The sequence below is a fragment of the Denticeps clupeoides genome, chromosome 9 (assembly GCF_900700375.1).
Source record: "Denticeps clupeoides chromosome 9, fDenClu1.1, whole genome shotgun sequence".
Lineage (NCBI taxonomy): Eukaryota > Metazoa > Chordata > Actinopteri > Clupeiformes > Denticipitidae > Denticeps > Denticeps clupeoides.
The window spans coordinates 21,461,944-21,529,969 of record NC_041715.1 but is presented as its reverse complement, the minus strand read 5'-3'; the positions used below and the strand labels follow the sequence as shown (position 1 = coordinate 21,529,969).

Genomic DNA, 68,026 nt, shown 5'->3' with positions numbered 1-68,026 from the left:
TTTAGCTGCAATGGGGTGAACATGTAACTCACAGTTGCTTTAGCAAACTCACACCTTGCCAAATCCGAATGCCATTACTGAGTATTGCATAAAACTATCCGGCATCACAAATGCAAAGACCTCTAGGGGTTAGTACCTCCTGCCAGTAGCCATTCAACAAATCCAGTTTACTGACAAAACTAGCTGAGCCCACAGTCGACGTAATCCTCCATACGAGGCGGTGTGACTGTCATGTGACTGCATTCACTTTACGATAGTCAGTGCAAAACCAATGAGTGCCATTTGGTTTAGGAACCAGAATGCACGAAGAGCTCCAGGCACTAAAACTGGACATAGCTAACTCATGATTGGCAGCATAGGTCTCCTCAGCTGCCATCACCACCCTCTTTGTGGGATTGAGTTGGTATATGTGCTGCTTTATAGGAGCATGGTCACCCACATCAATGTCATGACACAGGACATTACAACACGATGGCACATCTGAAAACAAAGAGAAAAAGAGGCCATTTTTTTTTATCTCATAAGCATGCTTCTCAGGTAAATGTAACAGAAACAAGTCCACATCAGACATTATTTTAGAATTCTGGAGACGGACACAAGTCACAAGAGATCCCTCAAAGTAAGGCCGTCCTCCTCAGGACTGTAGCCAGGAGTCACCGCGGAGGACACAGATGCAAACGGAACTGGATCAGCAGCTACTTTCTCCACATACCTGGTAACATAAGACTTAAGCATATTAATGTGACACCCTAGTTTTACGCCGCCTTCATTGCCTTGCCCCACAGTATCGGTCCGATCTGCTTCAGTCTTATGCTCCCCCACGTGCTCTCAGGTCAGCAGAAAATTTATTGTTAGTTGTACCTAAGACAAGGAGGAGCTTTTTCACCCAATGCCCTTGAACGTCAAGCAGGCCAACTCCCATCCTGCTTTTAAGAACTCTCTCAAAACACATGAAACAGTAACGTTGAAACAGAGACGGGGGAAACACCTACAACCACTGGAACCATGGCATCTTTTCTAGCAGCCAATTCTAATTCTAGCTTCTTTAAAACAAAGTCCGGTTCACACTAGACATTTTACCTCCAATTCAATCTCCAATTTTACGAATTTGCAACTCCTTTTTGACCTCATTCTCCCGCACAGCACAACTGTCGCGTTCAGATCTCCACTTGGCTGCTTCATATTGCATATGACGTTCCCGAAAAGAATACTCGTGCATCCTTATTTCAAATTCAGATAGGTTACTGGCTGCAGGCACCAGAGACGCCTGACCCTCGGTCCGTGCAACAATGACATTACTACCCAATAACCCCCCATTCTACTGCTTTAAACAGAGATTCCTTCAACTTCTTATCCTTGCTTATTAACTCAATCATTTGCAATTTGCAACAAGTTCTCTTTGGTCCAATTCAACAAAACCTCATACGATGGGATCTGAATAAATTCATCTGCTAACGACTGTTATTCACCGTGCATTTCAGACCAAGAGAAATGGACGGAACGATATGCAGAACCCAACAAATATACCTGAAGGCTGCGAACAGAACTACATGTGCACTTTTCCAAGGACTGTCGTCGCAACAACGTATGGAAACTCTGATCCCTTAACTTGCCAAAGACAATCCCTCTAAAAAAAAAAAAAAAAAAACTTCTCTTCTTCAAAGAGCATTACGAAACTGACCAATTTAACAAAAAAGGTAAATAAATAAATAAGAAATACATACAAAACAAATTACAACTAACACGGGAGAAAAGAGGAAAAACAAACACCAACAAACACCAAGTTGCGTTGCCTCCTAGGTAAAGCGCAGGGGAAACCAAAAGAAAGGAAATGCTAGGGAGGGAGGTAGGGTGGATGTCGCGGCAAACACAGCCCCAAAAAAGGAAACTCAAGCACACACATTTGGGTTGTCAGAGAACCAAACAGTGCCTTTGCACCAAAAAAAAAAAAAAAAAAGGATGCAAAAAACAGCGTGAGCGTGTTCTTATGTGATGATCTACATTGTGACAGGAGATATTCTTCAGGTGTCAGCTCAAATTATGTAGCTGACACTGAACTGAAAGTTGTTTTGTTGTTCTTTGATCAAGGAACCACTTAGATGATTTGAATGTAGCAGTGTTCAAGTTCTTCAGAAGCCAGTCAACATGAACAACAAAGGTACACTGGGGCAGTGGTGGCCTAATGGTTAAGGAAGCGGCCCTGTAATCAGAAGGTTGCTGGTTCGAATCCCGATCTGCCAAGGTACCACTGAGGTGCCACTGAGCAAAGCACCGTCCCCACACACTGCTCCCCGGGCGCCTGTCATGGCTGCCCACTGCTCACTCAGGTTAAATGCAGAGGACAAATTTCACTGTGTGCACTGTGTGCTGTGCTGCTGCGTATCACGTGTGACAATCACTTCACTTTCACATTTGTAAAGAAAGCAATGCACTTCCATAATCTCAACCAATCTGCTATGATCAGTTCTTTCAGAGTTTGAAATACAATGAGGATCATCCTCAAGGCTTACTTTAAGTACCATGAGTACTCTATTCAGAAAACAAATTATAGTTTATGTGTTGGGTGGATGTGAAGGTTACTGCTATTTGCAATGTTAAGAAAAAAAGTGTGTATTCACTGTGTAAAGCTGAAGTCGTAATTAATTGATTGGTAAATGCAGCTTTAAGCTCATACAGTATATGATTTATCCTTGGAATATTTCCAACATGCAGACAAAAAGTTTTACAGGGTACATTATAAACATGTTGACGAACTGCTGTTCTTCTCCTTGATTTAATTAAAAATTAAAGACAACACAAGTAAACACAAAATGTGTTTAAGTGAAGGATTTTTTTTTTAAATGAGAAAAGAAAGGGTCTATATGGCCCTGTGCCCACTCATCTTTGCAGAATTGTTGTAAATCAGCCACACGGGTTTTCAAGCATGAACTGCATTTTTAAGGTCATGCCACAGCATCTCAATAGGGTTCATGTGAGGAATTTGACTATGTCACTCCTGAGTCTTCATTTGGTTTTCTTCAGCCAATCAGAGTTGACTTGCTTGTGTTTTGTATCATTGTTCTGCTGCAGAACCAAAGTTTATTTTAGCTTGAGTTCACCAAGAGATGGCCAAACATTCTTTGTAATTTATCACAGCATGTCTTCCAGGTCCAAATCAGCCCCAGACCATACTACCACCACCATATATTACTGTTGATCCACAGAATATTTTCCCAAAAATATGTTGCTAATTTTGCCAATATGCCTGATGTTCTGTGGATGCTGTTGTGGGGTCTTTTGTGACCCTTGAATGAGTCGTTGCTGCACTCTTGGGGTAATTTTGGTTGGCCGGCCACTCCTGGGAAGGTTCACGACTGTTCCATTTTTTCACCATTTCTGTAAAATGGCTCTCATTGTGGTTCGCAGGAGTCCAAAAGTTTTAGAAATGGCCTTACAACCTTCTCCAAACAGATCTTAATTAATTTCTTTCTCACTTGTTCCTGAATTTCTGTAGCTCTTTGCGTTATGTCTAGCTTTGTCACACAGGGTAATGCGGGTTGTGATTATTTCTATCCTTTAATAACTAAATCCTTCACTTAAAAATACTTTTGTTTTTCACTTTTGTTGTCTTTGACTAATATTTATAATTTTTTGTGACGTGTAAGTGCCACAAAAATGAAAAAGAAAAAATGGAAAAAGTAAGATATCAGAGAGGGGGCAACACACCACTGTATATAATCGTATAAGGCATTTGGAAGACTATATAATCCCCAGGACTAATGCTACCCTAGTCAATGTCAAATTTAATGACAGCAAATTCTCTGTGTCCTATTTGGAAATCAAGTTCAGGTTGCCAGTTGAAGATGTATATGATGTTCCCATCTGTGAAGTAAACCATGCACCATGAACACCTGCAAAGCAACACATTCGATCATCTCTAAGTGAACGGAATTCACCTCCATCATCTACAATCTGCAACCATTTACAGTGCTGCAATCATTACTGTCCATTTCTATGCAGAAGGGTGTAGGGAATATACATATGTTCTCATTGTTACACTAACATTGAGTACTTTAAACATTTTCATTTAACAATTCTATTTATTGTCTCTGGTTAAACATTTGTGTTAATCTAGGAATTTTGTGATTCAGATTTTTCCCAGATATTAGCATGGGTTTGCTAATGGGAGTGGACAAATTTGAACAAATCCTTGATGGTAGGATCATGGCATGTTTTTCTCATTTAAAGAATATGGCGATGTAAAAACCGGGGAGAGTAGAGTTAAAAACTCTCTCTACACACAAAAGCACCGTATTCAAACCACTCCAACTTGATGCAAGTTGCAAAAACGGAGGTGTTGAATCTCCATGCACAACACAAGCAGAGAAATCTCATGGCTCCGCAATGTCCCATCTTACAGACGGCCGCTTGATCCCCTGGGGCACTCAAGTATTCAGGGTCCATGGGGATCACAATTGGTTCATGATTGTGCATCTGCTTGTTGGTCCTGGTCCTTCCTGTTCAGTTTGGAATTCAAATGTAGCTGATAGTGGTGGTTCCGTGCCCTTTACGATCTTCAGGTGTCTGAGATCACACTGGTAGGGAAACCTGCCTTCTTGACAGAGATCAAACACAGCAGCATACATAGAATATTCAACTTGATCAAAGGCTTTGCACACTTGGTTGGGTTCTTTGTCTGGACTCTGAAGACTTGGTGGGGTTCTTTGTTTGGAGTCTGATGAAGTCAAAAGGTCATACAGATTGTACATGTAGAAAAACAGTGTCCATTGTACAGAAAAATAAATGACAACAATGATCAGATATTGTAATGCAAAGACGTGTAAATATAGTGAGAAGCTTAAAATGATATCAGGGAATTCATAACTCTGCGAATCTGCTTCAACTTATTAAGTCTAATCAACAACAGTGGCCGGAAAATAAATATAAATAAAAAATGTTGTTGCCATATGATTAGATAATTTCCACCTTTATCACTAAAAGTTATTATTTGAGATTATGTTCAGAGAGAAAAACCGTTTCACATAAATATAAATTCTGATCTTAAACATGTTGATCATACTGAACATGAATTTAAACTGTAAACTATGAATATCCAATTACTGATCAGTTATTATCAAATTGTTCACTGTGGGACATGGTTTATGATGTTAAATGTAATACCGGTAGTCTAAAACGTCACAAATCTTGGTTATTACTGGTTACAGTTTGGTCTGTGAGTTAATCTATTGTGCCAGCCACATCTACATGCCACATTGTAAGTGATACAGTTCTTAGTCCATGTTTATTTTCTACCTTGTCGGAGTGGATCTGGATTTAGAAATGGCTTCTATGGTCCCAGGCTTTTTTAGGATATGTAGATCCTTTTCATTTAAATTAAAGCACAGAGATTCTATTCCTCACTATGCAGTAAAATTCAGATAAAAAAAGACTTACGGTCGCAGATCCACATCCGAACAAAGGTATCATGTCAGGGTCACCATTTGTAAAAACCGGGGAGAGTACAGTTAAAAACTCTCTCTCTACACACAAAAGCACTGTATTCAAACCACTCCAACTTCATGTTACCTAGCAGAAAGAGGCATGGCACAATAGAGGTTAAAAGGATGAACAGTTTCTAATTTATTAACACCAGTAAATTTCTATTGCAGTTACGTGAATATTGCATGTAAAAAGGTACCAATGTTACAGAGAAAACCGAAATGAAAGACAGCCGGAAACCAAGAGGCTTCAGAGACATCAACTGATCCAGGAGAAAAATGAGAGGAGAGAGAAGACTCAAAAACCGGAAAATCCGGAGAGCAGGTGGTCCCGACGCCCGGCACCTCACAAGTTTGGCTCGATGGAGGGCCGCCAAATGTTGCACAGCCATTTGACAAAGACATCCAAAAACGGAGGTGTTGAATCTCCATGCACAACAAAAGCACAGAAATATCATGGCTCTGTGACGTCCCATCTCACAGCGAAATCCCAAAGAATATATTTCATATATATTCTACATACATATATATTCTACATACAGTACTACATACTCCGGGACGTCACTAGCATTGAAAGATAAGGAGGTTGTCCCCAGGATTGTAGGAAGGAATTAGTGTTTATAAAAGGCTGACAAGCTTTCACCAAACTTAAACAGGCTTCTTTGATTTTATTATCTCATATACATTATTAGCTTATTATGCTGCTATCTGGCTCATTTTATTTCACTGGCTTCTTTGGAAGATCTCCTGCCTTTGATTTCCTCAGTATTTCAAAATACTTTTGTATATCCACCTGGCTGTAATCTGAAGGATATATTTCTACAACAGCAAAAACATTTTTTATAACTATATAATTTAAAACCAATTATAACTGCAGCATTATGCAGTCAAGTTAGTCTAAATTTGTTTTAAAAGGCTCAACATCACGTTACTTTCATTTAAGCAAATATAGGTTAAGCAATGAAGACTTATTGACACCAACTCATAATCTCTGACAATGAAATTCTTTTTTCTGGTGAACTGCAGATCATAGCGACAAGCTATGACAAAACAAGCTATGACATGTAAATTCCAAGATCTACATACCTTATCTCTTAAAACATATTTGGAGGACAAGAGTGTAGATTCCAATCACCGTGAAGGCCAATGCTTAACAGATTGGAAACCAGCAACTCCAATAACCCTTATGGAATGGACAACTCAGATACAAATCCTGTGTAATATTTAGCAATACAATATTATCGGTGGTGTGATGCCAATGAATACAAACACCTCATGCATGTATGAAATGACCTGCATCTTAGCAATTTGTCATCTTATTCAAAATTCTAGACAATTTCATTTAAGTTTAGGAAGGAAGTGATTGTAAATGGCAGCTTCATCCACAGGTATGGGGGTGCAAAAAGAAAAGAAGACGAGCTGTTACTGGACAATCAAAACTAAAATTATACAAAAAATCTTTGTGTAGTTTAGTGCTTGTCCGCTTGGATGCTTACGATCCACCCATTTCTGTGACACATCTACTCACCTTCTGCAATAACCCATGAGTCTGTGGTCTGTGCTGTATTTCATCTATTACTCGAATCATGAGATATTACTCATGGCATCATCATACAAAGTTTTCATAAGAGTCTGGCTTCATGTTACCATCCTCATCCAAGATTAAACTAGTGCCCTCTTGTGGTACCATCATCAAAACATCTAGAATAGCCCTCCATAGCATAAGAAACACAAGTTACATTGAAAAGTGACAATGGGCAGTATACATTGAACACAACAAACTATTCCCTATGCATTTCAGGGCATCCAGCTCATGATTATCCAACTCATCTGGCTTTTTTAACCTCTTAGTCTACCCCCCTCCTCCCCCATGAACACAAACACAGTCAGTAACAACTCAGGAGAGATTAAAAACCCTTTATTTCCATGTAGTTCATATGAACAGTGGGAATGGGTTCTTTCCATTCAGCTCATCTGCCTTCTGCGGTAGAAATGCTCTGAGGCATGAGACAAAAACTCGACTGTACACACAGGCAACAATATCAGTCAGTCTGACTGGAAAGCAAGGCCACTCCAAAAAGGGTCACACTCAGCCAGAAGAGTCCTATTAGTCCAAGCACTCCCTTTGATTTTGTTGTTGTTGTTACTTTTCTAGCAGTGCAGGGGAAAAAACTGGGTTTAGGTTTCTCTTGTTTTTTCATTCTGATGTACCTGAAAGTCTGGGGAAGAAAGATTCCGTCTGTTCTAAACCCCAATGGTTCTTAGTCAGAGCAGTGATCAGTAAAATAAATAGCAAAATTACAAGTCCGGATGACATCACTGGGTTATTTTCCCCTTTGTGACCAACTGGAGGTGAAAGAGAGACCCCACTAGACACTGGGGTCGAAGGTCATCTTACTCTTAGTCGTGACATCATCCATTCAAGACCCTGGCACAGTCTGGACAAAAAAAAAAATTAAGAGGGTTATAACAAAAAAGCTTGGAGACTGACTGGATCAGGCTACACAGAATGCCAACTAGTCACATTTTTGCATTTATCTTTAGAGACAACTTAAAACGTACCCCTCTCCGGTGAGTGCACAGCAGGCCTGAATGTGCCATTGGTGGTCCTTGATTGACGTGAGCTGTAGGTTTGTGGAAATCTCAGACACTGACATGCAACCTTTTACATCCTGCTTATTAGCAAATATCAACAAGCCAGCCTTTTTCAAGTCCTGCAATAAAAAAGCAAAGCAAATTAATAAGTAAATCTCCTGAAATGTACTTAAGGTCAGAACAAATTAAGGTCAGAACAAGTACATCCTTCATTAAGCCGATACAATCTGCTGTAGAGATCGTCAGTTACCACTTTAAAATGTATATCACAGTATGCATCAACACTGAAATGACAACAAAATGTAATTATGTGAATGTGTATTTGTCTTCTGAAATCTTCATGTTCAAAATGCAATAGATGTTTTTAACGTTTCTCCAATGTACTGTACTCAAAACTGGAAGGTCATGGTTGGTAGCATACCACGAGTTAAGAGTGAGAATCCTAGCTTGCGTTTAAGTGGGTGTGGATTTAAAATAAAATGCTTCTGATTGGTGAGCATGGGCTAGTGATCAGTCTGCACATTTAAAAAACACAAAGCGAGAATGGAGGAAAAGTTGATGTTATCAGTTTCTGAGCATCCAGAGATCTACAGCATGACATTATAGTCATACCAGGAGTTTAGGAAATGCAAACCTTCTGGCAGACACAATGCATGTTTGAAATGAAAGCAGCTTACCACGAAAATGACAACTTTTACTGCCTGAACTATGTTTTCTCTGCTGCATGACCCCTCGGACAGACAGAATGTTGCCTGCCTCCCCCAATGCCACAGCGGGTAACCAACGCTCCAGTCTCTCGCTCACTGAATGTCTAACCAATGAAGCAGAGTCTGGAGTTGAAAAATAATCGCAGCCATTGCGATTTATAAATTCATGATTGTGGTTTGATTCCAATATATATCATTCAAGCCTAATTCACACTTTTATGCATTTTTTATGCACTTTTATGCTTTTATTCCAACAATAAATCACCTAATAAATGAGACAAGCAAATAAAATACTTTCAAGACTTTCTCATTTTTAGAAGCGATTACACATTTGTTGCATCATGGGCTTCCTTCACGCATATTTGTGCTACTAATAAAACTGCATAATAAATGGAATTCTGGCAGCATTCATTACCTCCTGCTGCTTGCAAGTACAATCTTTGATAACAACACTAAAGCATTGCATGACAGCATTTAGTGAGAAACCTGCAACTCAGTGATTTAATGAACTTTCAGTCAATGCAAATGTGTGTGGGTGAATGTGTTACTGTTTTAAAGTGAGTTTTATATGAAAAAAATGGAAAAATCTACTGTAGTGGTAGTAGCAGCCTAGTGGATAACACACTCGCCTATGAACCAGAAGACCCAGGTTCAAATCCCACTTACTACCATTGTGTCCCTGAGCAAGACACTTAACACTAAGTTGCTCCAGGGGCGGACTGTCCCTGTAACTACTGATTGTAAGTCGCTCTGATTATAGGGCGTCTGGTAAATGCCATAAATGTAAATGGAATCAGTGTGTCTTTTTTCTGAAAACAGGCGCAAGCAGAATACAAACATGGAATTGAGTGCCCAGGGTTCTAAAAGATCATCTATAATCTAATACAAAAAACTGCCAGCACTATAGATTTATGAAGTTATGACACGTGTTGGGCATAAAAACAGAAATAAAAAAATAAAACAAACAAATAAATAAATAAACAAACAAACACCACAGTTATAAATAAATAAATAAATAATAACATCACATCACAACATAGTAGTTACTAAATTGCAACAATGCTTTCTGGGGTGCACCATCCAGCAGCACCCTTCCATAAACCCTTACCTCATGTGCAAGCATCCTGTAGAGCTCTTCTCTTGTCACAGAGATCCTCTCTCTGTCTGTACTGTCAACCACTACGATCACAAACTACAGGAGAAAAAAAAAATACAGATGTAGTTCGTTGATATAAATAACCAATTCTTGACCGTACAAACTACAATATTACCAATTTTCAAGAACAAGTTTTTACTTGTTTAAGAGGAAGTCTTTATGACTGGTGTGCAATAATCTGGTCATGAAAAAACATTTAGACATTTTTCGAGTCGTACAGCAATTTGTCTGGCCATACTGTGAATTTGACCAATCATTAATAAAAGCACAGTTTACTTGCTGGACTGATAAGAGCTAGTAGACTGAAACCAACTGAATACCTGAATACTCCTCCCTCAGCCTTCCCATAGCACCAGGGGTGTAAGTTCCAGGGGGTTAGGGGGGGTCCCCCCAATAATCAGATCCAGACCCCCAACATAATTCAACCTAATTTTTAATGGCACAACTAGCTCAATGTGGTTCACACAACAAACACGATCTGTGCCTGCCTCTGATTGGGCGTGAGCACAGCTTTTTAAAGGCATGAAAACCCCTTTACTGTGGCGGCAGATGTCAGCCAACATGACTGTAACAATATGCTTCAGCGCGTAACGAATCATTTATACTTTTTTCCGGTCAAAGTTTTTTCCACAACTCAGACTAGCGTAAATTTGATCGCCTCAGCTTCCATTCTAGTGCAAATCAAAATGAATCACCTGACTGCGGATTTACCGCCCAAGCCGGAGTAAAATGAAAAACACTGAAAAGGCACAGTGCATTAATAAAACACATTACATGCAGCGGTAAATGTACTAGCCAAGCTTCCCCTCTCCCTGCTGCCTTTCAGCAACAGACATCAGCAAACAAACCATCAGGCCAAGATGATAATCAAGATCAAGCCCTTAAAAAAACTGCACTTTTTTATTTTTAATTAATTTATCTAATCTTAATTTCAGCTCAGTGAAGCACTTTTAGCACATTTTCAGTAAGTTACCATTCTTGTAGAGTTGTGCTTCAAATTTTTATGTTAAACAGATATTTGATATTTGTATCAAATTTTTGATATTGATATTTAAGCATTTTCAAGTCAATATTACCTAAATGCGCAGTGATTTAAAAAGGTGGAGTGGTAACCATGCATCATTAAATGTGATAACGTCGAAAAAAAAATTGGTTAGGTGCATTAGTGCAAAAAGTTAGTCTAGAGCTCTGAATCACATCACTCAAGTGATTCAGAAATTGTGAAATATCTTGCATAAATAACTTTGATTCCTTTGAATCATTTCAATTATCAGCAGCAAAACAGTTGCATGTTAGCTAAGTTAGCTGATGATTTGTTGAATGAAGTTGGTTTGTTGTTGTTTGCCAGCCTAGTCTCCTGTGAGATGAAGCCAGAGACTGCCAGGGATGTCACTTTCACTGAATTGTAACTTAACTGAATTGTACAGTGGTACCCCGCTTAACCAACGCCTCCCAGAACAAACGCCACCTAGGACATATGCGTGACTTGCAGAACAAACATGTTTCACTCGAACCACACGTGGCATGTGAAAAATACTTTTATGTAAAAATAAACATTCTGCACACACAGACATACAGTGAGTGATGATTCATGTTTGTATATTAAGTATAATTAAGCAGAGTTTAAACATGTCACACTGTGGCAAAAAAGCAGTGGAGAGCCAACAAACAAAAATGCTGGTGGTCCTTTAGTATTTAAAACTTATTTATTTATGTATAGAGATCTTGACACACCCTTGATTAGCACCCATAATGTCTGTCAAAATTATGTCATTGAGTGAACGTATATAGACCTCTCAAACCCTAGCAGTATTAGGGGCAGCTCCCAAAAAACACAGGTATTATAAATACATTTTAAATAGGGCTGGAACAACGAATTGATTAAATTGATAAAAATCAATTACTAAAAGAATTGGCAACGAATTTCCTAATTGATTTGTTGTGTCGCGCGACGCGGAGACATTTGATTATAAAAAAAAAACGCGGAGTGGAGTGAACACACTCGGTCTCTCTCTCTCTCTCACAGATGCTAGCAGAGTTTGGCGCCTCATAGACAGCGTGGAGCAAAAAAAAAAACAAAAAAAAAAACGAGTGGAGGTAGAGGACAGATACAACATGGCATGGCACGGGAACACCACGGCAATGATCCAGCACCTGAAACGCGTGTTTGATGAGGAGGAAGGGAGTTCAGCAGCAGGGGAAGTCACTACAGAATCCTACTTTTGTTCCGTTTTGAAGTGAGGAACGTAATGTCCCTGGTCCTGGTGTTTACTCGTTATCCAGCTTGACAAGCATGACAAGTTAGCGTTAGCGCGTTAATAACAGTAGTAAAGTGGTATAGTTACTTTGCATTAAAAGACTAAAGACGTGTTTTTATTCACTAGCCTTTTTTGGACCATTCAGTTTTCAATCTGTTGTCATGTTTAGCTACACTGCAAAAAAGTTTTTCTTACCTAGTAATTTTGTCTCGTTTCCAGTCATAATATATAAAAAGATTACTAGACAAAAAAAAATGGCATGAGAAAATTAAGTGATGCTTAAAACTTTTGTTTGAGATTATATCTCATTGAGATTAGTTTTCTTACCCCATTGGCAGATAATTTTGCTTGTTTTAAGTAAACGATCACTTAATTTTGAGGTGTTTTTTCAGATTTATCTTGATTTAAGATGTATTTAAATGTGGCGTATAAATGAACCTTGCACTTACTACATTGATCTCACACTGTCTGTGTGTCAGTGTGAGAGTTTGTGAATGTGTGCGTCTGCGAGTGTGTGCATCTGCAGTGTAGTGTAGAGAACAAGTTCTGACATTCAAACAAATCCTATTAAATTTTCTGATTTGTATTGTTCTTTATTTTTTTATAAATTATTTATCGTTCTAAAAAAAAAAAAAAAAAAAGTGAAGTGATTGTCACATGTGATACACAGCAGCACAGCACACGGTGCACACAGTGAAATTTGTCCTCTGCATTTAACCCATCACCCTGAGTGAGCAGTGGGCAGCCGTGACAGGCGCCCGGGGAGCAGTGTGTGGGGACGGTGCTTTGCTCAGTGGCACCTCAGTGGCACCTTGGCGGATCGGGAATCGAACCGGCAACCTTCTGATTACGGGGCCGCTTCCTTAACCACTAGGCCACCACTGCCCGCAGTGGCAGCTCAGGTGGCACTTTATTTAAAAAAAAGTATGTATTTGGCAGATGTAAAGCATACATGTGTATTTTTTGTGTTAGTCCATTTTTATTTTATTTTATTATTATTATAACAGCTCATGTTTGTGCACTTTCCAAAGATTTTAGTTCTGTTTTTGAATAAAGGGTTGGAAATGAATGCTTTTCTTATTTTTTGTTTTTTTTATCCAATTCTACGATTAATAAAAAAAAATAATCGACAGATTAATCGGTTATTAAAATAATCATTAGTTGCAGCCCTAATTTTAAACATACAGCAATATCTAAATTGTGCCCAGCCAGATGATACAAAACTCGACTACAAACCCAAATAATTCAACACAATTCTGTTGTAATGGGTTGCAATCATGTCAAAATTCCAGAAGCAGATTTTACAGGGATCCAAAGGGAAGGTTAAGCGCCCACTCATTACAGACATTACAGACTATCTGATAAGCTTGGAGGGGTTTGAAGAGGGGCAGAGATGCTGCTGTTTTGGTTTGTCCACTGTGGGCACAACATTGTACAACTGTTCATCTTGATTATGCCCATTACATTCCCCCCACCTCACCTCTGTGTTGGTGTAATAGGTGTTCCATGAAGAGCGCAGAGACTCCTGGCCACCGATGTCCCACATAAGGAAATGTGTGTTGTTCACCACTATCTCCTCCACATTGCTGCCTATTGTGGGAGATGTGTGCACCACCTCATTCATTGAGCTAAAGCACAATAACACAATTATACATTACTTTAACACTGACATTATTTACACAAATAAGTATGGATCCAATAACAAACAATTAAAAACAAACAATTCAATTGTTTGTTAAAATTAGGGATGCACCAATTGCAATTTTCCTGGCTGATTCCAGTTTCCGTTCATGAGCGTGACAGGCAAATACCAATTTTTGCTGTTACGAAATTACTTTTTGAGAACAGCAAATACAAATAAAATCTCCAATCTGTCTGCTCACTTTCCATGTGATGTTTTTGTCATTGTCATGCACAGCACACTGCGCACAAAACGAAATGTGTCTTCTACGTTTAACCCATCATCCCAAGTAAGCAGTGGGCAGCCATGATATGCTCCCGGGAAAAAGTATGTGTGGATGGTACCTTGATTATGGGGACCTCAGTGGCACCTTGTCGGTTCGGGATTTGAACCAGCAACCCTTCGGTTACGAGTCCACTTCCTCACCCGCTAGGCCACCACAGCTGATCAATTGGTGCATCCCTAGTTAAAAGCATATTACAACACTTACAACTGATACAGTATGGTCGTCTTCCCTGCATTGTCCAAGCCAACAATTATGACCTTATGCTCTGAAACACATAACAAAGAAGACATTACGTAGTAACGTTCCCAATGACCTTTCTCTGCAAAAAAACACACTTGAAGTTATACAAATGTGTGTGTGTGTATGTGTGTGTGTGAAAAATATGTGAGCTAATCCTGGGACAAAGCAAAATAAGTTGAGAATCTTCTTCTAGTAATCAGCATGCTGATATAAAGTATCAGGAAGTCAAGGGTTTAATTGAATCCTTTTTTCCAGTTCGTTTTGTAGAATAACAGTTTTATGATGTTATTCCCCTTATTAAAGTTCAATTTTCTCCTTCAGATACAGAAACATATCAGCAGAATCACTGGTTTAGAATTATTACCGCTATTACAGATGACATATCATGATGATATCATATTGTACGTTACTGTGAGATTCTGACAATCATGACATATTGTGTCCTGCAATATACAGACTTTTTGAAAATCAAATGAAACTGCTGACAGTGATGGTTACAAAGTCCTTTCATTAAAGGCTGTGAAGATTTAGTAGCAATCAGGCATCATGAGATAGATGATACCAGCCCAGAGATCAGAGTCAGTCTTAAGACTATGGAGTCTTTCAGACAGATCTTGCCAAAAACAAAGAGAACAATGAGAAGAACAAGCCTGTTGATAAGACACCATTGTATTAAAATAGATAAACTTTTATTTACTTTTTAAAATTTCCTCTGCCTCATGTTTGCTAATTGGAGCCAGGCCAATTCTGCATAGTGTTTACACTGACAATATAATCTGATTAAGTGATTCAGTAATGCGATTGTGGCAATAAAGCAATTAAAATATTTACATGTGCTTGAAAATGTTCACCTTCAATTCAAGTGGTACTTTATTTGAAGCAGCTAAATGTTGAAAGACAAAGGTGAGAACCCTTTTCATAAAGGATTAAAAAAAATATATATACTTTTATAGGATTTTCCTCTCTTGCAAAGCATACAGATGTGTTCATAGAAAGTAATAACAGGTATGTCTTTTCATTGATTCATTAAAATGCCTACGTATTTATTTAACAAATTGCCAATTTTCCTTTATTCTTGAACATCTGGTTCCCATTGGGATAAAACTTATGGAAGCTGTTGTCCATTATTTAGCTGATGTAATCATTCCAATTTTATTATAAGTAACAGTAGTACATAAAATTACTCTCCTGAAATTGTGTTTGTTACAATGGTCATTCTCCGAATAATGACATAATTCACAGATGAGAGACTACAGTATCCAGCACAAACGTCAGGGTTTTTATGGAAGATGATTAGTCAACAGGTGTCACACTCTCCCACCACAAACTGCACAGACTGGTTTCAATTCATGTCACGTAGCAGAGGATTACATGGAATCAGCACAACATACCACAGGAAGGCAATATGGCTTAAATGACTGCTTCGCCCTATAGATCATATCTTTACAAGGATTATTCACAAAACAAATTCAATTCAATCAGTAATGTTCAGTGTTCAAAAGAATGCACAGATATGCATATATCATTTTGTGGTTCTTATTCATATTTTGAAAATATCTTAGTAAATTATAGAAAGGGGTGCACTTAAGGTCACTTGACATCAGCAGGTACTCTCTCCATTGCAGTGCAGCTGCAACCAAAAGCCAATCCCAAAGGAAGACAACAGGACACAGAGAGCAACTGCTCCACTACGTAACCCAAGAATGTCCCTACATCCATAATGGATAAGATGATGTGTCACATGAACACCAGGAGCAGGGGAAACAAGAAAAGCAGTCTGGACATCCAGATCACAAACAGCACAAATAACAATGAAATATATATATGAAAATAAATTCTATCACACTCTGTTCACTTTATTCAAAATCTGTATTGACCATAGCCATTTAACAAATACTACAGATTTCAACAGCTAACCACAATACAAAAATCACATTGACAAATCTGACAAATGCGTTTTTTTATCTGGATTTGCATTTGGCATCCTGTAGCAGACCAACTTTAACATAATTAGAAAATCATGCATATACAGTGCATGTATCCAAATAGGCATATTTATTTCAGTGCATTGCAAAACTGAAATCGATATCATCACCGGACTTGCTGACTGTATACAGTCCTACTGTATTGTTCGGATGCAACACTACGGAAGGGCTTTTTCCATGCATCAACGACACTATTCAGGTAGACGCGAAAAATAAGAATGTCCGAGTCACCTAAACTCAGTATCTCAGAACAAGACATTTTACCGATCAAAAAGGCAAATGTCAGCCACAAATACACCTTTAGACACAAATACATTGTTCACCATTGGGACACTGGCTGGTGGAGATACAATCACAATATTTCTGCTTTAGATGACGGTAACATACATTACAACTACATGACTAACAACAGAATATTTGAATTCCTATAATAGCTGCTTTGCTAGCTATGCAGCTGAAGATGAAGTTACTGGACATCTAAATTACTGACAGCTACACCCAGACACCCAAATAAACCAACATGGTAATATTCTTACCTTGGTGATTAAAAAGCCTCAATAACTTGGTAAAAATAATTCCCATTGCTAATAAAAAGGGCGTTTGGAGGGAGAAATGAGGGAAGAGCAGTCGGCTAGCTGGTTAGCTCGGGCTACAGCCAGCTACCGAGAAACCAGTCAGTACATGTTTAAACACGACACGGGGCAACGAAGTAAGCGCAGCAGACATCGCCGAGCTTCTTAAGAAACTGGTGAAAGTTTAGCCGACACCATTTCAGACGCAGTGTATTTTGGCGGAAGAGAAGGGCCTTTAATTTCGCGTTGACTAATTCCCTCACAGCCACTCTGACTGCTGGAGAGGCTCTGCCGCAGTTCACGCATGCGCAGTGTAAACAACAAGGTTGCCATATCCACCATTTATAATTCGTTTTTTTACATTAATGTCAGTCACGTTGAAATATTCACTCACTGTTAATGTTAATTCCTTTTTGCTTATTTCAGTAATATAGTATGTGTTCCATTGCACTTGCGGTAGCATGGCGCATTGTTTCAGTTGAACATTTAACATCACTCTTAACATGTTAAGCACGTTCTCCCCAAGTTAAGGGGGTTACATGTTTTTGTTTTTATTAAATCTGGCAACAGACCGTCTTCCCTTTAAGCGCTGCTGTTTTTTGAGGGGGTCCTGTGATTCGAAGGATGAGAAAATCGAATTCGGTAGGAGATATTACACGGGCAGGCTCTGTAAACGGCCTTTTACCGATTAACAGATGTGGCTGAGCAGCGATCTGTCAAACACGGATTGCCTCACTGTTCACTGTTGATACACCAAATAACATCATCAGCCAAAGAACTGCTCACTTGTGCTAAACGAAATCGTGTTCATCGTTTGTTAAAGATAAATGACGGTGCAGTAAAGGTGAAAACATACAGTATGTCGGAGTCGGTATGTTCTCTGTTTATGGCTCATTGAAACTCAATTTAAGATGCTATATGGCAAAGGAATACCATACATTAGCATGCAGCACTGTCCATATTTGCATAGTAACTGATATAATTTTTCATCTGCAGTTTTGCAGTTTTACTGTTCAGTTCAGTCTTGGCTCAAAACAGGTCAGTTTGTGGAGAGACAGTGTGATTCGTTATTTGAAAGTACATGTTAGCAAGTGCAACAATCAAATTCAGTCCTAATTGCAATATTACCTATTATCCATGATATCTGAGGTCTTCTTTATACAGATTTATAAAACAGGACTAGAACATAAGGATTATAATTAAGGCATAGCTGTACTATAAAATAATAATAATAAAAAAAACATAATTACTTGTGATACAACAAAATATCAATTTACAGGGCAGACATCTGTACAGAACCATAACTTCTTCATGCATGTATCACTAGTGTTCACTGGTTATACAGTAAACTTTTTAAAAACAATCTATAACCATAATTCAAAGATATAATAAATATACTCCACACATAACCCAAAACACAGTCAACACATTCAGACTTTTTCTGTTGGACAGTCCTAGTTGGACTTTGCTACTTTAAACAGTTTTAAAGAAAAACATTATTCCCTAGAATATTGACCACAATGAACTTATTCATATAATTCAGCATTCATTTCATAAATATTTGTTTAGCAGTGCCACTCCCTTAACAAACAAGTGCTTTTCCATGTGAACTGTACAATAATTCTTCAGCACAACATTGTAATGATATTGCATGAAATACTCAATCTAGGACAGAAATAACAGCTCTGTTTTTTGGTGGAATATTGCTTTGAAGTTAGACAGCCATAATAAAACAATAAACCATGTAGACGATGCTCCAGTAGAAAAGGGTGCTAGACAGTGATATGAAAACATGGACCATCATGACAGTCGTAGTACTGTAAGGACACTTAACTCAAACTGCATCCTGCACCTGTCCAAATACAGTGTTTGAGTTCTGGTTCAGAAGAAAATGCCACAGGCAAACATAGTTCCATGAAACACGATCTATGAAGTCAAAATATAATGTAATTTGATACAACATTGTCTGGCTTTTGAATTGTGATGTAACAGTTAGCAAAAGTTGCAAATGTTGTTGAGGAATTTTTGGGGGATTATCAGCTGATTAGACCAGTAGACCAAAAAATAAAAAACGTCCACACAGATGCATTATGGTTTTACCTGACTAGCATCTTGTTGTCTCTTATCAGCAATTTGATTAAACAAATATATGTAATTATTGTAATTATCGACTAAAATTCTTACTGATTAATACAAAAGTAGAAAAATTTGTTCAGACCATGTGAAAATAATGTGATTGTCACTGTGAAACACTGCACACAACGAAACTTGTCCTCTGCTTTTAATCCAGCCATGGGCAGCCATGAAAGGTGCCCAAGGAGCAGTGTGTGGGGACGCTACTTTGCTCAGTGGTAACTCAGTGGCACCATGGCAGTTCACACACGGTACCTGTCATGGCTGCCCACTGCTCACCAAGGGTGACTGGTTAAAAGCAGACGACACATTTCGTTGTGTCACCGTGTGCTGTGCTGCAATATATCACAATGACAATTTCACTTGCCTACCTGTGATGCAGTAAGAGTGTAACCTTCCTCCACCATAAGGCATGTCCAGTGAGTTTCTGCCCCCTTATAACAAAGGTTGTACCTTGAATTAGGTAAATTACTACTAATGTGTGGACAGAGAATTCTAACAAATTTCAAAGATCTGTAACCTGCCCCTAAAGCTTCGCAGTATAAAGAAGCATGCTTAGACAGCAGTCCCAGAAACCAAGGAATATGATGCATCTAATTTGGATCCATGCAAAGATTTCTTAGAACATTAGTAGGAACCTTAGCAAAATTAACTGGATTGTGTGTGTCAGTACTACACTAAGCTCTGAAACTCCAGGTGCATTGACCTGGGAGAGTTAGTGGGCCAGGAAATTACTTTATTTGTAGTATACTGAATATGCAGGCTGAACTATTTTAAAGTATTACGAAGAAAGGCAGAGAGCTGCTGTCCACAAGCAAGAAAAATGCCTTAACCCAAACAGGTTTTTCTAAATAGGTTCTTAATGGTCTAAACATAAAGAACTATCCTCTATGCTTGTTTAAAGATTCTTATCATGCACACCATTAAGGTAAAAAGACATTATGCCTGCTCATTAGTTCATGTGCCTTGCTGTGCATAAGACATACAAAATACTGTATAGGAATTGTAGCATATACATAAATAGAACTGAATTCATAATGACCAGCCTAATGGGTTATACAGTCCCTGACAAAAGAAATAGCTAATTTTATTCCCAACAGCTATTGTAATAATGTTTCAGTGCAAAACAAAACTGTTAAAAAGTATTCTAATATTCAAAGCTTGGTAAAGCCAATTGAGTCAATTTTTGCAAGGACGCAAGTGTTGTCAGGAGCTTCACCTTTTACTTATAATGGATCAATTAGGTCTCAGGTGTGTATAAAAAGAACCCCAGTACACTAGACCTTCACATTAACTGCAACTAGACCTCTGCAAACATGCCTAAAATTCACCCTGAGACTAAAGAGGCTGAAGACCAGATCCATTGCTGGAGGCATTGAAGGCACTGACCTTCAATGTGTCTCAGTGTCACGTATAGAGGATAAAAAAAAGGTTTGAAGACTGGAGACATTTTTGACAAGCCCAGGTCAGGCAGACCCCTGGTCGAGAGGACCGTTTGTTGTCTCAAAAATCCACGTCACCTTAAGTCCCTGTGTCAACCAGAACAGTCGGATTCTGTCTCGAAATGGCCTCCATTGTCGAATCAGTGCCCAGAAGCCAGCACTAAACAAAAGACAATCGAAAAACCGTCCAGCCTGCTAAAAGGATGGATGCTGGAAGGCAACATCAACAGTCTGAAATACCAAGAAATCTTTGCTACCTTTTATATTCCAGACCATAAAAGAGGCCACATTCTGCAGCAGGATGGTGCTCCACCACATACTTCCATCTCCACATCAAAGTTCCTCAAGGCAAAGAAGATCAAGATGCTCCAGGATTGGCCAGCCGAGTCACAGACAGAGGAAGCAGGAAGACGAAACCAAAGAATATTGATGAACTCTGGGAGGCATGCAAGACTGCTTTATTTGCTATTCCTTATGACTTTATCAATAAATTGTATGAATCCTTGCCAAACCGCATGGATGCAGTCCTTCTAGCTCATGGAAGTCATACATATTTTTGGATTTGCAGTAAATTTGTTCAATTTCTGTATAGGTGACAAAACTTTTGTCTTGCCAAAATTTGACCTTTCTGTCTTGATTAAATGATAAATCTTTTTTCAGTGAAACTAATTCCTTTCAAGGCATTTAACATAATTTTTGTAGGGTTTTATCTTTTCATATGAGCTATTTCTAACACCAATTGATTTAATTAGTCAGGTTAATAGCAGGTGTTTCTACAAAATAGATAAGCGACAAGACATTTGTCAGGGACTGTATAACAGAGATGTATGAAATGCTGGTTGGAAACTCTGCCGAGGCAACAGCATTAAAGTTGCATTACATTCTCTGCTTTCTCTGCCTACCAAAAGACATGCAGTGCATTCTAGCATTTCCACAAAGGCTTATAGCTGCAGACTCTCTGGTGCACTTTACAGCCCGGCATTTCTGTATCCAATCTATTCACCCCTACAGTGACACATGTGGATAACACATCCCTTTCACACAGCTTCTGCCTTTACATTTCAGATGCTGCTGATGGCTTCTCAACCATAGTTGTTGTGGTTAGTGACAGTGGGAGTATGAGGTTCTATAACTGGAGAGACTGGACACATCCCAGAGCTTGACTGAAGAGTTCTGGAAAGTGAGAGGAGGGCTATGGTGTTAAAGCCGATGTCTTGAGTCATTGCTGTAGCCACCTGGCGAGCCTCGGTTGCGGTGAGGATTGTATGTGTCTTGGTAAGGCTCTTGGTAGTCCTCCTCCACAAGTGGGTAGTGGTCCCTACTGTTTTGGGAGGACAAGCGGTTGCGGTTCTTCTTTGCTCGTTCACTAATATGGTAGTTCTCATCTGGGATGATCAGGCTTTTCTTTTCAGTGGGTGAGTGTTCAACTGGATGATTATTGTGCTTGTTCTTGTGACCCTGTCAAAAGCAGCATGAAAAAGAAAATGTGTAAATGTTCATGTTCATGCATTTATTTCACCTGCATGATTTTAGACTGTATGAGAAAAAACGAAAACACAAACCCATGCTAACCTCCAAAAAAGTCCAACACAAGTCCACAGGAATTGTAGACAGAGGTTTGCATACAGGCATCATCAGCATAAATTTCATGGTAGATATATATTCAACTGATTTTTTATATATATATAATGAAATAGCATTTGTACTACAAATATTATTAAATGTATGTGCCACGTTATACAGATTTATCAATTGACTCACATTAGACAAAACAAAACAGTGGCCATTAGTGGATGGCCCAGGTTGTGACAACAACAGAGAATGAGGCATAAAATGTAACCTGGATCACCTGTAGACCAGATATAGCAGCAGGGTATGGAGACAGAGCAGTGGAGCCAAGGTTTCTACCCAGCAATGTGTTCAGCGGAGCACTCAGAGAGGTGTGGGTAGCCCTCCAGTAGGCCTCCAGATACTCGGCCAGATGCTCACATGCATCTTCTAACTGGTTCTCATCCAGGATAATATCAAACATTTCCTGAAAATCAATACAAGAGCATAATGAGCTAACAGCAGAAAATCTTCTCCAGAATAATTCAGTTAATCTCACAAAATTAATATTATATCCATTTAAGACTAAAGTGTGATCAAGCAAAGAGATACTGTGTGTGTGTGTGTGTGTGTGTGTGTGTGTGTGTGTGTGTGTGTGTGTGTGTGTGTGTGTGAAATGTGAAGAGGGAGCTCAGGTTACAGGGTAGAGGTAATCATTTGCAAAACCTTTCTAACTGGTTATTAATTAGAAAAAATGTTAATAACATGAACTGTATGTTTCTGTTGTTAACAAACCACAGTAGAAAAACATGTTTAATTCCTGTGCTTTGCGCATGTGTATGTAGGACAGGTCTGTTTGAACTATAAAGCTGACTCACAGGTGGACACTGTGCCAACTTGTCTGCTGCCACCAGCTGCACGTTTAAGTGTTTGCTCTGAGATTTCCCCCGCGATTTTATCAGGCGCTGTAGAACCTGAGAAACACAAACAAAAGGCTTATTCCCTTCAATATCTGTATAAAGAGATGGTAGAGCTAAATGCTACTGCTAAAACAATCACCAAAAAGTGTGATTCAAGTTGAATGCCAACCAGATATTTTGATGTGCTGTGACAAAAATGTATTTCAATAGATAAAAAACAAGCAATTAATTATGATTAATCACAATTGATTTTATGACAAAAGCTCTCAATAATGTATATTTAGATAACGTATCAAGAAGGTATCAAAATGGGGAGTGAATGGAAGATCTGGTCATTTTTTTTAAGATAAAACTGCAGACTCTGACAGTAAATATTTAAAATTTAATGCAATTTAATGAGATTTTTTCAGTAATTCACTTGGACAACTTTTTATTTTTGCCTATTGGCTGATTCAGATAGTATTAAATCATTGTATTACAATATTTGAATGCATGGTACTGCATGCATTTATATATTTTTAATATGGTTGTGCCTGATTTCCACTATTTTTAAGTAGACTTTGTCTCATATGTTGAATTATTCTATGGGGTAAGACCCCATACAAGTAAATAAACACAACATGAATTGAAATTTAAGGTGTTTTTACCATATTTATACATTTAATTGCAGTGATTATTGTAGAATCCGTAGGCCCAGACACTCCACGTGTTTCACCTTTGGTCATGGAACAGTTAGAAAACAACTGTATCTCACTTTAAACCTTGGTGATGTACAAGGCTAAGATGTTTTCCAAACAAGTGTCCTTGTCCAGGCGCCCATGACGAAACTGGCGTGATCCTGCTTTCCTGGGACTGCTGTCTAAGCATGCTTCTTTATACTGCGGAGCTTTAGGGGCAGGTTACAGATCTTTGAAATTGGTTAGAATTCTCTGTCCACACATTTGCAGTAATTTACCTAATTCAAGGTACAACATTTATTATAAGGGGGCACAAACTCACTGGACATGCCTTATGGTGGAGGAAGGCTACACTCTTACTGCATCACAGGTTGGCAAAACTGTCATCAGTTCTTATTCTCCTTGACCTATCTGCTGCATTTGACACCGTTAACCACAAGACTCTCTTGGCAATCCTGAAGAGGCTTGGAATTCGGGGCTCAGCATGGCAGTGGTTTGCTTCCTACCTTGATGAGCGATCTTACCAAGTGACTTGGAAAGGATCCACCTCTACCTCACGTAGACTCTCCACTGGTGTCCCTCAAGGCTCGGTGCTAGGTCCTCTCCTTTTCTCCCTCTACACGAGATCACTTGGTGAGGTCATTTCCTCACATGGATTATCCTACCACTGCTATGCTGACGACACACAACTCCTCTTCTCCTTTCCTCCCTCTGATCTTCATGCTGCTTCCAAAATCTCTGCATGTCTAACAGACATCTCATCTTGGATGGCAGCCCATCACCTCCAACTCAATCCCACCAAAACTGAACTAATATTCATTCCAGCGGATTCTTCACCACATCAGGATCTTGCTATTTACCTAGACAACTCGCAGCTCTCTCCTTCTGCAACAGCCCGCAACCTTGGCGTAACAATAGACAACCAACTCTCCTTCTCAACTCACATCAGCAATCTTTCCCGCTCATGTAGATTCCTTCTCTACAATATCAGACGAATCCGCCCTTACCTGTCAACCCAGGCCACCCAACTACTGGTTCAGTCCTTAGTAATCTCACGACTGGACTACTGCAACTCCCTTCTAGCTGGTCTACCACTATGTACCATCCGACCTCTTCAACTCATACAAAATGCAGCAGCACGACTGATCTTCAACCTTCCCAAATTCTCCCATACCACCCCTCTGCTAAGTTCCCTTCACTGGCTCCCAGTAGCTGCACGCATCAGGTTCAAAATACTGATGCTGGCCTACAAAGCCAAACATGGAGCAGCACCATCCTACCTCGCAGCCCTTATTACACCCCGCACTGCACCTCGTTTACTCCGAGCCTCCAGTACTGCTCGCCTGGTCCCTCCATCTCTGAAGGTAAAAGGAAAACATTCATCTAGACTCTTCTCCGTCTTGGCCCCTCGGTGGTGGAATGAACTTCCCCTCGAGGTCAGAACAGCTCAGTCACTGAGCACCTTCAAACGACAGCTCAAGACCTTCCTCTTTAAAGAATATTTAGATTAAATTGTAATTTTCTTGTTGTCGAAATTTGTGTACAGAATCTACAACAGAGTGAATTAAATAGATGTATTCATAGTTGGGGTCCTAGTGAACCGGAATTGATCTCTTCATCGATGGTAACTTGAAAGCACGTTGTAAGTCGCTCTGGATAAGGGCGTCTGCCAAATGCCGTAAATGTAAATGTAAATATGCTTGTGAACTTACTAACGGTGGGAGTTCTCTTGCGAGTCCCCCCCCATGGCCATGGTAAAATAAACTTGGATAATCAATTCAATTGACTTATTGCAACTCCCCAGACGGGAAATTTTCCACCACATTATTACATTATTACGCATACTTTTTGTTAACCTTTCAATGTACATGGGTTTACATACAGAAGAATGCAATAGACTATTTCGAGGTGATGAGTCTGATACCTTGGGAGAAGACACTTTGACATGGACGATAATAGGTGCTAATGAGGTCTTAATAAGCTGAGTTGGATGGTTAATTGTGTCTGCATCAAGTACCACCAGCTGCAGGGATCTGGCCAATTCAAAAATCCGTTCAATCTCACTCTGGACCTCCGCTGTTGGATAAAAAATACAGGGTGTGAATTTCAACAGAGGAGGTGATGCTTAAATTTCTATTAATTGTTTTTATTTATATTTGATAACATAAAGGCTTCAATCACCAATTCATGAATAATGCTAGGAGTAAAAGAGGTTCAACCAAGTGTTGCCATGAGAGATGAGAGCTCTAGGCAGCTTGCCATTACACAGCATGCTGCACAATTGAATTGGTAAAGTAAAAAACATTTCACAGATGCATTTAAGTCACACGAAGACATAAATAATATGCTTCTGAGCTACAACTGCCTTGATATGGTATGTGTGCCAAAATGGGTCATTCTACACTAATGACTAAATATCTAATAGATGGCTGCTGCCAGGTATAAGGTATCTGTCTTTCTGTTGTGTGCAGCACAAGCCCACAAGCCCCCCTCAACTAATCACTACAATGGCTGTTTTGGTAAAAAAAATCACCATGGGAAAACTTAACATTTGTTGGAGATCCAACAGTTGGAGACTATTGTGACATGAGATTAATTGCATGATTTTAATTAGTGGAAAAGCAGACCATTCCCTGCAACAGAAACCAAACATCATCTTTACTTTATACTGTACATGAAAAGAATGTGCCATTGTGACCGGTGATAGATATTTGCCATACCTAAATTGGACCTGGTGTTAGATCGTTCAATGATGGCCCTCTTACTTGGGTTGTTCAGAACCGACCTCTTTGCAAGTGAAATGTCTGCTGTCACTCTTGTGATAGATATCCTATAACAAACAAATCATACCAGTCAGTAGAACTTGGACGAAGGGCTAGTGAAGTTTAGAATGTCACATTCAAAAGTATCAGAATAATTGAGTGATATCTCCTTGCACAAAATATTACATTTTAAAGAATTTAATAATCCTGCAGTTGGCCTCTCTCTCAGTATCATGTAACTAAACTGAATGTTCATTACCTGCCATCAAACCTGTGCTTCAGGAAGTCAAACAGTGCTTTCTGCATCATGTCTGTAACCTGGTCGTCAGAGTCCCAGGCAACACCCGATGCACAGATGAAGTAAAAATGGAGGAAAGACAGTAAATAAGAAATCAAGGACAGAGGAAAACTACACAGAATAGTAAAATTTTCAATTACAGCCTCACACCTCACTCCAACAAACTCTACAACCCAGTTCCCTCAAAGAATTTATGAGGTATTGACAGAATGGCATCCAAAAACATTATAGATTTTTACCCCAAGCCTGTTATTTTCCCATTTAGAGACAATCTGTATTCCCCACAAAATACACATCTGCTGTCCACTGAGTGAAACATCCTTCAAATCCCTCCTTTAGGCGGCCACTTTAGGAGTTTCTTAATGTTGAGTAGCATACTTCTCCAAATCAGCCATGAAATTTGAACATTTGAATTAACTCAATTTTTTCCACAATCCACTATTACCTCAATTACCTGTACTGTTTTCTTCCACTTGTCCTCAATTACCAGTTCTGCTAAATGTTCTGTTTCTGTAATCTCTGTATATACAATATTTGACTATATTGTAGGTTCTGCTTGAGAGACACCATCGGCCAGAATTCAATGCCTTGTATGTGTTCACTCACATACTTTGGCAATAAACGATTCTAATTCAACTCCATCAAATAGGGGGCAGTGTATCTTCAGAAATATGTCTACCCCATCATTAGAACAAAAAAAACATATGCACAAATTAAATGTATGCTCATCTGCAAATGTCTCCTCGGCTTTTCATCTTATACACTGACGACGCAGGGACTCACTTTACTTTTTTCACTTTCATGCAGGGCCAGACAGCCCAACTGTCATCTGGTGAAGTAGGCTGACTACACAGTCCTCCTGTCAGGCCCCTCACACAACCATGGTCCAGTTTGCCGTAATGCCCTGATCTTTTGCTCTATTGCCCCGGTTTTCTCCAAATAAGGTAGATGTATTCTTTTTTTTATGTTTGAATGTATGGTGTGTGAACGACAGTGGCCAAGAAAAGAGTGGGTAACTTTAGTGCAACAGGAGTTGACTGGTAAGGGCCAGGAAGCATATGCAGTACTTATCCCTGAGATTAATAGGCGGTGAAAAAAGCTGTTCTTAGAGCGTTTGAGCTGGTACCCAAAGCATATCGCTATCAGTTTCGTACTGAAGGGTTGAACATGGCAGCATCAGCTGGTTTTTGTGGCTCCGTTCAGTTGAAATATATACATTTAAATAGTCTATATACCAATAGTATAATATAGCAATTTAAATCTAGTGTGCTACGACCGCTCAAAGTTCATCTGACCTAGCAGATTGTGCAGTCTGGCAAATACATTGGGGCAATTGGCAAGAGAAGCCTGGTAAGGTATTTTCTCATATTGTTGGTCAAGAAAAAAAACTGACAACCGACCCAGAGGTGACCTTCCGGCAGTTATGAGAGGTCAGCCAGTTGCATGGACTGTTAAGAGGGGGTTTGACCTCAAGCATATTCGGTGTCATTTTTGTAGAAAGCCAGAACATATTAAGTCTCGTTGTCCAGTTTTACAATGGAAGGGGTGTTTGGGTGATGCTCATGGGGTGAGCAATGCAAACCTTCTTCAGCCTGCTGCCATCAGGGAGGAGACTTCAGAGTCTTCAGGCCAGGACCAGTAGACTGAAGGACAGCTTCACCCATCAGGCTATCAGGAAGCTTAACTCTCTCCCGGCTCTGGGGTATCATTGTGTGCAACTGGCCCTATTTTAAAGGGTTTGTTTGAGAGGGGTCGGTGTCTCTGTTAGAGGGAGAGACTGAGGTGTCGTAGCAAATCAAAGCAACCACACTTTTTACTTGGCAAGTGTACACAGTCTAAATAGTCCTATTAGGGTCATGTGAACATCAGGGTTAGATTTTTTACACTCAGTATTGCTGTTCACTGTTTATATTTGAACATTTGGACGTTTTGACATGCAACAACAACAACAACAACATTTATTTCTTATATAGCCCAAAATCACATACAGTATGTCTCAATGGGCTTTGACAGGTCCTACAGTTGACACCCCCCACACTTGACCCTTCTGCACACAAGGAAAAACTCCACACAAAAAAAACTCTAGGAGAGAGAAAAAAAGAAAGGAAGAAACCTTGGGAAGGAGTGATACAGAGAGGGACCCCCATCCAGGGTAGAGTGAGCCTGCAAATGGTGTCAGTGCAGGGTTGGATATGATATAATGATAAGTCCTACGGTTGTAGGGTTGGAGAAGTCCAGGATGTATTCAGTGTCATGGTCTAGATTATGTGTCCGTAATGATGTTACTGGTCCATTCGAAGATCCCTGAAGCTGTAGTTGTAATGGTGGTGGTGGCTGTGGTGACCCTCTGGTTTGTTTTATGTTTTGTCCTTGTAAAGCAGTTGTCAGGAACCAGGATGTATCTGCTTGTCTCTTCATTGGGGTCTGCCAGTAGTCTGGGCGCTTGATTCCGTGTCTCGGAGAAAAACAAACAGAAGCAGCGGCAGACGGTTGCACTGTACGACCGATACTGAAATCTGTGGTTATAATGGTATATTGGTGCTACAGTGGCCCGGTACCCTAACTAGGACAGCCTAACTGGTGAATTTAACTTTGTCTGTGTCTAACAGGGGGACTCTGTGATAAACTGGACTTTATAATTGACACTGCGTCAAAATCAAGTGAAATGAGGGTCTAGGACTTTAGCAAAAAGCCAGAGAAAACAGATAGGTTTTGAGATTGGATTTAAACACTGAGACTGTGTCTGAATCCCGGACACTGACAGGCAAGCTGTTCCACAACTGCGGAGCCCTATAGGAGAAGGATCTGCTCCCAGCTGTGACCTTCTGCACCTTTGGTACCAGTAGTGACCCCGCACCCATTGATCGAAGGGGGCGTGGCGGTTCGTAAGGAACCAAAAGTTCACTCAGGTACTGTGGGGCGAGACCATTTAGAGCTTTATAGGTTAAAAGTAGGATTTTGTAGTCAATCCTAAATTTGATGGGTAACCAGTGCAGTGATTGTAAGACTGGGGTGATGTGGTCAAATTTCCTGGTTCTGGTTAGAACTCTGGCAGCAGCATTCTGTACTAGCTGGAGTTTACTCATGCACCTACTAGAGCATCCAGACAATAATGCATTGCAGTAATCTAACCTTGATGTAATAAATGCATGGACCAACTTTTCTGCATCATGCATTGAAATGATATTTCTTATTTTCGCAATATTTCTAAGGTGAAAGAATGCTATTCTAGTGACATTATCTACGTGCGAACTGAATGAGAGACCTGCATCAATGATGACACCTAGATCCTTCACTTCAATACTCGGTGAGATAGAACGGCTATCCAGGGTTATTGTGTAGTCAGCCAGTTTATGCCTGGCTGCTTGAGGCCCGATTACGAGCGCTTCTGTCTTGTCAGGGTTTAGCAGGAGAAAGTTGGTGAGCATCCACTGTCTAATGTCCTTCAGACAATTCTCTATTTTGTTCAGCTGCTGCCTCTGATCTGGCATTGCTGACAGATACAGCTGTGTGTCGTCAGCGTAGCAATGAAAGCTAATACCGTGTTTGCGGATGACGTTGCCTAAAGGTAACATGTATAGAGAAAAAAGTAACGGACCTAGGACAGAGCCTTGTGGAACACCAAACTCTACTTTACTATGTGAAGACGAAACACCATTGATGTCCACAAACTGATATCGGTTGGTCAAATATGATTTGAACCATTCAAGGGCTGTTCCCTTAATCCCGATAACATTCTCTAACCTGGCAAGGAGAATAGCGTGATCAATAGTGTCAAACGCTGCACTCAGATCAAGCAGGAACTGCAACTGTTTACCAATTTTTACCTGAGTTACTGATAAAAATAATGTTAATAGAAAGGTATTCAGACCTGTTCTATAAACCAGGTCTGTAGTTACATCGAATTGTTTACAATTACAAATGTTATTTAATTTAATCTTAACAATAGAGGCTTTGAACGGAATCTTCATATTGAAAGATATTGCCTGTAACCTTTTTGAAAATGTCTCATTTCTATGCTGTGACTGAGTTGATAAAACACAAAAAACTGACATTTACTTATTTGCTGTTGGTTTGTATTACAGTAGAATGATAATATCAGTTCAATTCTTTACCTTGTGTCACTGCAGTAAAATTAGACATTTTGTTTAGAAAAGTTACTAGTGGTTACAGGCAACCATATTGGAAGAGAACAATACAAACATTTTTCTGCTCATTGTAGCAAATCAAAGCATTCACAAAGGTGTACAAGGCATTGATAATCGTAACCAAATCGAATCGTGAGACCAGTGAAGATTTACACCTCTAATGTTGAGGTTGGTGAGGCATTTCTATATAGGCTCAAAGGCGAACATTAGCTTATATGCAGGAGATTGGGCTGTGGAGCCAGGGCAAAGTGACTGGAGTTCACCAGTGATTTTGTTTCCGAAGCCTGATTTTTGGTTCCGAAGTCATGGTGGTTGAGTATAGACTATTGCAATGTAAATCAGCTGACACAAACAGATGCTTTTCCAATCTCTCGGCTTGAGGATTGTATTGACCATACAGCTCAGTTTGCTTCCAAATTTGATCTACATTGTCTGCTCAAGCAAGGGAAATCTCTTAATTTGTGACTCCTGACTTTATGTATGTGAGTAATGTTCTTCCATTTTGGCATGAAAAATGCTACTGCAACCTTTCAGAGGTTGATGGGAAGGGCTCACTAACATGCTGGCTGATGCACTATCCATGTTACAGCTTGTGGATGTGACTTCATGTGTATGGCTGTGGGAACAGTCTTGTAATTCAGATTTTTGGTTTAACATACTGGTTGAACGCTTTGTTCTTAAAAAAAGTGGACCTTCATTTGAAAATAGAAAAAAACATTTGAAAATTGAGAGATTTCCCCTATGTGAACTGGTGGAGTTAAGGAGGACAGAGGATGCTCCGGCCCCAGGTTTTAGGCTCGGGACCCGGTTTTGCGCTGAGGCCTGGAGTTAAATGGCATCCCTTTAGTTCAACATTAATTTAGATTTCACACATGCTGACTACCATGTCTATCGCACATTCAGGTTAGGGTTTTTCAGTTTGTTTTTTAGCTGACATCCTAACACCAAGGTTAGGATGTTGAGGAGTATAAATACCTGGGCACCATCTTCCACCAGCTGAAATTCCCCTCCAAACACAGAGGAGATTCTCAGGTGTAATTAGTGGATATACCTCCTCAGGAAGCTCAATTCTTTTGGAGTCAGGAAAGTCATTTTACTGACTTCTAACTATTCCTTCATGGAGAGTGTCATATCATATTCCATCATCTGCTGGTTCCATTCCACCAGCATGCAGCACAGAAACCAGCTGTCAGCTTGTGCTCTAAGATTATTGGACTGCCTGTGAGATCTCGATCCCACATCTGTGACCAGGCTGGCACTCAAGATGATTAAAGTCCCCTCACACCAGCTGAATTCTGCCTTTGAGTGGCTCCCCTCTGAGTTTGTTCCCCACACTGTCCTTCCTTTGAACACCTGACATCCCCTCAAAACAACCATTATCACACACTCCACCCCACCCCCAACTCAAATATAAATTTTATTGTGTTATCTGTTTAATGTAACAACTGTTATATGTGTGCGCTGCTCCACTGTGCATATTAAATTGACCCTCTAGGACTAATAAAGTTCTTTGAATTGAATTTTCTCTGAGCTCATCCTGATCTGGCGAAGATCTTACTCATCCTGACTTCTCGCTCTGCATTGACCCATTTCTATGACTGTTCCCCTGACTTCTCTCTCTACTCATCCTGACTTCTCAGTCTGCTTTGACCCATTCCTATGACTCTTCTCCTGGTGAATATCTGGCTCTTGACCCAGACCAGGTCTGGTTTGCACTTTGTGGTTTTATTGAAAATTACAGGCCTACCTAATTTTTCAATAGTTACTGCATTGCCTCAGGTCTCAGGTAAGTGTGTCAGGTAAGGGGCACCAGATGTTTCACATTCAGCTTCACAGTGTGTTACAGTACACTGCGTCAGACACTGTAGGCATACTAGGGCAAAGTTCAGCTGCCAGGGAGTCCGTCATGCTGATCTTTGCTCAGTGTCAGCATGACTCACACTGAAAGAAAATATGAAACCTGCCTCATATCCTTTCAGAGAAGGTCCTACCAAAACCACCGGCCTCATGGAAGGAACCACGTCATAAGGCGGAATATGCTCCATCTGTTAACAACAACAACAAAAAAGCTCTTAGTAACAGTCACCATGGTAACAGCCTCTGCAACATGCCACTCACAGTGTCCTTGATGAAACCCAAGCAACACATTGACTGTGCCAGGTTAAAAGACGAACACAGAACGTGAAGAAATCATGCAGGGGGGAGGATTGGGCCATTTCTAACCATGGTAATCTGTCTTTTCAAAGAAACTGTGTTGAGAAGGTTACAGTGTGCAACTTAAAGATCCGCTGACGTGAAATTTACTTTTATATAGGTCTTAGTGGTCCCCTAACATTGTATCTGAAGTCTCTTTCCAAAATTCAGACTTTGTGTAGAATTACAGCCCCTTTCAGCCAGTCCCACAATGAAGTGTGTTTGGTTTTAAATGCTAATGAGGAGAAGATTGGCATGGCAAGGAGGTGATTGGTGAACAACATTCACCAATCACCATGTTTGGCGCAGGCAGGAAGTCATATCAGCAATTAATTAATTAAATTTGTGCTAGTTTTTACATCCAGTCCCTGAGCAACTGCAATGCTTTGCACGTTTGGAAGCCATGACAGTTGGTGGAGGTAGTGCCTTAGGGGAGGGGTGAGAAATTCTGTAGGTGAAAAAAGCATGAGAAAGGGGAGGTAACAAGTACAAAACAAGCAATGATGGTTCGTACCACTTTCTGTTTCTGTTTCCCTATAAAGAAATAAGAAAGAAGCTGAAATTACATAAAATAATAATTAAACTAGACACTTCTTTAGGTTAGAATTTGTAAGCACTGTTTTGTTTCATTTAAACTATTACAATTAAACTATTCCACAAAAACAGGCCATATTTTCACTATTTACTATATTATAGATCCACATCCCATAAAATATTAATAAAATATATGATCATATATGAGCAATTAATGCATGTCTGTTCATTTGCTTTGCTTGAACTCCCCCAATCATTATAGATATAAAATATTTATGATATGTTTTTGTTTTTGTGATTACGACCACAATTTGTGTTCGCTGCAAGTGGAAATTACATATTTACCATATTTGAGCTCATGACTAGTAAAGCAGCATGAAAGCAGAAAATGCACCACTGAGCCTCATCTGTGTTGCGTTTCCTCTCTGCAGCGTTGGCCAGAGATGAAGAGAGCAAGCAGACTGAGACTACAGGGTTCTGGCATAGTGTTCACCCCCCAGCCAGGAAGCAAGTACAGTGGCACTCTTTTTCAACCATTCTACCAATTCTTTAACCACTAATTATTTTTTTTGTTCATAATTTATGGCTGAAACCTAATCTGTGTTAATGGCTCATTTGTTCATAAAATGTCTCTGTCTCGCCCAGCCCATCCTTCTAAGTGTACTCTCTCTGAAGACAGAAAATCCATGATGGCTGTATTCATAGCAAACCATGGCTGCCTAGCATGGTTTTCTGACTTCTTGTCCAGGAACACATTCAGGCTAACATTGTTGTAGCATAGTTCCCAGATATAGGCTACAATGAGGCAAATGCCACACAATATGAAGAATTTACCTGCAGATAGATGGTTGGGCTTGAATGTTCCCGACACCATTTCCCCGATGCTGGAGGAAGAATTCCCACTGGACTTACTGCTGTCAGAAAAATAAGTAATTTCTACTAAGCTCACTTACCGTAGGGAAAAATGTTTAGGTACATTAAAGAATGCTTTGTGAGAGGAAGGGACATGGGGTGTTGTGCTCACTGGTGAATTCATTTGGGCTTATACTAGTCCTCACCCTGCCAGAACAAGGAGACTGTGCCATGGACAGAATGCTAGTCCTTGCCCTGCCAAAACAAAGAGACTGTGCCATGGACAGAAACCTGACCTTTCGCTAACTGATTACTGCATTTGAATTAGAGAAAAATACACCACGTTGTGTGTGTGTGAGACCTTATTGAGCAATAAGAGAAAAACTGAAAATATATGTAAAAATCATGAATTTATAAGGTCATTTTGAGATAAAAAAAATACTAATTGCAAACATTACACCATGACCGTATAGTGTAATGTATCAAACTAATAGCATCTGTGTGACCGTGTGTGTGTTACCCTTGAAAGCGCCCCCTTTTCTGCTCCTGCTGAAGGCGAACATTTTCCAGTTTCACTGGGCTTGGGATGAAACCGATCTCACAGCCCTCTTTAACCAGTCTACCGATCCACCAGTCATTGTTGTATTTCTGTATATAGGTGGAAGAACAAATATGTCTTATTCTACATGGGTATTGTTGGCCACCTCATACCCAATTATCCACATAAAATAAATATATTTGTGGCATTTGTTTGTATTTGTCATATTTATTCTCTGTAATCTCATATTGTATTATTTGTGCGTGAACAAGCAATCACAGTTTCACTGCATCGTACAACTGTGGTTTTAAACCCAATCCCAGAGTCAATGTTTTATTCTGTGTGATTTAATAGACTAAGTCTTTACATTTCTTGTCCCCCTTGTCTGGTTTACACACCTCTTTAATGTGAAGAAAATCCTTAGCATCAAAAGAGATTGCCATTCCTGCTACTGGAACATCATCATCCAGGGCTCCACAGTACGAGACGTTGGTCCTCACAGCAAATGCAACAGCTTTGGCCTGCATTTTAGAAAGTTGGTGTTCTGGTTGAGACTGTATGTTCAATATTCACTCGAATTCATCTGAGCTAAAAATTAATTGGTTCTGCAATTAGGTACTTAGGTATTATGGGCACTTAAGTATTAAGGGGCACACAGTAAAAAATGGTGCTTTTTTACTGCATGCCACTGGCTCACATTTTTGTAACCAGGTGCAAAAAACAAGTTTTGTTTACCTATGCAGATTCAGTAGCCAATACAATGGTTATGCCGTATGAGGCTTTTGTGGGGTTTTAAAGGTTAAACCCTAACCTTTAAATTACAAACATTACATAGTTTAATTTTTGACACATTAAGTATGATTGTGAACATGAAAATATTGCCCCTAATTATTGCACATTTTTCTTTAAATCAATATCTTGAAAGTCTATGATATGCCTAGTTCAAAATCCCAGATTTGCAGAAGAAATGAAATAGCATGATCCTGTAGGATCTACTGGATCTCCTCACCTTGGCCCTTTCAAGCTGTGCGGCTGCCTGCTGTTCGCGCTCCTGCTGCCCGCCATCACGTTCCTCATCCAGGGAAACATCTGAGTCTGAAGGCCTGCTAGTGTAGGAATCGGCTGAGCCCTGGAGTCAAAAACACCATACCCTAGACATGAGCCTACAGAATCCTTCTGACAGATTCTAGAATAATCTGTCACTGAATTATATTTGTAAATAGCATAATGGCACAATGGCATAAAACTGGAATTCAGACAGAGGACACGTTCAGCCCAAACAGTACAAAGGAACAGTTCTTGTGACATGCTAATTATTCAAAATGAATCAGTAATGGGCATTACAGAAACAGGGGTGATGGTAAAAAAAAATTATAAATAAATTATTTAAATGATTTATTTTTATAAAAATAGGTACATTTTAATAAAGATGTACTTTATATAGTAGTATATTGGAACTGAAGTCTTAGGTGCTGATACAAATTTATCGTGTGGCCTCGTGTTGTTGCATTTTTAACTACAAATTCACTGTTGTTCGACTCCATATTCATTCCCACCTGGGCTGTCATTGTGACGTCACACGTTTTACGACTTGTAAAATGCGCAACGTGCTTTAAGAGAGCAGCGCTGTTGTACGGGGTGGGTGTGGATGTGAACGACAAGTTAGCTCTGGAGATTTATTTATATTGTATTTGTGGTTACAATCACCTGACGATAGCAAAATAACATTTGATACGTTTATTTATAACATGCAAAAACCTTTAACCAATCACCAAAATAAATTTAAATGAAGCGAATCATACAAAAAGGATAGGTGCTACAGACTGGAAGTTTGTGTTTGCTATAGATCATTTAATTATGTGAGCTCGAACCAACTGAAGATTCAAGATTGCTTTATTGTCAGTACAACAGTATACACAGTATACTGTTATAGGTGGGTGGTAGTTGCCTAGTAGGTAACACACTCGCCTATGAACCAGAAGACCCAGGTTCAAATCCCACTTACTACCACTGTATCCCTGAGCAAGACTCTTAACCCTAAGTTGCTCCAGGGGGGGACTGTCCCTGTAACTACTGATTGTAAGTCGCTCTGGATAAGGGCGTTTGATAAATGCTGTAAATGTAAATATATACCGTGTATTGAAATAATGTTTCACACAGACCCCCCATAGTGCAATCATAAAAGAAAAATATATAAGTATAGACAAACTAAACTAAACTATACTAACTAAAACTAAAGCTTAACTTTTCTGTACAATGAACAGGTTGAACAGAATATAACTGGACAACATCACACAAGACAAACATGTGCAAAATGTTTGGGAATGTGCAAAAAGAGCAGAAATTTGCAAACTGAGTCCATAATCAGGTGCATAAGGCTGGAAGTGTATTTTTGTCGAGTTTAACAGTGTTCTGGTGATGGCAGTGCATTGAGAGCTCTGACTGTTTGTGGGAAGAAGCTCTTGCAGTGTCTGGCAGTTACAGTTCTGATGCTGCGGAACTGTCTGCCAGATGGTAGGAGGGAGGACAGGGCATGTGAGGGGTAGTGAGAGTACTTTATTATGTTCCGAGCTCGACGGATGAAGTGTTTCTTGTAGAGCCAGGAAGATGGTGGAAGTAGAACCCCGATTATGCGCTCGGCTGTCTTCAATTGCAGGGCCTTCTGCTCAGCGACAGTGCAATTCCTGTACTAGACAGTGATGTAGCACTTTCAATGGTCTAGTTTTGTGGATTCCATTTTAACGGGGAGCAGTGTGTGGGGACGGTGCTTTGCTCAGTGGCACCTCAGTGGCACCTTGGCGGATCGGGAATCGAACCGGCGACCTTCTGATTACGGGGCCGCTTCCTTAACCACTAGGCCACCACTGCCCCAAGGTCCATTGCATTGGCCGGGAAGGTTACCGATCCGCCAAGGTGCCACTGAGGTGCCACTGAGCAAAGCACCGTCCCCACACACTGCTCCCTGGGCGCCTGTCATGGCGTCCCACTGCTCACTCAGGGTGATGGGTTAAATGCAGAGGACAAATTTCACTGTGTGCATCGTGTGCTGTGCTGCTGTGTATCACATGTGACAATCACTTCACTTTAAGAATCGTTACACTAGTAAATGTTTACACCTCTAGTATCAAAAATATCCAACACTAGTAAATTAGTATTACTCTCCCTACATGGTCAGTAGAATTACTCTATTGTATGACAAAGCATGAGTGGGCAAATCTCACACAATTATTAATTGATTGCTTTGTATTTCAGCCTGAGTTGAGATAGTAAATATAAACTGAGAGAACTGTGATTTTGAAAGGATCTGTTTTTAGATTTTTAGATTCACCCTATAGTCTAACTGGGGAGAACTCTCATAAAAGACACCATTATTGAAGTTTTTTAATAAATGATTGGAATAATAATGAATATAGAAATTAAATGTGACACTTAAAAACCACTCATATTTTTTTGCATTTGCAATTCTATGGCAGAATTCCATTGGATGGTGGTAAGATGGCGGCGCGAAAGTAGCTTGCAAAGGCCTCTCCGGTTCCACAATAGTGTATTTTGTTTTCTTTTGTTTTTTAGTGCACCAAAAAAGACACATGGGCATCTGAGAAAATGATGTTCATGTCTACAATCGGAAAAAACTCTTCAAGCTTTGTCATCCTACTGACGATACAGGATGATTTACGTTAACAACTGCGCATGCTCAGGCTGCTGCGGAGAGCAGGCCATTAGACCTTTTTATTTACCACAGGAATTCATGCCAGTTTTTATTATAGGAGTGTACATTCCACCCAGTGCTAATGCGAAGAAGGTGCTCTGCGTGCTGTACAGAGCTATTAGTGATCTGCACAGACAGACAGACAGGTCACTGTTGCTGTAGATTTCAACCATGCAAATCTCAAGTCAGTTCTCCCTAAAATCCATCAAAATGTGGACTTTGGAGTGGACGTGAAGAGGACAAAAAACTCGCCGACACTGATATTGACGGCACGTACTGGGCGGAGCCCAACCTCATCTCGGCCAATCAGACCACATCACTTTTGTGATAATTCCAGCATACAGACACACTTCTGGTCAGGCACACTTCTGTGCAATTTCTGCTCTTCAAGACTGCTTTGCGTACACTGACTGGCAAATGTTTACCAATGGCGACAACACCAACTTGGAGGAGTACATGAATCCAGTAAACAGCTACATCAGCAAATGCAGTGATGATGTTACAGTCTCCAAGTCCATCACAACAAAATCAAACCAAAAGCTGTGGATGACTGCAGAGGTACGTGAGCTGCTCAAAACTCGAGACTCTGCCTTCAGGAAGGGTGACAAGGTGGCCCTAACATCAGTCAATGCAATCCAGCCACGTGTTCACTAGATCCACTCCCTTCTGCAATGCTCCAAACTATTTCTTCTCATCTCTTTAATTTCTTATAACATACACAGCTCAATCACATCTGGCCATGTACCATCTGCTTTTAGGGTTCTTCCAGTACTAAAAAAACCCCACCACTGATCCTACAGGTATTAACAATTACCAGTTTATCTCCTCTCATTTCTTTCTAAAATACTTGAGTGCTGTGTCTACAATCAGCTATCACTTCATCTGTCACAGAACAACCTCCTGGATCCTAACCAGTCTGGCTTTAGAACAGCTCATTCTACTGAAACTTCCCTTCTGGCGGTTTCCGAAAAGCTATATGCGACCAGATTAGCAAAACTGTCATCTGTACTTATCCTCCTTAACCTCACTGCAGCATTCGACACAGTTAACCACAAGACTCTCTACATGCTGCTTCCAAAATCTCTGCATGTCTAACTGACATCTCATCTTGGATGGCAGCCCATCACCTCAAACTCAATCCCACCAAAATGTAACTAATATTCATTCCACCACATCAGGAGCTTGCTATTAGCACGGATGCTGTTCATAGACTTCAGTTCAGCATTCAACACCCTCATTCCTCAGCACCTGGCCTAGAATCTCAGCCTGCTGGCCTGAACTGGATCTCGGACTTTATGACTCAGTCTGTCTGGATTGGGAACAACATCTCCCCTGGAGCCCTGGAGCTCCTCAGGGCTGTGTGCTCAGTCCAATGATGTTCACTCTGCTGATCCACGACTGCACAGCGATGCACAGCTCCAACCACATCATCAAGCTTGACAATGACCGACCATGGAGTCAGCGAACAGAGAGGAGATGCAATGACTGACGGACTGGTGTAGGGTAAACTATTTATTTCTAAACATAGACAAAAGGAGAAGATTGTTGACTTCAGAAGACAATGGAGGGGCCACTTTCCACTGAATATCGATGGTTCTTCTGTAGAGATTGGTTTGGGAACCCTACAGTGGAGAGTGAGGGGAGCTCTTCCCAATCTCTTCCCTCCATAGTGGACATTTACCACACATGCTGCATCAGGAAAGTCACCAGCATTGTGAAGGACTCTACACACCCCTCACATGCACTCTTCACCCTGGAAAAAGGTACCAAAGCATTCGAGCCTTTACTGACAGACTCTGTAGCAGTTTCAGCCCACAGGCCAACAGACAACTGAACTCTCAGGGACTCACACCTCTGGACTGACACACTCACACACACACACACACACACACACACACACACACACACACATAAACTGGCACAACCTTTGTTATATTGTAATATTATCTACCTGTGATATTATCTACTAATGCACCATTCCATTTTGCACAGCAATATTTGCACCGTTTTACTTTGCACATTAATTATTCATTTCACCTGTTTAGGTCTGTCTGTCTCAGTGTTGTCTAGATGTTTTTGTTAATTATCATTTTGTGTCCCGTTTGCACTTTATGTAGCCCTGTTTGTCTGTGTTGCACACATGCACTTTATGTCAGTATGTAACTTTATTTAATCATTCAAATGATGTAGCACAAGGTTCCGGAGAAATGTTATTTTGTTTCACTATGTACTGTCTAACACGTATATAGCTGAAATTAAACTAAAGCTCAACTTCAAGTTCAGATTAATTCTTTCTTCAACATAATAAGCTACTGATTGGATAATCAGCTGACCCAAATATCATCAAATCCTCATCCTCCTGCTTCATCCTGATTTGATTCTTGAAGCTTCCAAGTCTCTTTACATTTAAGGGCTGAGAATCCAATTATATAGTGACAATACTCTATACACCAAGCTTTACTGGTACTATAACTAAATGTCATGGTGGGCTGGACATGGTGATGAAGGAGGACGCATACGCACAACTTCACACGACAGGGGTTTAATACAGACTGCACACGGAATATCAACACGCAATGACCCGACGCCGAACAGACACGAACAGGATAGCTTTATACAACTAGAAGCCAAAATTCCAGGGGAAATTTTGATGGGCCTGTCCGGGCGTTTTTCGTAGGAGCGCGGGCATGCTAACATCAAAAATGCTAACAGGGCTTGGCCTAGGTGCTTCACATGAAATTTGGTGTTGTTTGGAGCATGTTTAAAAATTTTCATGTTAGCATGCTAATGCTAACATCAAAAATGGTAACCGGGCGTGGCCAAGATGCGTCACTGTAAATTTGGTCACGTTTGGAGCATGTTTAAAAATTAGCATGTTAGCATGCTAATGCTAGCATGCTAACATCAAAAACGCTAACAGGGCGTGTCCAAGATGCATCACGTTAAATTTGGTGATGTTTGGAGCATGTTTAACAATTAGCATGTTAGCATGCTAATGCTAACATCAAAAATGTTAACAGGGCGTGGCCAAGATGCGTCACTGTAATTTTGGTGACGTTTGGAGCATGTTTAAAAATTAGCGTGTTAGCATGCTAATGCTAGCATGCTAACATCAAGAACGCTAACAGGGTGTGGCCGAGATGCGTCATGTTAGATTTGGTGATGTTTGGACAATGTCCAAAAAATCGTCCCTAATAAAGCAGCCAAAGGACCAGGTGGTCTTAATAATGTGGATGATTGTCATCCTAATGAAGCTGCTGGTTTAATCTGCCATTGAATTACAGTGCTGGCGCTGCTGCTGTATCAGTACCCCTTGTAGGACCCCCTTTGCTGGCAATGACACAGTAGCAGTACCACTTAAAAGGGGCCCCATTTTACCAATGCTACCAATGCTAAAATTAGCATTCAATGCATTCTAATGGGAAAATGACCCTGTTTGAGCGTTAATAGCTCGGCCACGCCCAGTCCGATCGCTTATAAAAGTAATAGCACACCTCACACAATATAGTACTAATTTTTGATATATAGCACGCCGGTGTGCGTGCTTCGGTACGACCCGCATTAATTGCCGAAGAGCGAGGCTGAAATAATAAATAAATAAATAAATAAACTTTTTTTCGCCCATTGACACTTTTTTGTTTTTTCAAATTTGTCAATGATCCGTAAATCAGACAGAGACAAACCATACGTCAAAGCATTGGTCTTGGAGAGATCTACGACACAACATTAAAAACTTTTTTCTATGTCAAACCATCTGGACACAAAGTCCAAAAAAGTCAAATTTTGGACTAGGATAATAAACGCGTTCCGAAAACGCTTTTTGGCGAATTGCGCGCGGACCGTAAATCCGGCCGAGCCGAGCCATACGTCAAACCGTGCGGAAGGAAAAGCCGCACGACCTGATATGAGACTTGTGTGTGTGCTGTGAAGCGTTTGATCGCAAATCTTAAGAAACCAAATTTTTTCACACTTTTAATGTTTTGATCACAATTTGTGGCCCTCCTGTAGTCCCCAAACAAGCAATCAATATGTCATTTTGTGCGGAGAGGTCAGGCCTTCGGCCTGACCTCTCCGTTTTTTTTGTGCGTCTCACGGCCTTAGCGTGGCAGCCACAAATGCGAGACATGGCATTTTTGCCCTTCTTCCCTATTTCCCATGTTTTCCTGACCACTGTTGGTGGTAGCAACACATCCAATATGTCAGATTGTGTGTCTCGGCGAGGCCTTCGGCCTCCCGTGTCTCTAGCTTTTACGGCTGGTCACAGGGAGCTGAAAACCTCTTCCTCTGTGCATTAGTAAACCACACTTTTTACACTTTGAACCCGATTTGTGGGCGGGCCGTACGACTTACAAAAAATAAACAATACGTCATTTTGTGCGGAGTGGTCAGGCCTTCGGCCTGACCACTCTGTTGTTTCTGTGCGTTTCACGGTTTTTGCGTGGCAGCCTTGAACGTGAGACATGTCCTTTTATTGCCTTTTTCCCAGTGTTCCGGGTTTATCCGGGTTTTCCAAACCCTCGTTGGTGGCACCGACTCGTCCCATATGTCAGATTGTGTGTCTCGGCGAGGCCTTCGGCCTTGCCTCGACTCCCTTGTCTCTAGCTTTTACGGCTGGTCACAGGGAGCCAAAAACTTGTTCATAGCACGATCGTAAACGGTACTTTTTACACTTTGAACCCGATTTGTGGGCGGGCCGTACGACCTACCAAAATAAACAATACGTCATATTGTGTGGAGTGGTCAGGCCTTCGGCCTGACCCCTCCGTTGTTTCTGTACGTTTCACGGTTTTTGCGTGGCAGCCTTGAACGTAAGACGTGTCCTTTTTTGCTGGTCCCAGCACAATAGTAAGTGGTCTGTCATGCTGACAGGCCCAAATTATATAAATGTACAGCGGGTGAACACGATCAGGGAAATTTACACGAGACTAACATGAAACTCTGGTCCGAACTCCGGATCCGGAGTAACCCCTGCCGGTTACCCCTACCATCAATGCTTTTTAATCATCAGAGGCATTCCGCTCCATGACTCACTGTCCATTCTGAATGGCTTTGTGAAGGCCTGGCAGCTCATAATGTAGTTACTCCAAATTACAAACAGCAGGCCAGACTCAGTAGCATGGGGTACCAGACAATTATTGGCACAAAAATAGTGACAGGCAGAAACATCCATATCCACCTGTCCACCTGTCCTTTTTAGTCAACTTTATTCCGAATTGTATAAATTTCTGCTGGCTGATAACTACAGGTTCAGGTCAACATTATTCTAAAGCAGAAAAGTAAATCCAATCTTTATTTACTCTCAACACACTGCAAGGATTTTGTTGCTCAGTCAGGTTTCCATAAAAACACAGCAATTCCTCAAACTGTGTATCTTTGTAGACGGAATTTATGATGAAATATCTTTGTCAACTAACCTTTTTGACCTGATGAAGATGAGACAAGACGTAAAACACTAAACTAAACTGTTGAAACTGTTGGACACTAGGGGTAATGAAATCAATCGTATAATCAATTCATCGCAATGCAGAAGTGGATGATATTGCATCAATGCAGTGCAGAACATAATCGATTGCATCAAATTACATTCTGGCAGCAGCATAAAAAGTTGTTAAAAAGTAGTGTCGGACCAATAGAATCCAAGTGGGCGAGTGTTCGCTCTGCCACTTCGGAACACACACACAAAGCAGGAATTGAGAAAAAGCTGATCTTTCTTGAGTGTCCAGAGAGAACACGACATAATCGTCTAAATGGGAGGTTAGAAAAACATGGATACTTTTTGCACTGAGCCCCACTGCGAGCGCAGACATTTGGTCTGAAAGCAGCTTAAGATGTTCTCCAGCAAGGAGAAAAACGGTATGTGTTCAATTCACACTCACCAGATACCACAGATGTCCGAAAAATGTGATTTTCTGCCATTTGTGGTGGCGGGAGTATGGACTGAACAGAGGCCATTTTTCTGCTCATTGTCCACACAGGTGTACAAGACCTCAAGTCTTGTATTTTCTACATGTGACAATGTAGAAAATCTATTGCACAGATTTTGAAGCATTGACATTCGTAATCAAATCGAATCGAATCGTGAGACCAGTGAAGGCTCACACCTCTTTTGGAAATTGACACCAAACATGGAGGGCATGCAAACTAAACACACACAAAATTGGGACATAGCACCTCTGTCAGGATTGGCTCCAGGTGATTTTGCCAGCTGTAGCCAATCCGGGCAGCTGTTAAGTCTGTGACTCTGCCCCTTGTGCAGTGGCGACATTTTCATGAACTCTCTCATATGTGTGAACTTGACCTGGCAACGTTATATATGTGGATTTTGAGCTCTGGCAATCGCCACACGCCTGTGGGTTTGTTTCTGTTCTCCCATTTATTCCCCGTTTTCGGCCATCACACCTTGTTTTGTTTCTATTTATAAATAAAATCCCTTTCCCAGAATGTCCCGACTTCCTTCCCCCGTCAGCTCAGTTGTCTCAGTTGTATGGAATATTCAATAAACATTTCATCTGTGTGCTTCCTGTAGTATTTTTAAACCACAATGATAAAATGTTAAAATATTCTAGACAGTGTGGCTCTCCACTGCAACACTTCGAAGCTCTCCGAAGCACTCTACTTATCATAAGGGACGCCAACCTATCTGATCCATCCGAGTCTAAGATATGCCAAGGTCTTGACTGCCTACCACCCCCCAGTCTTCACTTATAGAACAGCAGGATAGTGTATATGGGTGGTGCTGGGTGGTAGTAGCCTAGTGGGTAACACAGTCGCCTATGGTTCAAACTCCACCTACCATTGTGTCCCTGACAAAGACACTTAACCCTGAGTTGCACCAGGGTGACTGTCCCCATCAGTACTGATTGTAAGTCACTCTGGATAAGGCTGTCTGATAAATGTCAATCATAGTGTCAGTTCAGTAGTAACTTTCCTTTTTTATTTAAGTTACATGGAGCTTCTCTTTTGTTTGCTCTCTTGTTTTGACTTCCTGTTAATGATGGTAATTAAAAGCAAAACAGCAGGTACATTTTGGAAGCACGTCCAGTGTCAATTGGTATTGGTAGATTCCTATACAGTTATTACCAATCAGTCTTCGAACTAAGACACCACAAATAGACATGGTGACATGGACCACAATCACTGAAGCCCTGTCACACAATCTAGCAACACAATACAGTAAAACTCACAACGAAATACAAAATGATACACAGAGAGGCTTTATGCAAATAATCTGTTATGTGTAAATGTCAACTCTAGGCTCTTAAATTATTTTAAACCCAAACATAACCGTAAACTTTACCTCAAGAACCAGAAAATTATTTATTTTTTTAAATGTTCTAATTTAGGAGCTCAGGAGCTCTAAGGCATTTAGATGGCCTATGTACGAACAAGAGTCTATGCTCTTGATAACATCTCATCTCATGAGGCATCATGAGAGACAAAAAGAGAAAACTGGGGTCTGATTTAAGCCACAGCTATCAATACAGATAAGCACAGAATACACACAATTTAGCCATCTGTGATCAGAATTTTCTCATCCCAGCATGACTGCTTGTGTGTCTTTGTGTGTGTGTGTGTGTGTGTGTGTGTGTGTAGAATCATGGCAAGCACTGTCAACACACATACATATGGTGATGGAAAAAACATAAACAATTATTTCATCCCACACCCCCCACTCACCGCCTCCGAGTCTTCAAATCCATGCCGATACAAATTGTCGTACATGGAGGTATATTTCCAAAGGTGGCTCTGCAAGAATGGAGGTGCAGCACCAACAGAGGGGGTTTAAACCCTCCCCGCAAAAAACACACGTTATTAAAAAAGAAGGGAATGGAAAAAGCATACGAGGAGTCAATAGGCTTCCTTCTGTGATTCCCGTCCAGCAGCCAGCAAAGACGCTTCATTCACATTGTACATGGCGACATGGTTCTCTGTCAGGTCCTCTCCCCAGAGGCAGCGCACATCCTGGCATCTTATCAGCTGTCTCTAAATACGGAGCAGAAGAGCCAGCCCATCCCTGCTCACAGGCTGCCGATGACAAGCCATGAGGGCCATATTCTGATTGGTTGCTGTGGAGGAGAGGGGGGAAGGAGAGGGTGGCGTTTTTTTCTCATTCTCACCCTCACAGTACCTGACCTAATGAGAATGGCTCTTACTCTCTTTCATTCATACACACCAACAAACTTTTGTTTTTCAAGCAATGTAATTTTTTTTGTTTTCTCCGAGACACTGAATGAAGCGCACAGACTACTGGCAGACTCCAGTTAAGAGAACAGCAGATAAATCCTAAATCACAAAGGGGCAGTGGTGGCCTAGAGGTTAAGGAAGTGGCCCAGTAATCAGAAGGTTGCCGATACGCCAAGGTGCCGCTGAGCCAAGCACCGTCCCCACACACTGCTCACTCAGGATGATGGGTTAAATGCAAAGGACAAATTTCACTGTGTGCACTGTGTGGCATGCTGCACTTTATTCACTTTTGTCACGGGTGGGCTGGACATGCCGATGAAAGAGGACGCATTCGCACGATTTCACACGACAGGGGTTTAATACAAACTACACACGAGACAAGGGAACATTAACACGCACAATGACCCAATGGCGAACAGACACGAACAGGATAGTTTTATACAATTATATAAATATACACCAGGTGAACACGATCAGTAGTCGAGGATCATGACAACTTTAGCAACTGCTAAACGAGGACTTAGCATGAAACGAACCAGAGGGTCACCACAGCCACTACCACCGTAACAACTAAAGCTTCAGGGATTTTCAAATAGACCAGTAGCATCATAATGGACAAATATTGTACACCATGACACTCTCTTTCTCTCTTTTTTTTGTTTTGGAGTATTTCCTTTTGCGCAGAAAGGTCAAGTGTTGGGGGTGTCAACTGTAGGGCCTGTCAAAGCACATTGTGATTTTGGGCTATATAAGAAATACATTTTGTTGTTCATGTTGTTTGAATCTAACATTTATGTAATGTCCTTAAAACAAGTTAAAGGCTCAGTAGTGTGTGTGGCCAACATGTGCCTGTATGACCTCCATATAATGCCTGATGAGGTGGCAGATGGTCTCCTGAGGGATTTCCTCCCAGACATGGACTAAAGCATCCAACTCCTGGACAGTCTGTGGTGGAACATTGTGTTGGTGGATGGAGCAAGACATGATGTGCTCAGTTGGATTCAGGTCTAGGTAACAGGCGGGCCAGTCCAAAGTATCAATGCCTTCATCTTGCAGGAACTGCTGACACACTCCATTCACATGAGGTCTAGCATTGAAGTGAATTTGAAATTGAGTTTTATTGTCATTTCAGCTAAATCTGTGATAGACAGTACATATTTAAACAAAATAACACTTCTCTAGAACCTGGTGCTACATTTGAGCGATTAGACAAAGATACTGCCATAAAGTGCACGTGTGCGACACACACAAACTGGGCTATATAAAGTGCAAACAGGGGACACAGGCAGTGCAAGAATAACATTTAACAAAAACATGTAGACAACAATGAGACAGACAGCACTAAACAGGTGAAATGAATAATAAATGTGCAAAGTAAAACATTACTGTACAAAATGGAACACCGAATGGTAGGAGGATGAAGAAGGTGAAGAGTGCATATGATGGGAGTGTATTGTCCTTCACAATGCTGGTGGCGATCCTGATGCTTTTCTGAAGCAAGATTCAGATTCGCAAGATTCGGCCTTTTTTCTCTCACAACAGGCTCCTCGTCCAGGCAATGGTCATCTCCAAACTCGACTACTGTAACTCTCTCCTGGCTGGAGCCTCTGCAGTCACCATAAAACCACTCCAGATGATCCAAAATATGGCAGCCTGTCTCATCTTCAATCAGCCAAAATACACCCATGTTACACCTCTTCTTACCTCCCTCCACTGGCTCCCAGTAGCTGCTCGCATTGAGTTCAAATCCTTGATGCTTGCCTACAGGGCTGTAAATGGAACTGCGCCCTCCTACATCAATACAATACTACCTAGCTACACTCCTGCATGCTCTCTCAGATCAGCAAACGAAAGGAGACTAAAAATTCCTTCTTCACGGGGTCTCCGATTCCAATCATCTCTGTTCTCCGTTGTTGTTCCTGGCTGGTGGAACAACCTGCCCTCCTCCACACGACTAGCCGAGACTATCACCACTTTTAAGAAGCAGGTGAAAACCCTCTTGTTCAAAAAATATTACAGACAAATCTAACACTTACACACGCACATGCGTACACATTGCAAAAACAACACAAAAATGTATAAATACATTATAATTTTTCTTCGTCTAGCACCTAACAATCTCTGAGCATGCTCTTCACTGTAAAGTTTGAGCCTTATCAGGGCTCTTAGTTTGCTAACTCAATATTCTATAGAAATCGAACGAGAATTGCTGGTGTCTTCCTCTTGTAAGTCGCTTTGGATAAAAGCGTCTGCTAAATAAAGTAAAGTAAAGTAAAGTAAAGTAAATGTCTTTATGGAGAGAAGAGAGACTGTGATCTTCTCAGCTGTCCTCACTATCTGCTTCAGGGTCTTGCTGTCTGATATGGTGCAGTTCCCAAACCAGATAGTGATGCAGCTGGTCAAAATGCTCTTAATGTTCTCTCTATAGAAGGTGGTGAGGGTGGGTCCTCAGCCTCCGCAGGAAGTAGAGACGCTGCTGGGCTTTTGAGCTGGTGTTGAGATTCGAGGAGAGGTTCTCCTCTAAATGAACACAGAGGAACTTTGTGTTCTTGACGATCTCCACACATGAACCGTCAATGTTCAGTGGAGAGTGGTCCATCCATTCTCTTCTGAAGTCAACAATCATCTCTTTCGTTTAGTCCACATTCAGAAATAGATTGTTAACGGCATCAGGTGACACCAGGGCCAGGAGACCTGCTCTCCACAGCAGTCCGAACATGCGCAGTTGTTTCACGTAAATCCTGTATGTCAGCAGGATGACAAAGCTGGAAGAGTTTTTTTTTATTGTAGACATGGACATTGTTTTTCCCGATGCCTATGTGTCTTTTTTGGTGCACTGAAAAACAAAAGAATACAAAAAAACACCATTGTGTTACCAGAAAGGCGCTGCGAGCTACTGTCATGCTGCCATCTTAAGAGGAAGTATTTCATTAAGAGGAACCCAGGGCCAACTGCATTAGCTTATGGTCTCACAAGGGGTCTGAGGATCTCATCTCGGTACCTAATGGGGCAGTGGTGGCCTAGAGGGAAAGGAAGTGGCCCCGTAAACAGAACATTTACATTTACAGCATTTATAAGACGCCCTTATCCAGAGCGACTTACAATCAGTAGTTACAGTGACAGTCCCCCCTGGAGCAAGTTAGGGTTAAGTGTCTTGCTCAGGGACACAATGGTAGTAAGTGGGATTTGAACCTGGGTGTTCTGGTTCATAGGCGAGTGTGTTACCCAATAGGCTTCTACCACCCTACTAACAGAAGTTGCCACTGTGCAAAGCACCATCCCCAAACACTGCTCCCCGGGCGCCTGTGATTGCTGCCCGTCCTGGTATTTTTGGTGTGTTTGTGTTGTGTTTTCAGGGTGCATGGTGATTACCAAATTCAGCCCACCTGTTCCTGCTGTGGACAGCCAGAATAACAGGAGCCTCAGTTTCCTTTTTTGGGGCTGCGCTTGCCATAACATCCACCCCGCCCGCCTCCCTAGCATTTCCTGATTGCATCACTTCCGGTTTCCCCTGCGCTTCCCCTAGGAGGCAACGCAACTTTTTGTGTCGGCCTGCTTTTTGGTGTTTGTTTGGTTATCTTTTTTCTCTAACATTTATTTGTTAATAAAATACTTCATTTTCTCTGGTTCATCTTAGTACGTTTTTGTTTTTGTCTTTTCTTTGGTTATGGGCCGGAACCGGCTCATAATACTCACCAAGGGTGAGTACAACACATTTTGTTGTATGCTGTGCTGTGTATCACAATGACAATCACTTAACTTTCACTTTCATAATGGCAGTCAGCAGTAGCCTCCATGCTCTGGACACTACACTGACAGACACTGCAAACCTTTCTACCAACTCGCATTGATGAACCATCCTGGATGAGCTGCACTACCTGAGTCACTTGTGTGGGTTGTAGACTTTGTCTCATGGTACTGGCAGCATTCAAAAGTGACCAAAACTTCAGCCAGAAAGCATAGGAACTGAGTCTGTGGTCACCACCTGCAGAACCACTTCTTGCATGTCCTGCAAATTGGATAAAATTTCCACCTGTTGTCTTTTCCATTTGCACAACAGCATGCGAAATTGATTGTCAATCAGTGGGGCTTCCTAAGTGGACAGTTTGATTTCACAGAAGTTTGATTGACATGAAATTAAATTGTGCGGTTTTGTGTTCCATTTATTTATTCGATTATAATTAGTATTTGAATAACAGAGCTGTTGGAACCTTACTGTTTTTGTTGTAGATTTTATGTACACAAACAGTGGCAAAGAATTAGCAGAATTATGATTTGGCTCGTATCAGAAAGCACAGTAAATAAATCAAATGGTAAAAGAGTAAACGGTGAATCAACCTTGTAATTGTCGTCTTTTGTTTAGGGATCCAGCTTGTTTACCATTACACCAAGTTATATGTTTTGGTTTGCATGGACATATCATGCCTTAAATTCTCCCTAAGCAGGCAATTTATCTTCTCTATTTATGAGGTCAGACATTTTGCTGCAATCCAGATCACATTAAAAGAAATACACTTGGGGAGTTTCCAAGAAAAATATACATTGTATGTGGCAGATTGAGGTCAGAAAACACCTTTAGGACATTACTTGCCATTACTGAGATGAACAAGTGATTTTTGTTTGTGTCTTGACTGGATTAGTGTAGTGAAAGTGATTACTGGTCATTGTGACACAGCACATTGCTTCAGTAAAAATGCCAGTATGGTCTTCACCAGATTGTAATTGTGAAACACAGCATGAAATGCATCCTATGCATTCTGCATCCCCGCAGTTCTGTGCGTGGCCACCCTAACCATCAGCCAAAAGAGGAGTAGCATGCTGATATGCTTGTGTACCTGTTTGTATGCTTAAAGCCTTGCTTAACTTCCTTGTGTGTTTTGATGCACAGTGCTGAGCGAGAGAAGGTGACAAGAGGGAGCTAATCCACTGGAGCTTCTCCAAGTGGCAGTGGGGAGCTATTTAGGGCTTCTCAAAGGGGCAGTAGCAGGAGCTGCTAAGGACTGTGGCTTCAGCTCATGTAGCTTTAGCCCCTCAGGCTACCAAAGCTTCAGATACTGACTTTTCTATCTCCCCATACAGGTGTGAGGTGTTTCGAGTGCCAGTTTTCTACTGTGGCTACTTTTTTTCATTTGCACCTTTTAAATGTTAAGAGATCATTAAGTGTTCATTGTGACTTTTTAGACGTATGTTTACATTTTAAATATTTGAGTTTTGACATTTGTATTTGAGGTTGTTGACATTTGTCTTAACTGAGGGGATTATGATGGAGGTGGTAATAGCCTAGGGGGTAACACACTCGCCTATGAACCAGGAGACCCAAGTTCAAAATCCCACTTACTACCATTGTGTTCCTGAGCAAGACACTTAACCCTAAGTTGCTCCAGGGGGGACTGTCCCTGTAACTACTGATTGTAAGTCGCTCTGGATAAGAGCATCTGATAAATGCTGCAAATGTAAATGTAAATGATCAGAGGAAGGTAAAGTTTAAATATGATTTTTTTCTCCTGTTCTATTTTTAGATAAGTAATATATATATAATTGTTGATTATTGATTATTAATTATTGAACACTGATATCATATCACCCAGCCCTACCACCTTCCATTGTTTTATAAGCTCTCCTTATTCCTTCATACCAATAAACATAAAACATTAGCGCCCTCTATGGCTACCCAGCATAACCCAAAACAAGTGCAAGTGGACACAACACTGACTGATTGGTTGAAATTTGTGGTTTTGCAGAGGGAAAGTTAATCAAGACGAAATGTACAAATTACTGTAAATGACAATGTATTTGTAAATTACTTTCTAATTAGACTCTTGACCACATGCTAGAAGCAGTAATAAACAGTTATCTCAGTTGTGGACCTGTGGTTCTAGTGACTGATTTGACTGATCACCAATAGAGACAGTGATGTGATGTTTGTGTTTATGTTTTATTCTTCTGGCGACAGATAGGTGGAACTAAGTCTGAAACAATTATTCGAGTAACTTGAATGATTAGATTACAAAAAATGTTTGAGGAAAGTTCTTTGCCTCGAGGCTTCATTTAATTTGTCACCAAAGTCTATCCTTTATCGTATCACTCCCGCTTTGTAGTCTACTGCGCAGCACCGGTTTCATTGTTTTACACGGACTGTTTTAGCTGAAGCGCATTTCAAAGATTTAAGGAGGCACGATTTATTTTGAGCTCTATGGAAATGGCGGAAAATGAAAATACCAGTGTGTGTAAAAGGCATAAAATGTCTAAAGTGTGGGACCATTTTTGGTTGCATAAGGTGGACAATGTAGTGCAGTGTATACACTGTAAAATGGACCTGCCCTACCACAGATCCAATAAAAGTATTGAGTTTGAATAAAAAACTTTTTTTGTGAGGAATAACAACTAATTGCTTGCTCATTTTAATAGGATTTTCATGTTGCATAACACACTATTGATAGAGTTGTTTAAAAACGCAAAAGTATGATTTATCCGATTACAGAATACTCGATTTCAAAAACATTCCATAGTTACAGCCCTAGTTGGCGGCCAGTTCGTATGCGTTAATGCATTCTGGAAATATAACTTCATAAAAAAATGGAGGAACTACACACCCTCTCTTACATCGTGTTCCTCATTATTGCTTGTAAAAATTGTTTACATAGAGACCTAGTGAGGCAACATAATAAAAAAATTGGCGACATGTAGAGTATTTTCGGACTTGAACTTGAATCTGTGAATGAGCTGCAACATCGAAGTGCCTGCTGTCGGAGCCTGTTGCATCATGGCTGGAGTAAATGGATGCATCGACACTTTCGATGAAGTTCGAGAGCAATGGACAACGTATGTGGAGCGTTTTGAACACTTCATCCTGGGCAAAGTGCCTGTGCTTTTTAGCGTAATGGGACCTAAAACATATGGATTGCTGTGTAGTTTGGTCACTCCTTCAAAACCAGAGGAGATGAACTATGACAGAATCGTGGATGTGTTACAAGCCCATTTTGCCCTGAAACAGTTGATAATAGCGGAACGTTTCAGATTTCACAAGCAAAATCAGCAGGAATAAGAAATGATGGAGTGTATTTGGAATACACGTTGTGAGACAGATTTGTGTGTGGTCTGAAAAGTGAGGCGGTGCAGAAGCTTCATTTGACAGAGAAAAAATTGACATTTCAGAAAGCAATCAATATTGCAGTGTCCACGGAAACATGCAGCAACTAAATGCGACCAATGCCGCCGGTGCAGAAAAATGAATCATACTGATGATGACTGCTGGTATAAGGATCATAACTGTCACCAGTATGGGAAGAGATTTGGATATAGGAGCTGCAATGTCCTTGATTCCATGGGAGCAGTACAAATGCACGCTGAGCCAATGGCCCTTGCAACCCACTGATGTCATGCTAGACCTATTCGGGACAACTGCTGGAACCAAAAGGGGTAATCCAACTGCAAGTAAGATTTAACAAACAGTGTGCCTAGTTACCTTTATATGTAGTGTAAGTAGATGCATCACCATTGTTTGGAAGAGAGTAGAGTGGAAGGACATAAAGACTGCCCATGTAATTCAACAAGAAGAGACAGCAGACTTGGAGACTGTGTTAAAGAAACATGCAGCAGTGTTAAGAAGCTGGGCACAAGGAAAGGGGTTATAGCCAAATTAACCCTGAAACCCAACAGTGTAACTAAATTCTGTCCACCACGTAATGTGCAGTATGCTCAAGTGGGGGCTGAGCTGAAACGTCTGACAGATCTTGGGGTGATTTCACCTGTGGAGCATAGTGATTGGGCCACACCAGTAATGCGCATTTTTAAAAACAATGACTGTGTGGGGATTTCAAGATCACTTTAACCTAGCTCTCTATGTGGAGTACCCAATTACCCAATAAGTACCCAATTCCACGCATGATGACTTCTCTCTAGCTGGAGGTTAACGCTTCAGTAAACTGGATTTATCTATTGCTTATCTACAGATGTAGGTTTAAAAGTGAACATAAAAATGAAATGATTGTCATTGTGATACACTGCACAACAGCACACAGTGCACACAACGAAATGTGTACTCTGCTTTTAACTCTTCACTGCTTTGCCCCTTGAGGAATCCAAAAAAGATGCAGACGATCTCACGATGCAGACGATTCTGTTTTAACCCTTTGGTATTGCATAATCACCAGCTTTATTTAAGGCCATGGATTAAGTACTTTGAGGGACTACCCTGCACCTCAAACAAGAGAAGTCTGTGGAATATTTGGGCCACATAATCAATGCGGCTGGACTCCATAAATCACCAGAGAAGGTACGTGCCATTGTAGATGCTCAAGCCCCATATAATGTTGGTCAGTTTAGATCTTTCTTGGGCATGCTGAATTATTATGGACTATTTCTTTATGACCTGGCTACAGTTCTACAACCCCTGAATGAACTGCTTAACAAAGAGAAGAAATGGCAGTGGACATCAGCATGTGATTCAGCCTTCCAGAAAGTTAAAACACTTTTTAACGCAATAATCCAGAACTGCCCATCCACCTCGCATGTGATGATTCTCCAGATGGGCTCTGCTGTCACTTATCATGCCTGATGGTGAAGAGAAACCCATAGCTTATGCATGATGTAAAGCAGAGAAGAATTATGCGCAGATAGAGATGAAGGCGCTAGTGATAGTGTTTGGAGTTGCTGCTGCACGAATGCAATGCTGTCAGCACATAAATACACCATACAGTACCAAAAGGGTACTATACATGCAAAGGCCAATGGACTGTAATGCTTACCACTTCTGTACTCGCATGAACTAGATGTACAGTTGAAACCAAAAGTTTACATACACTGTTTTTCTTACTGACTGATATTAAATCATACTAAACCCTTTCAGTTTTAGGCCTGTTCAGATTCCTAAAAAAAATTCTATTTGCTAAATATCAAAATAATGTGCGAGAATTAAAAAATTTTTTTTTATTACTTTCATCAGTCAAAAGTTTACATACATTTGCTTAGTATTAATTCTTAGTAGAATTACCTTTAAACTGAATGACTTGACGCAAACACTTTGGGTATCCTTCCCCAAGCTTCTCACAATGGAAGTTTAATGGAATTTGGCCCATTCCTCCTGACAGAACTGGTGTAATTGAATCAGGTTTGTAGGCCGCCTTGCTCTCACATGTCTTTTCAGCTCTGACCACAGATTTTCTATGAGATTGAGACCAGGACTTTGTGATGGCTACTCCAAAAGATTGAATTTGTTGTCCTTAAGTCACTTTGTAAACAATTTTGCAGTATGGCTGATGTCTTGAGATGCTGCTTCAATATTTCAAAATACTGTTCTTTCTTCATGATGCCATCTATTTTGTGAAGTGCACCAGTCGCTCCTGCATCAAAACACCTCCAAAGCATGATTTTGTTCTCAGGCTTGAAGGCTTCGTCCTTTTATTCGAAATATGAAGATCGTCATTATGGCCAAACAGTTCAATTTTTGTTTCGTCAGACCACGGGACATTAGGGTCTTTGTCCCTGTGTGTACATTCCACACCAGAACACGTTCCTCTCTTGGACTCAGGAGACATCTCCTTCCTGAGCGGTATGATACCTGGACATTCCCATGTTGTTTATACATGCGTATAATTGTTTGAACAGATGAACGTGGCACTTTCAGGCATCTGGAAATTGCTCCCAAGGATGGACCAGTCTTGTGGAGGTCCACAATTCTCTTCCTGATGTTTTGGCTGATTTCTTTAGACTTTTCCATGGCGTCACAAAAGGAAGCAGGTATTTTGTATAATTTAATATCAGACAGTAAGAAAATAAATGTTAGATGTCTTTTTATAAACCTATGGTTTCAACTGTATTCTACACATCTCATGTGGACTCTCTACCAGTCAGTGGCCGTGAGATAAGACGTGACACGATGTCTGAGTCCACCTTGTCGCGTTTGCTATAAATGGTCACAAGTGGTCACTTCCCAGCTGCGAAAGATGCAGGTGAAGAGCTTTCTCCCTATCTGATGCATAGAAACGATCTCACAGGGGTTTGCGAGTGATTGTATCACCGAAACTGCGCCCCTGGTGTAGTAAGTATGAAAACGCATGCAGTTATGTGTGGTGGTAGTATGGGTGGTAGTAGCCTAGCGGGTAACACACTCGCCTATGAACCAGAAGACCCAGGTTCAAATCCCACTTACTACCATTGTGACCCTGAGCAAGACACTGAACCCTAAGTTGGACTGTCCCCTGTAACTACTGATTGTAAGTTGCTCTGGATAAGGGCATCTGATAAACTCCGTAAATGTAAATGTAAATGTGTGGTGGCCTGGCACTGGCTCACAAATGTAATTAAAAACTAAATCATGCTGCTCATGTCAAATCATACATGGATATGGCTGTCCAATCCTTGGGAAAGGGTACATGTAGACATTGCAGGTCCATTTGATGGACATATGTACATGGAGCAGTAAGGGGCCTTTTTAGTCACATGGCATTCCACTCATTCTTGTTAGTGACCTTGGACAGCAGTTTTGTTCTGCTCAATTCAGTACATTCTTGAACTGCAGTGCTGTCAAACACATCCGTTCAGCACCGTACCATCCAGCTACAAATGGCTTAGCTGATCATTTTGTGCAGACTTTCAAACAGACCTTAAAGCTTCACTGCACAGGTACAACAATGCCTGGATACGTTCCTTCTGACATATCGCAATGGTGCTGGGGAACCTGTCATGGTCCATGATTATTGGAAGGGAGAGGATAAGTGGACACAAGTGGTGGTGCAGGAGAAGACGACCGGTGTCATACAAAGTGAATGTGAGTTCACTCAGAGAGTGGAAACTACATGTGGATGACGTGCTGACACAACCAGATCCAGAGTTTCAGCAGTCTACAACGGAACCTGCAGCAAGCCCCTCAGTGTTGCTAACTCAGAAAGGTTGTGGCATCAATCGTAGGTCTAGTACATCTCACCAGAAAAGGAATAATGATCAAGTGCCTGAATCTACTAAAATACCACAATGTGGACATGTGCAAGAAATACAAAAGGACCTACTCAGATACCCGAAACTGGAAGTCGTTATCCTGTGAGGATTACCAAACCACCAGTGTGTTACCAGGAACTAAAAAAAAAATTATATTCTTATCTTGGAGTAGTGTTGACAACATAATGTAATGGGAGGAGATGTGATGTTTGTGATTTTGTTGTATACTTATGGTGAGAGATAAATGGCACTCCGTTAGTATGTCTCAATGGTTCCGGAAATGTAGCTTAATAAAAAAAAATAGAGGATTAGATCCACACACTCGCTACATACACCCTACAGTGGTGCAAAAAAAACTTAAAATTATGAGACTTCTGTCATTTTCATCATATGTACACTTTAACAGTGAGAGACAGTGTGTGAAAAAAAAAATTACAGGAATTCACATTGTATATGGTGCTGAAAATAAGTATTTGGTCAATAGCAAACGTTCACCTCAATATTCTGTAATGTAACCTTGCGTGGCAATGGCAAACATTTCCTGTAGGTCTTCACAAGGTTTGCACACACTGTAGCTGGTGTTTTACCTCGATGCTCTTTGACCCCTGCGCCCAACGATGTTGCCTTTGCCTGAACATGTACTGGCTTAGAATAGGGACCTTTTGAGCGCTGCAGGATTTGAATCCATGTTACTTTGTGCTGTTTCCTCACCATCATACAAGGTGTGATCTTGCACAAAGAGCAACATGGAAACAAGGTAACGTGACAGTACTGCCAGCCGCTCAGTCATTGATTGACATCCGTCAACTCGGCTCCGACACAACCTGCTACAAGTAAGACCTCTCCTGTTCATTTCATCTCCTCTCCTCTCCTCCCTCTCATCCTGCCCCATCCCAAATTCAACCTCAAACGCGAACGAAAACATCAGTGCGGTGTTGACACTTGTATTTCTAAAAATTTTGAATAATTGCACCAACAGTTGATCTCTTCTCACCAAGATGCTTGCCTATTGTAGATTGTATACCTGCACAATACTGGGTTGAGCCCAGTCTTGTCCCTGGTGTACATATACAGCTCTGTGGTTTTGGCCATGGTGGAGGTGGAAGTCTGTTTGAAGGTGTGGACAGGTGTCTTCAAAGACGTGCCATTAATACAGGTAATGGATAGAATAATTTCTTAAAGAAGAAGTAACAGGTCTGTCATGGACAGAATTCTTGCTTGTTTGTAATTGCAAATTCTTTAATTGTACAATGTTTTTTCATGCATTTTTGACTCACAGTTGAAGTGTACCTATAATGAAAATTACAGACCTCTGTAAGACCTCTTTTTAAGTGGGACAACTTGCATAATCGGCCAAATGGGACAGCTTAGCTTGCACAATACAATTTTTTGCCCCACTTTATACTCTGGGCTCCAAATGAAAGTGAAAAAGTGAAAGCGAAGGGAGTGCTGTTGTGAAACACTGAGACACATTTCGGTGCACACAACGAAATGTGTCCTCTGCTTTTAACCCATCACCCTTGGTGAGCAGTAGGCTGCCATGAAAGGCGCCCGGGGAGCAGTGTGTGAGGATGGTGCTTTGACACTTCAGGTCATTGACACTCTAGGCCATCTACTGCCCCAAAAAACTTTACAGCTACTCCCCAGATGAGTCCAGATTAAATGTTAAACAGCAAGAGAAATGAGAAAAGTAGGCCACATAAATCTAGGGAATGGGGTATGTCAGCTATAAATAAATAATAAACCATCAGTGACCTCAAATCACTTAATATAGTACTTGGAAATATGTAAATTAAACACAAACTAGGCTGGCACACACAACAATCTTGAATGGCTGTGTTCAGAGAAGTCACAAGGCAGTTTGAATTCCCAGCTAGGTTTAAGTAGAAACATTCCCTCGTGCACTATGGAACAAGAAGTAACTGCATTTGGTTTGCTTTATGTTTACATTTACAGCATTATTCAGAGCGACATACATAAGATGTCTGTCATTGGAATCACTCATTTGGTTCACTAGAACCCGATCTGTAAATGCCATTCGCTTAATAACTCAGAGCCTATAACAGCAGTGGAGCAGGGGTGGAGGATCAGAGAGATCGAAGTGCAGGGCAAGGAGTGATGAGAGATCTGAGGTAGGAGGATGCTGACCCTTTTAAATCTGATGTGGGGGCAGCTACAGGAAGTCAGTGGAGGAAACGTAGCAGTGGAGTGGAGAGTATTTGGGAAGGGTTTCCACCTGTACATAACCTGTACATAACAAGAATATTATCTAATGTAATATAGGCATAAAATGTGACTTTAGATTTGATATTGCTATTAAATGGAAAATCAGCTAAATGAAAAGGAATAAAAAATGGTGGGCATTTACCTTTAGATGCATATATATCTATTTTGAGATGGTTGAATAATTATAGATGACCATAGCAACAAAATGATCTGTGATTTAGGACAATCACTCCTGAAGCACAACTGGTCTGTCGTAACCATGACAACCTGCATTATTTGTTCATGTGTGAAAGTCTGAATTGTGGACTCAGCAGAATCAAAACTCACACACACCAATCATATCCATAGATTTTACACCACAACCACATTAGCATTCGCCCCAGTTGTGCTCTGAGGCATCATTACCAGAAGCTCTAGCTGCGTGAACTTTATCAATAATGCATCGCTGATACTGGACTGGGTTTGAGGTGAAAGGAGGAAACACTGAATGCAGATGTCACTCAACGCTCACTGGTCATGCAGAAAACTGATTTATTACTCCAGAAAGGCCAATCCATCCACAGCAAGTCTCCTTTATCTCCAGCTTGACACTTCAGCACAACATAATGCTGCTCATTTCATGCTGATGGCACATTAGTTGTTCTTTAATCACCCTCTGGCCAAAGCATGAATCATTTGCGTTTTAGACACAGTTGCAATACTGATGTAAGAAAGTGTGCATGTAAACATGCCCCTGTCTTGTTGTGAATTCCACAAAAACTTGGCATAGTGGGACACATTCCAATTTTTGCCCCTGAGTAGCAAAGACCTCTTATTTTTGTGGCTAGATCCTGCAACCTCATAGTGTGATTGGACGTGTGTTGATGGCTAGATTCCCATTCAATGTAGTGTTAAGGGATTAATGAGTCAATATTTAGAATGGTCCTGCAACACAGTCACCCTGCGACTCTACAGTGCCTTCCTCACCTGTCTGAGGATGAAGCTGGTGGAGGTGGTGCTGCCGTCTGATCTCTTCAGTCGACTGCGGCGTGAGTATGTCCCTCGGTTCACCTGGAGAAGGCAACACAGCCTATAAATCAGTCTGTCCTACAGCTAGCACAAGGGCACCTTCACCCCCATGACGGCCACACTCTGCCAAACGGGGCAGCTGGTGAATGGGGCCGTCACTCACTGGGAACTGCGAACCCCATTCCCAGCTGTACACTGTACACTGAAGGAAGCAGAATCATGCAGTAACACTGCACACCACGAAAAAAACAAACATCCACTTAAGGTTGATGACTATGGTTCAACCAAAAAATGATCTCTTTCCAGTGGTGGTGCATTACAACTGAGTCACTTAGATTGCGCAGTGGAGTAAAGTGCTGTGTGGCCAATTACGCTGACCTGCAGAACCAAAGGCTATCTGAATGTGAGCAGCACACTGCCTCTGACACACCACTGCAGCCCACACATTTCATTCCTGCCTTTCAAAAGCCCAAGTACAGTACAGGCCTGAAAGACCCATGTAATGTTTCATTATAAAGAACATTAGAATAAAAATCACCTTAGGAATAGTGATGGAGTGCATTATTCAATAAATACACTGAATGTATGTTAGAACAGTATTAAATGAGTTACTATAGTATTAAATCAGTATTAGTATGTGTCCATCATAAATCGTGCAGCATGCGCATTTCATGAAACAGACTCCGAACACGGTGCACCCGAAACTCCTCTCCGCCCCGCGCCTCACCTGAAACAGCGGCTTCGGGGCGCTACCGTCTCCGCCACGGCTGCCGTAAATGTGCCGGGACATTTCCGCGAGTTCATCCGTCCACGGCGGCGGCTGCCTCTCCGTCCCAGTCCACGGAGGATAGCCGACCTTGGGCTCCAGCGTTGCGGGTTCTGTGTGTCTTACCTCAGAGAAGGGAACGTGTCGTGGACAAACGACTGAATCTGCTGCTTCTGCTCCACTACTGGCTCACGCTCAACCGAATCGCGACGTCAGGACGCCCCGCCCACCACCGACCCAGATTTCAACCAGGGGTTCCGAACAACTTTTTCAACCATAATGATTATGGAAATGATTTCGTGAGGTTTGGAGGCAATTATTTATCTATGAGTCAAAACTGAACACACAGAACTATGTAATAACACATGTGAGTGTCCGGGTGACCGGCTTTGTCACTAAGTAAATCCCCTATTGCCGCTGATCCTTAACACAAGCAGAAATGTAAGTGTTGTCAACATCACTGAAACTATAAATCTATTGTGTTGAAAAATAATTAGAAATGTTAAAAACGCTCTATCTAGGTTAAAGTAGGTTGACTGAAATATTTGCAAGGTCTGGTCTGATAAATTATCTTTTTTAAATTATTAAATGTGAATGTAGGGGACAGCATATTCCCATTTTACCCAGCAATTAGATTTGATTGATGACTGAATAAAAAATGTATGCTGACCAGGTTACAATAGAAATAATCTATTTAGAAACAATAATACAAGGCAAAAATATAAATGCAACCAAACAAAATCATGAAAATATTATCTCACAATCCTTAGAATTACTTTGCTGGATCTTAAATTCAGGAAAGGTGTAGCCATTTATAAAATTGCCTACTGCCAAATTACAAGATGAAACAACCTTAAACAATCCAAATGTTACATTACCTGTTTACCTACTAGACATATTTTTGTACTAATAAGATTTCATTTTTTATAAAATAACAGTAAATGTTTGGCTTATGACAATATAAACCAAAAGGAATCCAGACTTCCTGAACAAACATCATGTCTTGGTCTCTTACAGAGAACTATGTGTGGTACTATTCTTTTCTCACCCTACAACAGAGTGAATTTAAATAGCTTTTTCCAAATGTATTCACTTGAGCCATAAGAAGTATTACTTTGAGCCGTTGTCTCTGTGTCCACTGCCATCTAGTGGTAAACTTAATGAAAATGGCACTTTAAATCATCAAGTTTTTAATGCTGTGTGATGACTTATTTGTGTGTTGTATTAAAATACCAATCTTAGTATGCTTATTCATTAAAAAAAATAATTATTATCATCAACAGTAGTTCTGCCCATCCTCAATGGTCCTAAAGTATGCCATCAACCTTTAGCAAACTCAGGTAGGTAAAATGGACGAGAACTCACAGCATAAAAGCATTGCTTTATCAGGATACAGGCTTGTCAGTACTAATTTGATTAAACATTTGCACAACCTGCAAATATAGCCTTGTATAGCTTTGATTGTACTGCTCACAGACTAAAACATAGAACTTATGCAAGAACTGAGCACTTTCTTTGCTTTCATCAGGAATCACATTTGCTCTTAGACAAGAGGAAGTTGTAAAGGATGAGCCTGAAATCAGCCAGATGATCCAACGCTGGCCAGCGCTTTTCACTGAAAGCCAGGTTTGTGAATGTGTCCTTTAATGGTTTTTTTTCTTATTTGTTTTACATACATCATGTTCAGAGAGGTTTATTTGTGTTATAAATAACTGCCTGAATACTGAGTATATTTTATATTTTTCAGGTTTACCTGGAGTTTAACAGGATTGTTGGTAGAAATCTTAAAGAAGAGTTCTTTGGTGTTCTTGATAATGTTTTTACGTCCTTTGGGCTTCTTGTAATGGTATTGATGGTTAGTTCAATACATAAACTTGTTCTCCCACCTTCCCTTGTGGTATTTCTATATATGGACAAAGATATATTTCTTTTGTTCTACATTCAAGTGTAGAGCTTGAGCACAGAGCCAACAACCATTTACTACCATTGTGTCCCTGAGCAAGACACTTAACCAAAGTTGCTCTAGGGGGACTGTCACTGTAACTATCGCTCTGGATAAAGGCGTCTGATAAATGCTGTAATTGTAAAAAGCTGTGAATGTCAAGTCCTTTTTTCTTTTCCACTGAATCTAGCTTCTGTAGTAGTGCTTCAGCAGTGCAGTAATTTTTGTGAACGTGAGGTAATGCGCCTGAAACATAGTGAAAACATTTACAGCATTTATCAGACGCCCTTATCCAGAGCGACTTATAATCAATAGTTACAGGGACAGTCCCCCTGAAGCAACTTGGGGTTAAGTGTCTTGCTCAGGGACACAATGGTAGTAAGTAGAATTTGAACCTGGGTCTTCTGGTTCATAGGCTAGTGTGTTACCCACTAGGCCACTACCACCCTGAAAACCTACTGTGAGATCAATGAAACACCTCGAATGTGGAGGGTCTTTATGATAATCTTAATTTTTGCAGCAATAAAAGCCATACAAAAATATGGCAGGAGCTTTCACTCTTAAAACCATACAATGAAGTGGCTCTTAAAAGAGCCTTTGTTTAATGTAGGAAGGCCGTGATCCTTATGCGTGCTCTCCGCAGATGCAGCGGGCCAGCTGGATGTCCTTGATGGTCACCCTCTTGGCATGGATGGTGCACAGGTTGGTGTCCTTGAACAGTCCGACCAGATATGCCTCGCTGGACTCTCACTGGAGAGCCATGACCACGGAGCTCTGGAAGCGCAGGTCGGTCTTGAAGTCCTGAGCGATTTCTCTCACCAGGCGCTGGAAGAACAGCTTGCGGATCAGCAGCTCAGTAGATTTCTGGTAGCGACTGATTTCCCTCAGGGTGACAGTTCCAGGCCTGTAGCGGTGGTGTTTCTTCACGTGGTGAGCTGCTTCCTGGGAGCTTTTCCTCTGGTGGAGTCACTGAACGTTGTGGGCAGGAAGCCGAGATCTTAATCCTTCAGCTGGATGATGCGGAGCACGGCGAAGAGCGGATTTTATCCCACAGGAAAGCCGCAAAACGTAGTTCCGCCCAGAGAGGCAGACGGCCGGCTCACCTTAATTTTCGCCTTTAAATGTGTTGAAATGAAGATGTCGGCTGCGGACTGTGGACGTGCTTTTGTCAATGATCCTCGGCCAGTGACCACTTGTCAGCTGAGAGGGCCGAGGAAGAGGAGCTGCTGTGAAGCACAGAGGAAGATCCTAGAACCCGACATGAACCCTTCATACTTCTGCTGATCGATGTTCAGAAAAATACAAATCAAATACATATTTGTTTGTGTGTGCAAATGTTCTTGTGGTCTTAAAGGAACCTGGACACCTGCTACCTTCTCACTTTCCCTGGGTCTGTTGCTTGACATGAACATCACAGGCAAATCCAGTGCTGTAATTTAATGCCAATTTGATTGACTGAAACATTTAGTGTGCAGCATATTCTTTCACATCAAAGACGTACTTTAATGAAAAAAGAAACTTCATAAAGGTCTTTTGCATCTTTTCTTGAAAATATACTAAAACAATGGAATAGCTTTGTTTATTTAAATAACCCAATTGCAAGCTCTCAGATTTTGAAAACAGATAAAAGTGACATTTCACTAAACCTCCTCAACACCACCATTCGCTGCCCTTGGCTTTTCTGATTGGCTATTGTGTAGCTCTTTTTTTGAATGGCTGATAAGTGACAGACTCTAGGACCCAGGGAAGATATGCAAATGGAATTTCTCACTCTTAGAAATTAGCCAGCAAACTTAAAAAATTGAGAGCCCTGCTTAAGCCTGAGTTGCTCCAGGGTAGATAAAAGTGAAAGTGAAGTGATTATCACTTGTGATACACAGCAGCACAGCACACGGTGCACACACTGAAATTTGTCCTCTGCATTTAACCCATCACCCTGAGTGAGCAGTGGGCAGTCATGACAGGCGCCCGGGGAGCAGTGTGTGGGGACGGTGCTTTGCTCAGTGGCACCTTGACAGATCGGGATTCGAACCGGCAACCTTCTGATTACGGGGCCGCTTCCTTAACCGCTAGGCCAACACTGCCCCTGATGGCACGGTTACTAGGGTTTGTAAGTCCCCAAATGTAAATGAAATGTAAATGTATGTGAAAGTCAATTATATGAACACTATGTGCACAATTATTATGCAAGTATTTTGAAGGGCCCACAACTTGTACTATAACACCACATCCTTGCACATTGTTGTTGTTGTTTTTTTCCTACATTGTACTTGAGAGACACCATCTACCAGAATCAAATTCCTTGTATGTGCTTGCACTTACTTGGCCAATAAATACAATTCTGATTCCGATTCTGATTCTGAGGATTAATGTTAATAACAAGCAAATGCAGTGCCATCAGTCAGTCAACAAACCTGAAACCTTTTTTTTTGCAAAGGAAATGTGAGTGTAAACAATCTTAAGGGAATACATGTGTTCACAATTATTAGGCAACTAATAGTATGCAGAATTATAACGCGAGTAAATGAAAAAAATAATAATTCAGTGACTAATATAGCTACCCATTCTTGTTCCGCTGATGATCAACTTTGTGTGCTGCAGAAACTATAGCCTCCCAGGCACTGTTCAGAGAGGTGTGCTGTTTTCCATTCCTTTAAAACTCCCATGTAAGAAGGGCCCTTGAGATCTCAATAGAGTTTTGGTCAGGTGAGGGCCATGCCATTATTTTTTCATCTTTTAGGCCTTTACTGGCCATGCATTGGAGTACTTCGATTCATGTGATGGAGCATTGTCCTGCATAATGGTCTTCTTGAAAGATACAGAATTTTCACTTTACCACTGCTTGAGGAATGTGTCTTCTAAAAACTGGCTGTAGGTTTGGGTGTTGATTTTGAGTCCATCTTGAACCTGAAAAGGTCCAACTAGCTCATCTTTAATAATACCAGCCAACACCAATACCCCACCTCTTTCTTGCTGCCATCTGAGTCAAAGTACTGATCCAGCCACGGACCCATCCTTCTCATCTGGTCCATCAAAAGTCATTCTCATCTCATCAGTCCATAACGTCTGAAAAATCTGTCTTTAGATATTTCTTGGCCCAGTCTTGACTACTCGACTATGTATTTTGTTCAGTGGTGGTCAGGTTTGAATATTTCTTACCATGGCCATGTCTGTGAGCACTGAACATCTGGTCATTCTGACCACTCCAGGTAGGTCACAGGTCTAGAATATGCTCCTGGTCTAATTCTTGTATCTTTAAGTTCATGTTTGAATCTTCTAAAATCTTCTCCAATGTTTGAGTCTTCTTTGGCGGTTACTTTGCATGTTTGTTGTAACCCTATTGACTAAAACGTTATTTATGTGTGTATGTATATATACAGTACAGGCCAAAAGTTTGGACACACCTTCTCATTCAATGTGTTTTCTTTATTTTCATGACCATTTACATTGGTAGATTCTCACTGAAGGCATCAAAACTATTAATGTGGAGTTAAGGTGAAATAACTGAAAACATGTTTTATATTCTAGTTTCTTCAAAATAGCCACCGTTTGCTCTGGTTACTTTGCCCACTCTTGGCATTCTCTCGATGAGCTTCAAGAAGTCGTCACCTGAAATGGTTTTCCAACAGTCCTGAAGGAGTTCCCAGATGTGTTTATCACTCGTTGACCCCTTTGCCTTCACCCCAAACCATCTCGATTGGGTTCAAGTCCGGAGACTGTGAAGGCCAGGTCATCTGCCTCAGCACTCAAATCACTCCTTTTTGGTCAAATTGCCCTTACACAGCCTGGAGGTGTGTTTGGGGCCATTGTGCTGTTGAAAAATAAATGATCGTCCAACTAAACGCAAACCGGTTTGGATGGCATCTCGCTGCAGGATGCTGTGGTTGCCATGCTGGTTCAGCGTGCCTTCAGTTTTGAATAAATCTCCAACAGTGTCACCAGCAAAACACCTCCACACCATCACACCTCCTCCTCCATGCTTCACAGTGGGAACCAGGCATGTCAAATCCATACATTTACCTTTTATGCATTTCACAAAGACACGGCGGTTGGAATCAAAGATCTCAAATTTGGACTGGTCAAGTAATGATAGCTACTTGTTTTTCTTTAGTTAGCAAATTTTTGCCATAATATGAATTTTAACAGTTGTCCAATAGGGCTGTCTGTGTAGTAACCTAACCTCTGCACAACACAATTGATGGTCTCAACCCCATTGATAAAGCAAGAAATTCCACTAAATAACCATGATAAGAC

The 68,026-nt window shown here is 40.8% G+C and overlaps 2 protein-coding genes across 9 annotated transcripts; both read right to left on the bottom strand.

The window, feature by feature from the left end:
* Positions 1-7,374: 7,374 nt before the first annotated feature.
* arl5a (ADP-ribosylation factor-like 5A) lies at positions 7,375-19,314 on the bottom strand. Of its 2 annotated transcripts, XR_003750822.1 has the most exons (7): positions 16,922-19,314; positions 14,365-14,425; positions 13,674-13,821; positions 9,888-9,971; positions 8,040-8,191; positions 7,780-7,915; positions 7,375-7,696 (listed from the first exon to the last, which is right to left on the bottom strand). XR_003750822.1 is itself a non-coding variant. In XM_028991946.1 (6 exons), the coding sequence occupies exons 1-6, from the start codon at positions 16,965-16,967 to the stop codon at positions 7,867-7,869; spliced, it is 540 nt and encodes a 179-aa protein (XP_028847779.1). In that variant the 5' UTR covers positions 16,968-19,314; the 3' UTR covers positions 7,375-7,866. The 2 variants fall into 2 exon arrangements, 1 of the variants encoding a protein (XP_028847779.1); XM_028991946.1 differs by having other exon boundaries at positions 7,375-7,915.
* Positions 19,315-21,226: 1,912 nt separating this feature from the next.
* On the bottom strand, positions 21,227-62,031 carry cacnb4a (calcium channel, voltage-dependent, beta 4a subunit). 7 transcript variants are annotated; one of them, XM_028990658.1, is made up of 14 exons: positions 61,792-62,031; positions 61,023-61,106; positions 36,012-36,131; positions 35,401-35,523; positions 34,985-35,112; positions 34,447-34,526; positions 33,593-33,612; positions 32,850-32,930; positions 26,699-26,757; positions 26,398-26,507; positions 25,602-25,753; positions 22,959-23,054; positions 22,382-22,567; positions 21,227-21,990 (listed from the first exon to the last, which is right to left on the bottom strand). In XM_028990658.1, the coding sequence occupies exons 1-14, from the start codon at positions 61,852-61,854 to the stop codon at positions 21,733-21,735; spliced, it is 1,560 nt and encodes a 519-aa protein (XP_028846491.1). In that variant the 5' UTR covers positions 61,855-62,031; the 3' UTR covers positions 21,227-21,732. The 7 variants fall into 7 exon arrangements, with proteins under 7 accessions (XP_028846491.1, XP_028846492.1, XP_028846493.1 ...); XM_028990659.1 differs by having other exon boundaries at positions 34,447-34,523; XM_028990660.1 differs by lacking the exons at positions 61,023-61,106; positions 61,792-62,031 and adding exons at positions 46,389-46,457; positions 46,554-46,925.
* Between the last annotated feature and the right edge of the window lie 5,995 nt (positions 62,032-68,026).

Excerpts from the sequence above, each read along its gene's own strand:
- arl5a (XM_028991946.1), bottom strand. The coding sequence starts at position 16,967 with ATGGGAATTATTTTTACCAAGTTATTGAGGCTTTTTAATCACCAAG. Across the intron at positions 14,426-16,921 it reads GAGGCTTTTTAATCACCAAG|AGCATAAGGTCATAATTGTT; the intron begins GTAAGAATATTA and ends TATGTGTTTCAG. Across the intron at positions 8,192-9,887 it reads ACAGGATGCTTGCACATGAG|GACTTGAAAAAGGCTGGCTT; the intron begins GTAAGGGTTTAT and ends TTTTTATTGCAG.
- cacnb4a (XM_028990658.1), bottom strand. The coding sequence starts at position 61,854 with ATGTCCCGGCACATTTACGGCAGCCGTGGCGGAGACGGTAGCGCCCCG. Across the intron at positions 34,527-34,984 it reads AAAAGGGGGCGCTTTCAAGG|CAGTAAGTCCAGTGGGAATT; the intron begins GTAACACACACA and ends TTTTTCTGACAG. Across the intron at positions 26,758-32,849 it reads CTTCTCTGAAAGGATATGAG|GTTACAGACATGATGCAGAA; the intron begins GCAGGTTTCATA and ends TCTGACGACCAG.